The following is a 62,500-nucleotide window of genomic DNA, read 5'->3' on the forward strand; positions in this document are numbered from 1 at the left end:
CAGTCGTCTGTCCCCTTTGCAGAAAAACAACCCCAAAGCATGATACTTCCACCCCCATGCTTGATGTACTCGGGATTGCAACTCAGCATTCTTCTTCCTCCAAACACGACAAGTTGGGGTTCTACCAAAAAATGTCTATTCCGGTCTCCTCTGACCACATGACATTCTCCCAATCCTCCTCTGGACCCAAAAAACTTTAGACGGGTCTGGACATGTGCTGGTTTAAGCTTTGAGACGCATCTGGCACTGCAGGATTTGATTCCCTGTCAGTGTAGTGTGTTACTGATAGTAATAATAACTGGGATTTATATAGCGCTTTTCTAAGTACCCAAAGTCGCTTTACATGTAGAACCCATCAATCATTCACACCTGGTGGTGGTAAGCTACTTTCATAGCCACAGCTGCCCTGGGGTAGACTGACGGAAGCGTGGCTGCAATTTGCGCCAACGGCCCCTCCGACCACCACCTATCATTCATCATTCAATTCACCGGTGTGAGTGGCACCGGGGGCAAAGGGTGAAGTGTCCCGCCCAAGGACACAACGGCAGCGATTTTTTTGGATGGTAAGAGGCGGGGAGCGAAACTGCAACCCTCAGGTTTCTGGCACGGTTGCTCTACCCACTACGCCATGCCGCCCGCAACCAAGTAACCTTTGTTACTTGGTCCCAGCTCTCTGCAGGTCATTTACCAGCCACCCCTCCACCCCCGTGTAGTTCTGGGATTTTTGCACACCGTTCTCAGGTTTAGTTTGACCCCACAGGATGAGATTTTGTATGGAGCCCCAGACCGAGGGATCATTTCTAATAATTGTTCCCACAGTTGATTTATTGACGCCAAGCTGCTAACCTATTGTAGATTTTTGCTATTACCTAGATCCACTATGGACTGGACTCTCACTATTACCTAGATCCACTATGGACTGGACTTTCACAATATTATGCTAAATCCACTCGACGTCCATTGCACCGGTCGCCCACATCTGCGGTCCTCTCCAAGGTTTCTCATTGTCATCCCACTGAGTTGAGTTTTTCCTTGCCCTGATGTGGGATCTGAACCGAGGATGTCGTTGTGGCTTGTGCAGCCCTTTGAGACACTTGTGATTTAGGGCTATGTAAATAAACATTGATTGATTGATTGATTGATTCACTCTTCCCAGCCTTGTGCATGCAGGTCTACAATTGTTTTCCTGGCGTCCTTTGACAGATCTTAGGTCTTGGCCATGGTGGAGTTGGGAGTCTTGACAGTTTGAGGCTGTGGTCAAGTGTCTATGATACAGATAACAAATACAAATGGCTGCCATTGATTCAGGTAACTAGTGGAGGACAGAAGAGCTTCTTAAAGAAGATGTTACATGTTAGTGAGAGCCAGAAATCTTGCTTGTTTGTAGGTGTCCAAACACTTATTTTTCACCATGATTTGCAAATAAATTATTTAAAAGTCTGTCATGATCCGTGGTCCGGATCATCTTTTTGTTATGTTGTTAGTTTTGGACTCCCTTAGTTCCTGTTTTTGTACACCCTTGTTAGTTACCATGGTTACTTATTATTTCCACCTGCCTCTGATTAGTGTTCGGCAAATTCACCTGCTGCCGAGCACTAATCAGAGAGCTATTTATTCACGTTGCTCGCCACACTCGGTCTGGCGTCATTGTTTGCTTCACGCAACCTACTACGTAAGTCTTGTTTATTTCATGCCACAGTTTCGTGAGTGTTCCATGTCCATAGTTCTAGGTTTCCTGCGCTACGTTTTTGCCTTAGCTTCCGCGTGCGATTGGCAAGCATCCTTTTTGCTTGTTTTCTGTTTTGCTATGATTTATGATAAATGAATAATCTCCTACCTCACGCTATCGTCCGGAGTTGTCCGTTCTGCATTCCTGGGAGAACGACCCCGCCGTGACGAAGTTCTATAATGTGATTTCCTGGATATTTCTTTTTTCGCATTCTGTCTCTAACAATGGAAGTGTACCTATGATGAAAATTACAGACCTATATATACAAAACCCAAAACCAGGTTTAGGTAGAGAAGATGTAACTTCACCAGGAAACATGTCAAGGTAAAACATAATGACATAATGAGTGTTGGAATTAGGGGTGTCCAAATCCGATATATTGGTCTGATTTTGCAAAAAAAAAAACTAACAAAAACACAGAAAAACAGATATCGGTTCACATGTATCTAAAATGTCCGATACAAGCGGTCTTTTCCTCTCCTGCAAACATTTCTTCGAGCTAGCTTAGCCGCTAAATTACAAGTTGTCTGTACTTGACATTCTTTTTGAGTATTTACATAGTAAAACAGAACTAAAGTATGCCAATATTGCTTACATTAGATACAAAATAACTTATATGTGACATGTCAACATAAAAGAAATGCATCACACAAATGCGGTAGCGCGAAGCTAATTTACATTGGAGTCGCTATATGCATGCTACTAATCAGCATTAGCGATTTACAACTGGTGTTTAATAAGGACAATACTTACAGTACAAACCTTTTGTAGGACTCAACAAAATACAAGACTGGCACATTCAATAGCATAGACTACTTCATCTCGGTTCTAAATTGATTAATTTTCAAAAATCAATTTATATATATATATATATATATATATATATATATATATATATATATATATATATATATATATATATATATATATATATATATTTTATTAAAAAAAATGTTTTTATTCATCCAAATTTTTTTGTAACTTTTTTTTTTAGAAGAATACATTTTTAGGCCATCGTTATGCAACCAGAAATAGCTTTTCTAACCTGTGACCTGTTTTGAAAAAGTTTCATTAGAAGTATTGCGCCAAATAATACATTGCGAGAATCTGTTTCAATCGAGAATCGATTCTGAGTCGAATCTTCGCCCGAGGAATTGGATCGAAAATAAATAAATGAATAAATTACACACATACATATATATATATTTTTTTATTATTTTTTTTTTACTTAAAAAAATATATATAATTTTTTTTAAACTTTTTTAAAATTTCTTTTTTTAGAAGAATATATATTTTTTTAATACATTTTTAGGTCATCTTTATGCATTCAGAAATAGTTTTTCTAACCTGTGACCTGTTTAAAAAAAGTTTCATTAGAAGCATTGCGCCAAATAATACATTGCGAGAATCTGTTTCAATCGAGAATCGATCCAGAGTCGAATCGTCGCCCGAGGAATTGGATCGAATGGTTATGTGCCCAAAGATTGACATATGCTACTAAATAGCATTAGCGATTCTAAAAGGCAATTTACAACTGGTGTTTAATAAGCACAATACTTACAGTATAAACCTTTTGTAGGACTCAACAAAATACAAGACTGGCACATTCAATAGTATAGACAAAAATAAATAAATATATATATATATTTTTTTATTTTTTTTATTTTTTCTTTTAACTTTTTTAAAAATAAATTAGAATTTATTTATTTATTTATAGAATAATTTTTTTTTTAAATACATTTTGAGGTCATCTTTATGCAACCAGAAATAGCTTTTCTAACCTGTGACCTGTTTTGAAAAGGTTTCATCAAAAGTATTGTGCCAAATAATACATTGCGAGAATCTGTTTTAATCGAGAATCGATCCTGAGTCGAATCGTCGCCCAAGCAATTGGATCGAATCCTTATTTGCCCAAAGATTGACACCCCTAATGGTAACATACCTAGGACAAACTGCAATGAATGCATACCTGCAAATAAGACTTTAAGAAAACAAGATGTAACAAGGAAATAGAATACAAGTCTATTCCAGACTTCGATCCAACATTCCAAATAAGTAAAACATTTACATTATTCTTGCTGAAATTTAATCGATATCTGAAGTGGAAAAAGTTGACTCGGGACACCCCTAGTTGCAATCTACCAGTTGTTATTTTACTGGTACTGGGGGAGAAAAAAACTAGTTCCAAAAAAAGATACCTCCAAAAAATGTGTCGTCTTTTCTGCAGAGTCGTCTTTTTACATTCCGGTAAAGACGGCATACTGAATTTGGTACATTCCGTCTCATAACCCGACAAGCAAAAGTCACTATTAAGTGACGGCGAGCGTGGTTGCTGGCAGCACTTGAAGCAGCTGCTGTGGCTCCGCTCTTCCACCCTGCCGAGCGGGAACCTATTTAAACAAGCCAGACCTATTGTCTTTTGCTAAGAATGAGCAGAGAATGTGGCAACTTCCTCGGCTCACATAAGTCTTTGGTCGTGTCAATGGGTGTGTGTGTGTGGGGGGGGGTTGTCGGGGATCAGGACTTATTCCTGTCATTCACATCACTATGGGAGCACATGCCACCAGAACTAATTACCTGCCTGCAAGGACCAATTAAGTCGGACCCCTAATGCCTCATAACAAGATAAGTTCAGCTGTCTGGGAGGCGTACAGTAGTGTAAGGGCGGGGGTGGGGGCACTGGTGGCCTTCTTCTTACACACACTCAAACATTGCATATGTGAGAGTTACATTTGTAGATGTAAAATGTAGATTTTACAGTAAAAAAAAACGGGGCAGCTCAGTCACCAGAATTTTTACGTTCAAATTCACAGAGGATTTTACAGTGAGGTACTGTAAATAAAAAAAACAATACCACTGGTGTTTTAACGATAAAATCTTGGCAACTAAACTGTAAAATCTAGTTGTTTTTTTTACAGTAAATTACTGTAAATTGTAAAACAATACAACTGTTATTTTCACAATAAGGTTCTGGCGACTGAGCTGCCAGGTGTTTTTTTAAGCAAGCAGTTGTTTTTACAGTGCAATTCCGTGCATTATTTTACAGTAGAATTCTGGCGACTGAGCTCCCAGTTTTTAGCTGCAAAATCTACAGTTGTTTTACGGTGCATTAGTGTTAATTATTTTTACGGTAAAATTCTGGCACAGTTGTTTTTTAACGGAACATCTGCGGTCGTTTTTACAGTGCATTACTGTAAATGTAAAAACGGTACCACTGGAACTTTTACGACAAAATCAACCAGTTTGTTTTGTTCACCCCCCATATATACAGTTCTTATCTGTACTGTAAAGTTCAAATTTGAATGACAATAAAAAGGAAGTCTAAGTCTAAGTCTAGTCTATATCTTGTCGTTTTTAACATAAAATCAGTTATTGTACGATAACATTTTGGCGACTATACTGACAGTTTTTACTGTAAAATCTTAAGTTTTTTTTACAGTGCATTAGTATAAATATTTTTTAAAGTAAAATTCTAGCGACTAAACTTGCCTTTTTTTTTACTGTAACGTCTATGGTTGTTTTTACAGTGCATTGCTGTGAAGGAAGAAATGGTAACAATGTTATTTATACGATAAAATTGTAGCCACTAAGCGACCATCTGTTTTACCGTAAAATCTATAGTCGTTCTTTTTACAATGGAAAACGGTACCACTGTTATTTTTGGGGACTGTTATTTTTACCATAACATTTACAGTCATATGGTAACATTTTGGTAACAGAGTTGCTAATTTTTTTACTGTAAAATCTACAGTAGTTTTACAGTGCATTACTGTAAATGTAAAAACGGTACCACTGGAACTTTTACGAGAAAATCTTGGTGACTGAGCCACCAGTTTGTTTTGTTTACCCCCCATATATCTAGTCGTTTTTAACATAAAATCACAGTTATTGTACGAAAATTTTTTGGCAACTGACCTGAGAGTTTTTACTGTAAAATCTACAGTTGTTTTTACAGTGCATTAGTATAAATATTTTTTAAAGTAAAATTCTAGCGACTAAACTTGCCTTTTTTTTTTACCGTAACGTCTATGGTTGTTTTTACAGTGCATTGCTGTGAATGAAGAAATGGTAACAATGTTATTTATACGATAAAATTGTGGCGACTAAGCGGCCATCTGTTTTACCGTAAAATCTATAGTCGTTCTTTTTACAATGGAAAACGGTACCACTGTTATTTTTGGGGACTGTTAATTTTACCATAACATTTACAGTCGTATGGTAAAATTTTGGTAACAGAGTTGCTCATTTTTTACTGTAAAATCTACAGTCGTTTTTACAGTGCATTACTGTAAATGTAAAAATGGTACCACTGGAACTATTACGACAAAATCTTGGTGACTGAGCCACCACTTTGTTTTGTTTACCCCCCCCCCATATATCTAGTTGTTTTTAACATAAAATCACAGTTATTGTACGAAAAAATTTTGGCGACTGACCTGAGAGTTTTTACTGTAAAATCTACAGTAGTTTTTACAGTGCATTACTGTAAATGGAAAAATGGTACTATTCTGGTGACTGATCTGCCAGTTTTTTTTTTTACCGTAAAAAACATTGGTGGATTTTAACAGTGCGTTTTTGTAAATATAAAAACAGTACCAATGTTATTTTTACGGTAAAATGTAGGCGACTGAGATGTCAGTTTGTTGTTGTAGTCGTTTTTAAAGTGCATTGCTGTCAATGGAAAACCAGCACCGCTGTTATTTTTACAGTAAAATTCAGTTGGCTCAGCTGCCAGTTTGTTTTTACCATAAAATCCATGGTCATGTATTACAGCAAATGAAAAAACAGTGCCACTGTTATTTTTATGTTAAAATTCTGGCGACTGGTCGCTAGCCAATCACAGGACACAGAAAGACAAACAACTGCTCATATTCAGATACATATTTTTGGTATGTGGGTGAAAGCCTCGGACAAAACCCAATGCAGCTCCACACAGAGATGCCCTGGAGGAGAGTCGCACGTTTAAACGTCTGTGTGGCCGGCAGCGTAACCACTCGAACACCGTGCGGCTCTAATTGAGTGAATGCCCTAGCATTCACACAAATGTTATTCTACTCCAAAAATATTATCTATTTTTTTTTATTCTTCTTCTTATTCCGTAAAGCACACAGTTTTCATCCAATCAGAACCGTTCAGGTATCAAAATGTTCAGGTCACGAAAAAAAATTCTCAAAAATATCCCCCATTACCCGGAATTTCCGGGATATTTTGCCCATTTAAAATGAATGAGAACATTTCCAAACATACGCAACTGCCACACTTCTCACCCGATTCGGACCGTTCCACAATCCACACACTCCACTAAGCCATGACAATCAAACTACCAGTTCAAATACATTCCAGGAATTCCCAGAATTCCCGGTTTTCCAAAGCCTCAGTTCCACCTCTTGTTTTAAAGTCTTCACAGTCCACATATGTCAACCAAATCCAACCATTCCACCATCATAACATTCCTCTTAGTTGGGACAACAAAAGATATTGGTTTTTTTTTGTACAAATTCCCGGTTTTCCCGAAATACCAATTCTCAATTTAAACTGTTACTACATCAACATTTTTCAACCGATTCAAAAAATTCCAACATCAAACCATTCCTATCATCTAGGACAATTGTGGTTTTGTCGATATTTTCCAAAAAATACCACATTTCAAGAAAATTCCAATTCAAATGACTAGACCAGGGGTCGGCAACCCAAAATGTTGAAAGAGCCATATTGGACCAAAAATACAAAAACAAATCTGTCTGGAGCCGCAACAAATTAAAAGCCATATTACATACAGATAGTGTGTCATGAGATATACATTGAATTGAAATGACTTAAAGGAAACTAAATGACCTCAAATATAGCTACAAATCAGGCATAATGATGCAATATGTACATATAGCTAGCCTAAATAGCATGTTAGCATCGATTAGCTTGCAGTCTTGCAGTGACCAAATATGTCTGATTAGCACTCCACACAAGTCAATAACATCAACAAAACTCACCTTTGTGCATTCCTGCACAACGTTAAAAGTTTGGTGGACAAAATGAGACAGAAAAAGAAGTGGCATAAAACACGTCCTCGAAAGTCGGAGAAAGATATACATGTAAACAAACTACGGTGAGTTCAAGGACCGCCAAAATTAGTAGGACAAAACGGCGCTCGCCAAATACTTGAGTCAGTGAAGCATGTTTAATATAAACTGTGTGCTTTATAACAATTAGGGAGGTTTGTGTCATGTTTGTCGTCCTACAGAAACCATATTAAAACAAAAAATATATTTTTTCCCCTCATCTTTTTCCATTTTTCATACATTTTTAAAAAAGCTCCAGAGAGCCACTAGGGTGGCGCTAAAGAGCCGCATGCGGCTCTAGAGCCGCGGGTTGCCGACCCCTGGACTAGACATATTCAAAGTTCTACAAATCTACAAATTCTCAAAATTGGCGCCATTTTAACCCGATTCTGACCTTTCACCCATCCACTCACAATACTCTTCCAATATATCGACCGCAAAACATGTTTCCATTTCCCAAAATTCACGTTTTTTCCGGAATTTCAGGTAATTTTCTCCTCATTGACAAGAATGGGAAATATGACTGCACATCCCACATTTCTCATCCAGTTTAAACCGTTCCAATATCCACACACTCCACTCACCCTGGACATTCAAGACAGCATGTTTCCCGGTTTCGAAAATGTCCTGATTATCCGGAATTACCAGGGATTTCCCCCCATTGAAAATAAATGCACAATATACAAACTTCTCCATATCCCACATTTTTAAGTAGGCTATTATTGATTGTTGTTGTTTTTATATTGTTTGCTGCTGGCGATCTACATCTTGCCCAGGGGCTATGGTTGGAAATGAGCTTGCAGCTAAAACATGCGCATTTACAGCAATGTTGATCAATGTGCGTTGTTGTCCCTGTTCAAATAAACTAGTAAAATAAATAGAAGGGGTTTAAACCAAAAAAAAAAAAAGCATGAGGGAAACATTAAAGAACACAAAGGAGGATATAAACGGGCAGAGTTGCTGCAACCAGCTGCCACTTTAGCGGCGTCATATTTACATACAGCTACAAAAGTAATATGCAAAGAAAAAATATATATATATATTGTGTTAACACCAAGACAAAATATATGTTGTTGAATAAAAGAAAATAATAAATCAGGCTCAATATTTCATAGTTCCTTGCCAGTTGTAAGATACAAACAATTTGTTTTTTAAAAACAAATATTGGGTCTTATATATAGGTCCATGTGGAAAATTTGATTCAAAATATGACGATACACTTAACGTGTTGGTAGTGATAGTACATTCGAAAAACATCTGGGTGTTGACATGTTTTAGTACTGTTTTAGGCCAAAAATGTACTTGCATGGCTCAATGTGAGAATTTACTGCGTAAATAAACACATGATGACGTCAGCATTCACTATATGTGTATTATGTTTATATCTTGATATTTCTTCATTTGCTGTTTATGTCAGTTCTTGCGTGAAGCTCTTCGCCAGCCCTGGGCAATTATTTTGACTCGGGGGCCACATTTAGAGAAAAAAATGTGTCTGGGGGCCAGTATATCTATTTTTAGGAATACTAATACAAAACCTCACAATAATGTCTGATTGAATGCTAAAAACGTTATGACAGACCGCCATGAAAAACGTAATGGAATTTAATTTTTTTCTATGAACGATAAAACACTGAATATTGAAAAAATATAAACGTCACACCCCTTTCGATCGACATATTTTACAATCAGTGAAACGCAACAAAAATGCAACAAACAGTGCAATATGAACGCGAAGGGTACAAAATGAACCCACCGACAATCTGATATATGTGATACATCACTAAGCTTTAGAACTTTGTTGTGAAAATCTCCTTCCGCGTCTGTGGAAACGCTTCCCGCCCACACTGCTTGGTGCCTCGTCTGAGCTGCTGTGACGTAGATTACCATTGTAACTAATTAGATTACCATAGTAACTAGTATATCATCCCAAAGCGCAGATTCCAACCATTGAAATACTTTGTATAGTTGAAGACTTACTGTCATTTGAAAACATCACTGCACATCATAATGGCAGCTACACTTTCCATCTTAAACATCTCAAAAAATTATTTGGGAATGTTCGGAAGGCCAGATTGAAAAGCTCAACGGGCCTTAATTTGCCCAGGTCTGCTCTACGCTATACGCACACTACGTGCGTAGGGCCCTGCGATTTGTGTGTGGGGGGGGCCCGGTTATGTGTAAATAAGCACATGTAAAATGTCAATTAATAAAGGACAGAGCGCTACAGATGAAATTTGACCACAAACGTATTCCTAACCCCTTTCTGCTCAATCACTGATCAGAATGGCAACTTTCCAGAGCTAACTATTTGTTCACTTGCCTCAACATATACTAACGTAAACTTTAACATTTGTTATTTTGCATTAAAATAATAAACTTATTTCCCATGATCTCACTCTTTTTTTTTATTTATTTTTTTACCAAGCACCACTTCCAAAAAAAAATTGTCTCTCCAAGTACCACCATAATGCGCAACATTGAACTACAATAGTGTAGTAGGCCTAAGTATTCATTAAAAACAAGGCAGAGATTATATTGAACACGTATATGTCATATTTTTGGCCAGTGTAACATTACACATATTTGAACAGTAACACTGTGTTTGAATATTGTAAAATAAAACACTGTACTTTAATCAAGTGATTATTTGGCGTACTTCTAGATGCAGACCGCCTACCACAGTTTGAGAATCACTGAAGTACAAAACCTGCAATAAATTAAAAAGTTAAAGTTGAAGTACCCATGATTGCCACACACACACTAGGTGTGGCGAAATTATTATCTGCATTTGACTCATCACCCTTGATCAACCTTCTGGGAGGTGAAGGGAGCAGGGAGCAGCAGCGGTGGCCGCGCCCGGGTATCGTTTTTGGTGATTTAACCGCCAATTCCAACCCTTGATGCTGAGTGTCAAGCAGGGAGGCAATGGGTCCCATTTTTATAGTCTTTGGTATGACTCGGCCGGGGTTTGAACTCACGACCTACCGATCTCAGGGCGGACAATTTAACCACAAGGCCACTGAGAAATTAAATTGAATAAAAAAGTGTGATTTAAAAAATAAAAAAATTCAAATCACATTTTGCTCAAGGCCCCCTCTGTCCCCCAGGACAAATAAAACGCTCCACTCGGTTTCCATCACCCAAAAACCAATTTCAGCAGCGTCTACCTCAGAGTTGCTAAAGACACTGATGATGTTACTACAGTGAAATACTGCTTCCAGGTGAGGATAAAAAGATTTGAACATGTTGCCTGAGGACAAATGTTCCACTTAATACAATTAGAGCCTCCTATGGTGCCACTTGAAATACATCTAAATCAGGATTAAAGTGTTATCCATGAAGGAAAAGACTTGCGTATCGTTAATATTCATGAGTTTGTTTTTATTGTTGGAACCGGTTCTGTACGGTTGGTTGATGCATGATTGAGAGAAAAGACATGCATTCAAGGTATGGTTATTAAAGTAGCGTCTTTAAAACTACTGTACTGTTTTAAATACATCCTGCCGTGCATGCAAACACTACAAGTCTTGGTATGGATTGTAATGACACTATCTGGACTCCCTGGCTGGGATAAGAGGGTCCAAATGGCGCTTCAGGCCAAACTTAAGCAGCGCCTGGAGACCGCGGGTGTTCACAATGTGCTTTGACAGGAGCTGTTGTTTCTCGGGGAGGGCGGCATGGAGGGAGGAACTTGTCGCCCCTGATGGCTTACTTCAAGGTGACGGTTTGGAAAGCCCTCTTTGACCTTTTGACGTCAGAGCGACAGTCGCTCGCTCACCCCCCGACCCCTCCCTATTTCAAATGACCTCGGCACAGTGGCCATGTTTGTCAGGTTTCGCCCAAAAACAGAAACATGCAAACGCTCATATTATTGGCGCATTTTTTTTTTTTTTTTGCAATACTTAAAGGGGAACTGGTCTTTTTTTGGAATTTTGCCTATTATTCACTACTTTATGAGAGACAAGAATACATTTTTTTTGGTAAGGATTTTAAAGATAAAAAACAAGCAGTAGAGGGTCATTGTTGTATAGCCTTCAAAGTCCTCTAAAACAACTTCAAACTGCAAGTATATATATAATGTAGTAACAAACACGTTCAGAACAATATGTATTATGTACAATATTTACTGTACTTTGGTCATATTAATCATTGCCTAGACCAGTATTTTTCAACCTTTTCTGAGCCAATGCACATTTTTTTCATTGAAAAAATACTGAGGCACACCACCAGCAGAAAACATTAAAAAATGAAACTCAGCAGCCGTTATTGACAATAAAAAGTTGTTCTCGCAATTGTTGGATATGAATCAAACCATAACCAACCATGCATCACTATAGCTCTTGTCTCAAAGTAGGTGTACTGTCACCACCTGTCACATCACGCCGTGACTTATTTTGAGGTTTTTTTGGGGTGTTTTCCTGTGTGTAGTGTTTTAGTTCTTGTCTTGCGCTCCTGTTCTGGTGACTTTTCCTCTTTTGTTGGTATTTTCCTGTAGCAGTTTTGTGTCTTCCTTGAACGCTATTCCCCACACCTGTTTTTTTTTTCTCGCAATCAAGACTATATAAGTTGTGCGGACGCTATCCTTCTTTGTGGGGACATTGTTGATTGTTATGTCATGTACGGACGTACTTTGTGGACGCCGTCTGCTCCACACGCTGTAAGTCTTTGCTGTCGTCCAGCATTCTGTTTTTGTTTACTTTGCAGCCAGTTCAGTTTTAGTTTTGTTTTGCATAGCCATCCCTAAGCGTCAATGTCTTTTCTTATCTCGCCTTTTGCTTATTTTTGGTTTAAGTTAGATACCTTTTTAACTACCGTACACGCTGCCTCCCGCATATTGTGATCACGACAAACCATGTTCCCGACATCTACAGAGCAATTAGCTACCTGCTGCCACCTACTGATATGAAAGAGTATTACACGGTTACTCTGCCGAGCTCTAGACAGCACAGACACTCAACAATGGCACATTTGCGGATTATAATTACTGGCTTGCAAAAAAATATTTTTAACCCAATTAGGTGACATTACATAATCTCCCCACGGCACACTAGTGTGCCGCGGCACAGTGGTTGAAAAACACTGGCCTAGACCAGGGGTGTCAAACTCACTTTTGATCGGGGGCCTTGTGGAGAAAAATCTACTCCCAAGTGGGCCGGACTGGTAAAATCACAGCACGATAACTTAAAAAAAAAAGACAACTTCAGATTATTCTCTTTGTTTAAAAATAGAACAAGCACCTTCTGAAAATGTACAAATCATCATGTTGTTGTTTTTTTTTACGGTTAATAGTATTCTATCTTTGTTTGTCGTTATTTTTACTTTCTGAATAAATTATGTGATAATGTTCATCAGTCAACCCATTGGTGTTAATTTTCAATCTATCAAGATAAAAAAAATATCAAAATCAAATTACAGGATGTTATTTATGTAGTTTGCTAATTTTCCTCGACTGGTGCACTAACATCATGTGATTTATTTGTTTTTGTTTTTTTACATATGTAGCATCATCTACAAAGATACAGAGAATTGCTATTGTGACATCTAGTTGGCACATTTAGAACAGCAGTTATTTTCATTCAAAAATTTCCGCTCATTTTCATACTCATCTCGCGGGCCAGATAAAACCTGTTCACGGGCCGTACGTTTGACACCCTTGGCCTAGACTGATTCCTTCCGCACATTGATTTCCGTTTCCGACTTCTGCATACAAATTAATGTCTATGTTCTATTTTCTGCTGGATCTACTCTCTATTTTATGCTGCTGCTGTCACATATACTGTAATATTGTACATGGTAATTGTTATATATTGTATATATGTTATAGACATAATATAATATATCTGTATATATAATATACTGTACACATATGTATATATGTTATATTTTATATCGCTATATTTAGTCTTTTTATACCTGCATTGTCCTTTCCATCCTTACACTTTCCATCATTGTAACTGAGCTACTGTGTTGAACAATTTCCCTTGTGGATCATTAAAGTTTGTCTAAGTCTAAGTCTACATGTGTGTTCTTACTTCCTGAAACAAACGCAAATGTGTTTTCTAATCATGGCAGACTTGGTAATAGACAACAAAGACGACTATTTCTGGTCAAATAAGAATTCACAAACTTAGATTTTTGAAGCTGAATATACGGAGGATGAACTGCTGATTCTAGAAGCCGGCACGAAGGAAGGGTGAGACGTTGGAGCAGACGAAGGCAGGACAGTGAGGTCGGCGTGACTCGAAGCTGGAATTTGAAGCCAAGTTATTTCAACAGAAATGGAGTGCTTACCAAGACAGCTGGACCAAAAACACAACTGTCCATCGAGTAAGTCACACTATTAAATACCGTACTGATACACGCAGCACATCATGCGTGTTGTTACGACTAGTTAGCTGTGTACAAACAAAACATGAAATAATACTTTACAGATACTGTAATATGATTTTACATGTTTTTCAGTTAGTACAGATTGGTGTCCTATCGCAGTGTTGTGTGTCACAAATTCAAATGCGTTTCGTGCTGACCTAGAAGCGAGCTTATCTCTTGCCGTAGCAACCCTTTACGGCTAATATCAAATCATGCCGATGTGTTACTTCGCTAGAAAAAGAGTTCCTCAGTGTTCACTCTTACAATAACAATGTCACAACAGCTTGGTTATTATACAGGTTACTGAATGTAGATTAAGTATTCTTGGCAGTTTTTGAAAGCATTTTTAAAGCGATTTACTCTCATTTATCTGCATTGCTATCCACCAAGAACGAGCTGATTTTTACATGTTAAAATGCAAAAAAAAACAAAAAACTCTTGTCTTCATGTTGTGAACGTTCGGCAAAATTCCCCAAAAAGTGCAGTTCCCTTTTAAGTCTGGAGAAAGCTGTGGAAATGTAATTCATTAATTTTCTAACGCCTATCCTGTTCAGGGCATTCCAGGGTATTTCAATTTATGAACAATTTATAACTTCCAATTAATTTTGGGATATGGGAGGAAACTCATGCTAAACATTGAAAAGTCTAAACCGGATTTGAACCAGAGAACTCCCTGACTGTGAGGGGGATAAACAACACCAGTGACTCTCAAACTGATCCGCTTGCACCATTTAATTAAATATCAAAACACAGTGTTACTGTTCAAATGTTACAGTGGCCAAAAATATTAAATATAATTGTAAATAAAACCTCTGCCTTGTTTTTAATGAACACTTAGGCCTACTAAGCTGCTGTATTTTAATGTTGGTCATTATGGTGGTACTTGGAGAGCCAAGTAATTTCTGATTTGGTACTTGGTGACAAAAGTTTAGGAACCACTGAACTATATCAGATGCACCACCATGCTACAAAGTTATAATTAAAAAAAAATTGTAATCATGAAATTCCCCTTGTTCTGGAATTTTAGTTTATAGTTATTAGTTTAGTTTATTTGAAATATGCATACTAAGTAACATCGGAATAATCTCGTTTTAAAAATTCACAATCCAATACGTCCACAAATTAATTTAATGTATATATTGTTTTTAACTCTCACTAATTTTGATTTATTTCCACATTGTGTAATTGAAACTAGACCAAAGACTTGCTAAGGTGGATGAAAGCAGAAATCTATTTAAGGGAGCAATAGCGTCATCTTCAGGACAACTAAAGCAAAGCAGCCCTTTTTTGACTGCTTGTAATGTTCAGGGAGCTGACTCAACACATTTTTAAGATCCAAATCAAGGCCAAACATCAGTGTTGTTTCTTCCTTCGTACAATTTTATTGTTATTTACAATGCACTAACTGTGCATCTCAACATGCTGATAAAAGGGATTGCTGACACAACAAATGTTTACATCCCTAAACATACAAACATAGAAACATTTGAATATGAATAAAAAAGCTATAAATGAACACTTTAAGATATGTCATTCCAAGCACTTTTAATAAATGTATGATTATTATTATGTTTTAACCAGAAGGTATTTTGCAAACACAACTAGGCAGATTTAAGTAGAACATGCTCGCCATCTAGAGGTGACCAACAAAAGTAGGCGAGAAATTTAGAAAAAACATATTTAAAAGTGTAGACAAGGGATCTCCAACCTTTTGTCTTTTGAGAGCTACTTTTACAAAATAAAATTGACCGAGAACTATTAATTTTTGCAAAGTTTATTTTAATAGTTATTTAAAACCCAAACAAAGGGATATTTGCTTGTATCGTCAGAGCATTAACAAAATGTCCACAACTTACAATTTGTTTAAAAAAATAAGAATATTCATCTGCAGTTTTTATGTATTTAAGCTACTTTGTTTTATAAGACTGGCAACATTTAAACTGCACTTTATTTCAGAAGCAAATCTCCATTTAAACAGCTATTTTATGGTAATTTCTCATCTGAATAGAGGCATCATGCCTGTATTGAACATTTATAAAAAATACTGAGTTTGAGCAAATGTTTGACCCTTTGGTGAATGACTCAAAATCAACTGGCGAGGTCTCGGTACCTCGGTACCTCACGAGTTAGTGGTTGGAGACCTCTGGTGTAGACTGTACATATTCAGCTAAAGAAAGGAGATCAGTGTGAATCTTCTTCACAATCTTTGTCAAGAGCTTCCTGGCTGGAACGAATGACTTCACAATGCTTACAATCTGCTGGATCCTGCAGACACAGACATGTAACAGTCTTCTGAAAACTTTGTATTTTTTTACTTTGTTGTTGCACATTGTTTGTGTTTAACTTTAAAAGAGAACTCCATTCCTTATAAAACAAGCACACATATTTTTTTCTTATTTAATGCATTCTAAAAATATGCTAGCAAAAGTCAGCTCACAACATGGTAAGTGGATTCGCTCTATTACGCCTATAAAGCGCTCTAAAAAACATCCAAAAGCCTCCATCAATGTTTTATATAGACACTGTAAGTATATATGTAATGTAGTATCAGGTACATTTATAATAACATGTAATATTCACGTATTTTGCTCATTGTAAGCATAGGGCGGCGTATTCATATTACGGAAGAATCACGTTTGCTGTTCCCTTCAACAACAACACTGCTTACTTACTTTGTGAGAGACAAAAAAAAGACTATTTCGTGACAAATTATATTTTTGTGCCTGAATATACAGATGAGCTACATTTTTTAGAGGCTGTATGCTAAACAAATCCAGCTTTAGTGAAGCACTAAGCATCATGTAGCAGTATTGCTAAGTGCTAAACAAGAAATATTAACTATAAACATAATAAAACAAGTACCGGTACTTACTGTACAATGTCTGCTCTCACTGGGATGCAGGCTGATGGGATGTTTATATCTTCCAGCTTAAATTTAAAACTAATCATGATTAAAAAATAGTTTAAAAAAAAAAAGTCCAACAGACAAGCGTCTTTTCGTAACTTTCCCGCCATCATCGGATATACGTTGAATGTCAAAGTTTACAAAATTCTCCATTTTAAGGCTCAATATGGCGACATATGCTAGTTATCGCTTTGTGATCACAACGCGGCTAAAAATACTGTAGTTTGACTGTGTTAGCGCTTATAATAACAATATTGCTAATGCTTGGTTAATATTCAGGTCATGAGACGTACATGGAGTATTGTTGGCAGTTTTTGGATGTTTTTAGAGGGCTTTATGAGAATAGTATACTATTATTAGCTTCATTGTTAGCTGTCTTTTACTAACCTTTATTTACATGTTATAATGCATAAAAAAGAAATACGGTATATGTGTTCTTGTCTTACATGGGGATTGTGGATAGTCAAAATAAAAAATAAAAAAGTGCAGTTGCCCTTTAAAGCTGTCAAGAGCTTTAGTTTGGTCACACTTACGTTGCGTCCCCAAAGATGTTTCTGAAGCTGTGCACCTGAATACCATAGATGTGCTTGTCTAAGCTGACGGAAAAGGAAACTTCAAACTTGGAACATCTCCTCAGACTGCTGAAGACAATATGTATTCTAAAAGAAGAAGTCAAAAGTTATTTGAATGCAGTGATACCACATAGTAGTAATTTACAGTAGCAGACATACAAAAAAAATGGGTCTTCCTGCTTTTAAACAACAATCTCTTTGTGGGTCGTTAACTTTAGAGAGGAAATGTACTCTTACCGAGTGTCCACACAACTGATGTCCAGGATATTGAGCCGTACACCTCCCCACGTTTTAAGCAGACGGATTTCCTCTCCGAGGAGACGACAGTGACTGACCACCAAGGACACGTCATAGAGCAGCTGCACAAAGCAGGAAGAACATCCTGATTAAACATATGAACCGATACTGCACTTGGATCCGTCCACACTCACCTTTTGAACATGATTGCTTGTTGGGTATTTCTTCACCCACAACGTTTCGCCGTAAATGTACTGGGAGATCAGTTTGTGAACAAGGCGGGCGTGGCACTGTGAACTTGTATCTAGATCCAAAATAAAATAAAAAATGTGCAGTTGAAATGTACAAACACGGTGTCCAATGTAATCCTGACTTCCTCATTTTTATTTTTTAAAAATCAGCACAAATTGTTTTATTTCTCTTTGTTTTGTAGGGTAAAGTTTTGTATGTATTGGGCCCCTAAGTTAATGTTGCGGATCAATTTGAATTTATCATTACCGGTAAGTTTTGAGTTTATTTTATTTGATGTATTTTTTTCAGTATCAAATGGTCGGTACATTTTTCTTATACATTAAATAAGGATTTTTTTCCCCCAAGCAAATTGATTCACTTCAAATGTTTTCGGTTACAGACTAAAACAATGTTAATAAGGTTATTCTTTGTTGTAAATTGATATATAATCTTTCTGTTTTATGTTTTCTTTAATGTGAATAGGCATACTGTAATGCAGAGATGTAGTTATAACAATAGTATAAACAAATGATACTATTTATAGTCGGTTCGTAGAGTGAGAGTGGGCGTAAGAGAAAATAACTGAGAAGCACTGCATTATACGTAAAGTATTATTCAAAACAAGTTTTCCATAAGAGTGAAAAAATATATTATTGCACTATATAATACACCACTAAATACAAACAACCCCTTTTTCAATACATGTATTTGGACAAATTCAAAGAGAGAAGGACAAAATTAAATGGTTCTTCAAAACATGTTTTCCATATCAGTGAAAAAATATACTGTATTATTGTCATAACTCTCTCCAGTTCCCTAGTGTGTGAGCGAAAGAAGAAAAGATCTGACTTGCTTGGGGAAGTATGGCATGCATAATCTCTAGACTTCGAACATAAATTGACCTTTCTTTCTTAGAATTTTTGTTTAGGGTAGAATCACAGTTCCATATGTTGACATCCATCTCTTACCATCAAGTAGAAATGTGAAATTAATTTGTGAAGTTTCCTGCTCGGGTTCTTCAGCAGTACCATTTCCTACAAAAGCAAAAAAAATGTTGTAGTTTAGATTTACGGCAAAAAAAATCCCAAAATCTGACAATATAACAGTATTTGTTGGAGATCCATTATAGTGCTTTTGAAATTCAAATTTCCTTACAAATTAGGGCTGCACGATTAATCAACATCAAGATTTTTATTAGTGCAATTACGCAACCACAAAAGGCTGAGGTTTTTTTTTCCCTCTGCCGTCACCGACATTTGAGTGGAAAAAAAAAGAGGCTGTTGTCTCCTTGAGCAAGACACTTCACACTTGCTACTAATGGGTCAAGGTTAGGGCCTATGTGAATGGGTGAATGTGGAAATAGTGTCAAAACGCTTTGAGTACCTTGAAAGTAGAATAGCACTGTTCAAGTATAACCCATTTACCATTTGATGACATGTTCGCCAATCAGAATTGTTGAGCCTCGCGTTTCTTCCTCGCTTCAAACAAGAAGAAAAAGGCGTTGATTTAACAGAAAAATGACCTAAAAGCACTGATCCCTCTTTTGAGTCATTTACAATCTTTGACTCAGGGGCTGGAGTGCGACTGAGCGAGACCGCACATACAGGAAGCACAGACAGAGAGTGTTGCGACTTGCCAGTGAGAAGTTTCGCAAAGTAACAAAAATTAGGAAGAAAAACATACGATTACAATGCCAAATGTCCCGTTGTGGGAACATTTTTGCTTCAAACCGGATGGGCAATATGAGCCCATCAACACGGACGATCGCGCGATGGCAACAAACAAGACAACATACGACCTAGTTTTTCCAACTGAGGAAAAAAGGCACTTTAAAATGTTTAGTATTTAGTTTTTGCTTACAGAAACGAATACATTTTATTTTATTTTGTTTATTTATTTAGGATAAAGTTATTTACCGATCAATTACAGTACAACAGTATGAGAAATAAAAGTTGATATACTTTCAAATAGTTTCTTGCATTATTATTATATTATAATATTAATTGTTATCGAGTATTTTTTCAGTTTAAGAGCGTGATGTACACAAAAACTCCAAATAAAGGTAAATTATTGCAGATCGTTCTAATGTGTGGTACCTTGAGACAAGAATATGTTGATTAACAGTCTGCAAGTAACATGTCCTCCATCACTCATTATTTTCGCAGTTTTCTGTATTTATAAGTATAAAATATAAAAATCGCAAATCGAATCGCAAATTTAGATAGAACAATTCCATCCATCTATCCATTTTCTACCGCTTGTTTGTGCATTTCGGGGTCGCGGGGGTGCTGGAGCCTATCTCATTGCAATTATTTTTTTTCTCAAAATCATGCAGCACTAATACAAATGATTGAGAAAATAGTTGTTTATTTCTTACAGTGAAAAAATTCACAAGTACAGGGTAACCCAAATAAAACCGAACCCACAAATGTTCGAATAAATAAGTTAATGTTCTTTGTTTCTTTTCCAGGGTATATACAAGAGAGTCGACTTTGCGCATGAAATACTGGAACAATAGTCTTCTCCAACATGTGTTGGTCAACCAAGAAAAATACATTTTGTGAGTATTTCTCCAACAAATCATTTACTGTAGTTCAAGCAAATGTTTTGGAGGATGTATCGGTGTCATCATGCTCCATCAAAAAGCAGATGTTTTGGACTGGGTTCTGATGTTCAGAGAGTTTGGGACTGTGCAAAATCTTAATTTTAAAGTTTGAGTAACTGACAATTTTGCACGGCTTATGCAAGTTGGTCTCTAACGCTGCACTGCCCATTTTGAGCATATTTTGGAGAGAACATGGTGTTTATGCAAATCTTTGGGGAATGATCATAAATAGACTGAAGTTTAAGGTCAGCAAGAAATGTACTGGACCTTTAATAATTAATACAGTTTTTATGGGTCCAATTTTTTGTGTTCCCCTGACTTGGCTTTCCTGTGTTGGAATGGAAGACAATACAATGTACCTTTATCCACCAACTGTAGATGTAATGTGTCATTTAGGAAAGTATAGACTGTGTAGTTGCCTTTCTTCTCTTTCAATCTCCATTCATTGAGCCTATAGGAAGGAATTTACCAAAGATGGAAGTTAATATCTGTGTGTAAATTCCCCCCAAAAAACTACACAAGAAATGATGACTCAAAAGAAAAATATTTTTAAATACTGACATATTGAGAATAGCAATGGAGCTCTCAAGGTTTTTTGTGTCAGCCTTTAGACTGTTCAGTTTGCTTGAAGCCTGATTTTTCTGCGTCTCCAGATCACATATTTGCCTGTGACAGGGCGGAAAAAGCATATAGACAAAACATATTTAAATAACAACATAGCCTCCTATTCTTTGAATATTTTTTTTTCACAGAATGTTTGCTTGAAATCAATATTACAAATTACCGCTCATTCTCGGTCATACTCTCATTGACTTTCTTCAATTCTGTTAGACAAAAAGTAAAATAATTTTACTATTGGACAAAAATTATATATACTGTATTTAAACGCAACACATTGAACTTACCTTCCTGGAGTGATTTAAGACTTGGTTTGGTGTCAGTTCCTTTATCCTCAATTGCTGCAAGTTCTGCAAAGATAAAACGCTGTCTTATTGATGGTAACCTCTCAACATGTGCAATAGTTCTTTAAATTGATTTGAGTTTGGTATCCAGCATTAAAAATGGGGTGACCCTTTTAAACTGAATGCATTACCCGCTTCCAAATCACGAATGCAGTCATCAAGCATTTTGACGGTCTCTTCAGATTTTTCAACTGAACTTCTCAAATTTTGCTGCTCATCCTGAAACGAATACAATGTTACATCAGAGATCTCCAAATAGTTTTAATAGTACTTCGGAGTACTTCCTAGTTACCGTTAGAGCCTGCACAACACCGGTGTACAGGACCTCCTTCATTTCATGTGACCGGACTCGGCTCATCTTTCTGAAGTAGTTGTTTCTCTCTTTTAATTTTACGCCAAACGATTTGATCTGAAGATTCAAACACATACAGTCATGTTAGGACTAAGTTTATACACAAACTGAATAATATTTTTGTCAGTCTGTGCTAGGGATGTCCCGATCCGATATTTGGATCGGATCGGCTGCCGATATTTGCCAAAAATTGCGTATCGGCAAGGCATGGGAAAATGCCGATCCAGATCCAGTTTAAAAAAAAACTCCGGTCCGTGTTTTCCAACGCACCTATTTAAATAATACATTCCACTTTTCTGCTGCTCCGTAATTTCCGTTCCGCATTTTCCAGCACACCTTCAACACATCCACAATTCTCACGCAGTTGCTTTTAGCTGCTGGCATTACACGACAGGCTCTTCTCACACTTTCCTGTGTCTCCCTCTCACAGACAGACAAGCGCACCTTCTTACACACGTCACATACTGTCACGACATACGTCACATAAGTATACGTCCTCTCCCAGCAGAGAGGTAGCAGCATGGCTAACGTTAGCTGTGATGCTAGCGCAGCCGTGCGAGCAACGCTCCCTCTAAGGTGCTCGCATATCAAACTCTTTTGGCTGTCTTTTTGACACTTACATCCGGCGCCCCCCTCCACACCCTGGATTATAAATAATGTAAATAATTAAATGTGATTATCTTGTGTGATGACTGTATTATGATGATAGTATATATCTGATAGTATATATATGTATCATGAATCAATTTAAGTGGACCCCGACTTAAACAAGTTGAAAAACTTATTCGGGTGTTACCATTTAGTGGTCAATTGTACGGAATATGTACTTCACTGTGCAACCTACTAATAAAAGTCTCAATCAATCAATCAAAACACATAGAATCATCATACTGCTGTGATTATATGCATCAAGTGTTCATTCAAGGCTAAGGCAAAATATCCAGATATATATTGTGTATCGCAATATGGCCTTAAAATATCGCAATATTAAAAAAAGGCCATATCGCCCAGCCATAGTTCAATGATGCCATTTCTGTTTGTCATGTATAATGTTGTCTATTTTGTGTTTATCCCTGAATAAACAGGTCAGTTTCTTGTTACCAACCATTGTGTATTATTCAAACTCCCGTAATTCAGCTGGCTAGTTGTTATCAAGAGTACTAAAACCCTTTTCAACATGATTCTGACAACTAAGTAGGCTAAATAACTTTAAACTTTAATACATGCTCGGATAGGCCAGTATCGGTATCGGTCAGTATCGGTATCGGATCGGAAATGCAAAAACAATATCGGTATCGGATCGGAAGTGCAAAAACCTGGATCGGGACATCCCTAGTCTGTGCGCGTTGTCTGTCCGGTAAAAGCTGTAATTTTTCTATGTTGGAAAAACGATACAAAGTCTTGTAGGCAATTTCCAAAGCATTTAGAAGCAATATCAAGCCGCAATAATGCCTACATGTACAAACCCCGTTTCCATATGAGTTGGGAAATTGTGTTAGATGTAAATATAAACGGAATACAATGATTTGCAAATCATTTTCAACCCATATTCAGTTGAATATGCTACAAAGACAACATATTTGATGTTCAAACTGATAAACTTTTTTTTTTTTGCAAATAATCATTAACTTTAGAATTTGATGCCAGCAACACGTGACAAAGAAGTTGGGAAAGGTGGCAATAAATACTGATAAAGTTGAGGAGAGCTCGTCAAACACTTATTTGGAACATCCCACAGGTGAACAGGCAAATTGGGAACAGGTGGGTGCCATGATTGGGTATAAAAGTAGATTCCATGAAATGCTCAGTCATTCACAAACAAGGATGGGGTGAGGGTCACCACTTTGTCAACAAATGCGTGAGCAAATTGTTGAACATTTTAAGAAAAACCTTTCTCAACCAGCTATTGCAAGGAATTTAGGGATTTCACCATCTACGGTCCGTAATATCATCAAAGGGTTCAGAGAATCTGGAGAAATCACTGCACGTAAGCAGCTAAGCCTGTGACCTTCGATCCCTCAGGCTGTACTGCATCAACAAGCGACATCAGTGTGTAAAGGATATCACCACATGGGCTCAGGAACACTTCAGAAACCCACTGTCAGTAACTACAGTTGGTCGCTACATCTGTAAGTGCAAGTTAAAACTCTCCAATGCAAGGCAAAAACCGTTTATCAACAACACCCAGAAACGCTGTCGGCTTCGCTGGGCCTGAGCTCATCTAAGATGGACTGATACAAAGTGGAAAAGTGCTCTGTGGTCTTACGAGTCCACATTTCAAATTGTTTTTGGAAACTGTGGACGTCGTGTCATCTGGACCAAAGAGGAAAAGAACCATCCGGATTGTTATAGGCGCAAAGTTGAAAAGCCAGCATCTGTGATGGTATGGGGGTGTATTAGTGCCCAAGACATGGGTAACTTACACATCTGTGAAGGCGCCATTAATGCTGAAAGGTACATACAGGTTTTGGAGCAACATATGTTGCCATCAAAGCAACGTTACCATGGACGTCCCTGCTTATTTCAGCAAGACAATGCCAAGCCACGTGTTACATCAACGTGGCTTCATAGGAAAAGAGTGCGGGTACTAGACTGGCCTGCCTGTAGTCCAGACCTGTCTCCCATTGAAAATGTGTGGCGCATTATGAAGCGTAAAATACCACAACAGAGACCCCCGAACTGTTGAACAACTTAAGCTGTACATCAAGCAAGAATGGGAAAGAATTCCACCTGAGAAGCTTAAAAAATGTGTCTTCTCAGTTCCCAAACGTTTACTGAGTGTTGTTAAAAGGAAAGGCCAAGTAACACAGTGGTGAACATGCCCTTTCCCAACTACTTTGGCACGTGTTGCAGCCATGAAATTCTAAGTTAATTATTATTTGCAAAAAAAAAAAAAAAGTTTATGAGTTTGAACATCAAATATATTGTCTTTGTAGTGCATTCAATTGAATATGGGTTGAAAAGGATTTGCAAATCATTGTATTCCGTTTATATTTACATCCAACACAATTTCCCAACTCATATGGAAACGGGGTTTGTAAGAAAATTACACAGCGGTGGAACCAGGGGGCGTAGTGTTGTGTTGTCGATAGGGATGGGCACCAAATTCGTTACTTTTATGGCACCGACCGAATTCCATTGGTACTACCGGGTTTTAAAACACACAAAGAGCCTTTCTTCTTTCATCCGAGCAGTCGAGGGGGCGTGGTCTGGAGGTGAATGACAGCTGATACAGACTGTATGCACAGCCGATATACAACTACTATGTCTACCACTGAGACCCTTTATCTCCCAAGACAGTTTCAGAAACGTTTTAGTATGTGCTGTGATTTAACTAAATTGCAAATGCATGCAAAGTGTTTTTTATAATAATTGCTATAAATGAGACTCAGAAGTAAAAAATAAATAAATTAATAAAGATTTAACAACTGCATGGCAAAGTTATTTTCAGCTCATTTTTAAACCTCAAATTAAAAATTATATATTATTATGAGAGAAAATAATATTTAATAACACATGAACACAGACAAAAGTAACAAAAACGGGTACCGTACGGCACGATTAAAATGTCAACAGTGCCCATTCCTAGTGGTCGACAAGTGCCACAGTCAAAAGACAAGTATTCTATACGTTGCACGAGACAGTGATGTTATCTGTGTAAGATGCTGTTTTGCTCTGGTGATCTGCAAAAGATCAGAATTAGAACATCTGGAGATTTTGCCGGAGATTTGCGTGAATGCTTGTGAGACCTACCAATGAAAAACAATTACAGAAATGATGCTGCAGTTTTCTTGGCTTTACCAGAACTTGACTCCTGATAAATATATTGTGTTACTATCTTGGGCCAGGTTTAGTTTACCGGTACACTAAAAACTGAATTGAGTTCATTTACAAGAAGACCTCAGGAAAAACTATATACTGTATAGTGTGGATGTGTTGAAATATCATTAAACATTACTTTTTGTGGGTTACCAGAGATGTGATGTTTGCGACTGAATCAAGTCTTCTGAAAGGTTTTTAAATGTGAACGATGAAAACAGATTTATAGTTCTGAGCCATTTGAGAGACATTTTTGTACACAAACAGATAAAGTATCAGCAATTGCCCACCAGACTGGCAACTGGACTAGAAAATTAGTCAAAGGAAACAGCAGCCTTGGATTTACTTTTTTAATTTAAAAAAAACATATAAATATATAATTTTGCGATTTATTCATTTCTATTTTTGGATTCATTGTGTTTTGATTCACTTTTCTGGATCCTTTTGCTTATGTCCTAGTTTTTATCCTACTGTAGTTGGATTTTATATTCTTCATATACATAAATACATGTTATTCTTAATATTTATGGCCACTTAATCTTTGTGTATTTTATACTGTTAAAACACTCATGTGCAACAGTATTTTTTAGGATAAGAAAAAATTCAAAATAGTGATGTCACTGTCAAAGCATGGGGATATGGCAGCACCTTATGGAATGTTTACAATAATAATACAACAAAAAATTATAGTCAATATTTCAGAATACAGTAATTCCCAGCAGTACTGTAAAATTTCTGTTAATTTAAATTATTCTGATTCACGTCTTATCTTATACTTGATACAATTGATAGTTTCCTTGATAAAAAGAGCTCTAAGAACTATATTAACAAGCCTGCTTTTTGAGGGGCACTTTCAAAGGAACGGCCCCTAAAGATCTGGCTCCACTCAAAGAGCCATGGGTACAAAGTCGACATTATTGTATGCTCCTTGCCCCAAATGAGTAGCGACGTTGAAGTGAGCAAAAGCAACAATACCTCCTTTTCTGAAGAATTTTTCATCTCTTCCCATAACGCTGCATTGATCATCTTGAGAGGTTTGTCCAAGTCACGCATTCGGTAACTCAATCTGGGTATAGACAAAACATGTGTTCAGAACTTTGTAACTGTACTCTTTGAGTAATGATTTTCAGGGATGATAATCATCTCACCCTTCCACCTTTTCAGTCAGGCTCTTGATGTCAGCTTCATATACCCGCTCTTTGGGTCGATTTATAAGTCTGTCTTTCATCACATCCACTGGAGTGCGATCTGTGTCGGACGAAGGCTGAGCAAAACAAAAAAAGTCGGTGAATACTAGTCATTGTCTAGTTCACACAATAATTGACACAATAGTAGAATATAACCTACTCTGCCAGGAAGTATGCTTTGCCGGGGTTTATGGATCACAAAGTCAATGTTGAAGAGCTTAAAGAACTCTGATACCGTTATTGTGCCATCCTCTAATTTCTGGAACAATGAAAGGCAAGCGCTCATAAATGGAGGTATCATACAATTAGATCCTGATATGATTTGAAAACAAACCCTTTGTACATCACTGGAATAGTCTTCCAGCTGGGATTCAAATATGCTCTGTTTAAAGGCTGTAGACATAAAAAATAAACATTTGAGAAATAATGAATGCGATGTTATGAAGCAGACAACGAATAAAACACATAAGATATTATACACAGGGAGAACTTACTGGAATTAAATGTAGCTTCGCCTCTGCTGCTGGATGTGTGAGTAGTGCTCGAGGAATCCATGGTCTGTTTTGTCATGGTTGGAGCAGTAGTCAGGTTACCGTCATATTCCAAAACATGATACTTTATGACAAATAATTATCATCTGTTGATAATTTATTGATAGACTAGGATATAAATAAGATGGTTTGCTAAGAGAAACCTACATTTGTAAATGCTTTCAAGCTTAACCCAAATCTGAATTGAATAAACGTGATGGTGTATGAACTTACCATCTTAGCAGTCTCAGGAACCATCTCAGGGGACATCTTCAATTTCTTCTCCTCCTCCGTGTGACCTTCATCTGACGGCAAACGTCTTTTTATTCCAGGGGCACAATTTGGATTGTCTTCTTCAAAAGCGTCTGCTCTTAAGTTTTGACCAATGTCACATTCTTCAAAAGGGATCACATTTGCTGTCATTTTTGGAGAGCCACTTGTGTCCAATGTCCCCAACAAATCTTCACAGCGACCAAGCTCTTCATCGTAAATGTCACTAACGTCATCTTTCCAGTTGCCCATATCATTAGCAATATTGTTGGTTGTGGTTGTGCGATCCCTTTTTCTCTCAGAATTCATGTGGCTGGAATCTGCCTTCTTTGAATCATCAACTCTGTTTTTTTGAGGGAGTTTTGGCTTGAAATCTCCCATTGAAAGTCTCGACATCAGATTTTTAAGTTTAAAAGGAGTTTCCACAGTAGCATATTCTAGTGGAAGATCTTGTGCTTCACCCTCAGTGTTTCCCATATCAGCTATAACATCAGGTACTACTACAGGGAGCAAATCATTGTTTTTTGGATTTGTGTTAATCCCTGGATCCACATGAGGCAAAGGTGCTATGCAGCTTTCTATGGCTGGAGTCTCAGGAGTCGTGTTAACTAAACGGCTCAAACGCCTCACTTTTAATTGGAGATCAGCAAAACTTTTCCGTCTGGACTTCCTTGAAGGACTATCATTGTCGACAGCGCTAGCCAAATTAAAGTTTGCCAACAAAGGACTGGTTATATGTCCTAATTCAGACACGTTCCTAATGTCAGTTTCGTCTGAGTAGACAGAATACGCAACATTTGAAATTTCCACTGCATCTTGTTTGCTCAGACCCAACTCTTGATTTGGCTGAGGTGAAGTTGCTCTTCTGATCTTTTGAACACCAGCATCTGGGTCCTGTGTTGATAATTGAGAGAAAGGATGCTCATTTCCATTAGAGTATTTTTCTCCAACAATAGAACCTGTTTGAGCTTCAGTTATGTCCATGCTTACATCAGTCTCTGCTCTTTGTAATGAGCCATGCATGTTTTTGACATCACTCACAGAATTATCCAACAGAGCTGGAACTATGGTTTTTTTGACAATGCATGGTGTTTTATGCTGAGCTGGGATGAAGTGGTCTGTGTCACCAGTTTCTCTTGAGGATGACTCTGATAGACATTCATCTTTTGTGACAATGGGATTAGCCCATGGGAAATCTGTCTTTTTCAATTCTGTATGGATAGTGAGTACTGGAGAAGAGTCATTTCTTGGCGGATGCTTCATCTCATCTCTGTTCTTCGTAGGAGTATCTTTGTTTGAATATGAAATATTTATGGCGGGTCTTTGCTGTCCATCTGTAGCAGCAGCATCTGCAGAGAACCCCGAGATTTTCTCTTCTCCTGCCGGCCAAGTATCCACATTTGTTTTGTTTTGTGGCTCAAAATTAGAAGCGATGTTTGCCGAATGGCCTTGTGTCCCATCCAAAGAAGCATCATCTGCAGAAAACCTGGTTGTTTTTTCTCCTCCAACAGGTACAAAGTCTACATTTTTTACCTCAAAGTCAAAAGGAGTATCAATTTTTACAGTGTGGCATTTTGTCACATCCATAGCAGTATCATCTGCAGTAAACCTAAAGGTTTTATCTCCTCCAACAGGTACAACGTTACCATGATGTGCTCTTTGCTCAAAATGAGCAGCGATGTCTGGAGTGTGGCGTTTTGTCTCATCCAAAGTGTCATCATTTGCCAAAAACCTGGTTGTTTTCTCTCCTCCAACAGGTACACAGCTGACATTTTTTACTTCTAGTTCAAAAGTATTAATTCTTGCAGTGTGGCATCGTGTCACATTCATAGCTGCATCATCTGCAGTAAACATCAAGGTTTTCTCTCTTCCAACAGGTTCAAAGTTACCCAGGTGTGCTCCTTGCTCCAAACAAGTAGCGATTTCTGGAGTGTGGATTTGTGTCCCATTCAAAGAGGCATTATCTGCAGAAAACCTGGTAGTTTTCCCTTCTACCACAGGTACAGAGTCGACACTATGTACTTCTAGTTCAAAAGGAGTACACATTTTTACGGTGTGGCATTTTGTCACATTCATAGCTGCATCATCAGCAGTAAACCTCAAGGGTTTCTCTCCTCCAGCAGGTACAAAGTTAACATTAAGGTCTGCGCCTGAGTCTAAATGAGTAGCAATGTCTGGCGTGTGGCTTTGTGTCCCATCCAAAGAAGCATCATCTGCAGACAACCTGTTTTTTTTCTCTCCTCCAACAAGTACACAGTCGTCATTGTGTTCAATTTTTACGGTGTGGCATTTTGTTACATCCATAGCTGCATCATCTGCAGTAAACCTCAACGTCTTCTCTCCTTTAGCAGGTACACAGAGGACATTTTGTACTTCTCGTTCAAACGGGGTATCAATTTGTACTGTGTGGCATTTTGTTACATCCATAGCTGCATCATCTGCAGTAAACCTTAAAGTTTTTTCTCCTTCAGCAGGTAGAAAGTTAACATTAGGGTGTGCTCCTGGCTCCAAATGAGTAGCCATGTTTGCAGTGTGGCTACGTGTCTCCTCCAAAGCGGCATCCATTGCAGTACACCTTATAGTTTTCTCTCCTTCCACCGATAAAATATCTACATGTTGTGCTCTTTTTTCAAACGGAGTGTCAATTTTCACAGTGTGGCTTCGTGTCACATCCATAAATGCATCATCTGCAGTAAACCTCACTGTTCTATCTTTTCCAGCAGGTACTACGTCAAAATTATGATGTGCTCCTGTCTTCAAATAATTAGCAACGTCTGCAGTGTGGCTTTGTGTCTCATCCATTACAGCAGCATCTCCAGTAAACGTCAGGGTTTTCTCTCTTTCAGCAGGTACAAATGTATCATGGTGTGCTCCTGGCTCCAAATGAGTAGCAATGTTTGCAGTGTGGCTACGTGTCCCCTCCAAGGCAGCATCCATTGCAGTACACCTCATTGTTTTCTCTCCTGCAGCTGGTAAAATATCCACATTGTGTGCTCTTGGGTCAAATGGAGTAAGAATTCTTGCAGTGTGGCATCGTGTCACATCCATTGATGCATCATCTGCAGTAAACCTCACTGTTCTATCTTTTCCAGCAGGTACTACGTCAAAATTATGATGTGCTCCTGTCTTCAAATAATTAGCAATGTCTGCAGTGTGGCTTTGTGTCTCATCCATTACAGCAGCATCTCCAGTAAACGTCAGGGTTTTCTCTGTTTCAGCGGGTACAAATGTATCATAGTGTGCTCCTGGCTCCAAATGAGTAGCAATGTTTGCAGTGTGGCTACGTGTCTCCTCCAAAGCAGCATCCATTGTAGTACTCCTCATTGTTTTCTCTCCTGCAGCCGGTAAAATATCCACATTGTGTGCTCTTGGGTCAAATGGAGTAACAATTCTTACAGTGTGGCATCGTGTCACATCCATTGATGCATCATCTGCAGTAAACCTCACTGTTCTATCTTTTCCAGCAGGTACTACGTCAAAATTATGATGTGCTCCTGTCTTCAAAAAATTACCGATGTTTGCAGTGTGGCTTTGTGTCTCATCCATAGCAGCATCATCTGCAGTAAACATCAAGGTTTTTTCTCTTCCTGCAGGTACAAAGTTAACATTGTGGTGTGCTCCTTGCTCCAAATAATTAGCAACGTATGCAGTGTGGCTTTGTGTCTCATCCATTGCAGTACACCTCATTGTTTTCTCTCCTGCTTCCGGTAAAACATCCACATTGTGTGCGCTTGGTTCAAACGGAGTATCAATTCTTACAGTGTGACATCGTGTCACATCCATAGATGCATCATCTGCAGTAAACCTCACTGTTCTATCTTTTCCAGCAGGTGCTACATCACAATTATGGTGTGCTCCTGTCCTCAAAAAATTAGCGAAGTTTGCAGTTTGGCTATGTGTTTGCTCTAAAGCGGCATCCATTGCATTACACCTCATTGTTTTGTCTACTCCAGCAGGTAACAAGTCAACATAATGGTATTCTTCCGGCTCCACAAGAGCAATGTTCGCAGTGTGACTTTGTGTCACATCCATATCTGCATCATTTACACTAAACCTGATCGTCCGCTCCTTATTTGTAGGTAGACTTTTGCGTGACTGCATTGGGTAAACACAGGCCATGTTTACAGTGTGACTTTTTGTCACGTCCATGAATTCGTCGTCAGCTGTAAATTTAATTGTTTTCTCTCTGCAGTCCTCTTGAGTATCACAGTTAGCCTGAGAAAGACATTTATAAAGTTAGCACTATATAATCAAAATATTTCAATTATCTGCTTTGACTTTTGGAAAGAGTATAAAAGTAATTAACTATTCAATTACTAATCAATTTATAGGGGAACTGCACTTTTTTTCTCTCAATCACAATGCTTATGTGAGACAAGCACACATATGTTTTTATTTTTTATGCATTCTAACTAATAAACGCTAGCAGATTCAGCTAACAATGGAAGTAACAAGGTTCACTCTATTTCGACTACAAAGCGCTCTAAAAAAATCCAAAAACCTCCATCAACTTTTTATTAACCGTACACGCTCAAAATACATATGTGATGTAGTAACACACACATTCATAATAACATGTAACATTTATATATTTTGGCCATCTTAAGCATATAGCGGCACAAAAATTTCACAGACGCATCACAATGTCCGCTATTTCCCACAACAAAAACAACGGTAACACTTTACTATGGGGAACATATTCACCATTAATTAGTTGCTTATAAACATGCAAATTAGTAACATATTGGCTCTTAATTAGTCATTATTAAGTACTTAGTAATGCCTTATTCTGCATAGCCTTATTATACAACCAGTAAGCCCGTAAAACTTTAGTATGGGGAACATATTCACCATTACTAACCCTAACCCTCTAACCCAGTGGTCCCCAAAACATTTTTTTTTAATTAAATCAACATCAAAAACACAAGATACACTTACAATTAGTGCACCAACCCAAAAAACCTCCCTCCCCCATTCACACTCATTCGCACAAAAGGGTTGTTTCTTTCTGTTATTAATATTTCGGGTTCCTACATTATATATCAATATAGATCAATACAGCCTGCAGGGATACAGTCCGGACATGATTGTATTTTTTTATGACAAAAATAAATAAATAATACAATTTTAAAAAAATACCATCCCCTATTTTTTTTAAGTCTTAAAGAAGTCAACTATGTGTGCAGTGCAAGGTGAAATGCTGTTATGTCATCTTCTTGAAAAGACCACACAGACCCATCACTCCGTTTCTATTTACACGTTTGTATTACAATTACACTTAGCTGGAAATACTATTTATATATGACATGCATGTGCAGAGCACATACCTTTTACATGATATATCATGTCAAATATATCATATCAATCAATACAATCAATTAACATGTTAAGTGGGTGTGCATTTTGTAACAACAGGAACTGTTAATTGTGTTTATGTTGCACAGACGTATTTGAGTGACGGACCGGAAGCCATATTGAGTTTGTGGATTGGCCTGTGGATTAAAGGATCGCTAGGTGACTCGTCATGAGTAAAGTGCGTAGTTCCCTCTCTGTGATCGCGGCAACACTAATGGAGCATTGTTGGCGGTTTTTGGATGTTTTTAGAGGACTTGATGAGCGCAATAGAAGACGTCTATTAGCTTCATTGCATAAATGCATAAAAAAACTAAATCATGTGTTGTTGTCTTACATAAGTATTGTGAACGATGGGCAAAATTCCCCCAAAAAGTGTGGTTCCACTTTAACAGAATTGTTATTATACCCACCTTTTCAATCCATTTATTTTGTAATGCAATACAAAAAAATAAGAAACTCACCTGATGTCTAAAAGGGGCCTTCAATGATGTTTCCTTTGCTAAATGTACAGATAGAAATGTTAGAAACAGTTATTACATGCATTGTGTTGAGATAATTTTCAAGTGGGTACATTTCTGTACCTGTATTACAAGATGACTTCCGCTTATCAGTACACAACTGCTGGGATGCGGTTTGTCCACCTTTGGAGTGCATTTCTTGTGCAGGTCTGAGACAATGGATTGGGTCATTATTGCCTGTCCTCTCTATGATGAGGCCTGTTTGAACTTCTGTCATATCCATGCTCAGTTCATCTTCAGGAAAGTCTGGATCTCTATTAGATGGTGCCTTTGTCAACGAAGGTTTAGCCATTCCAGAATATCTTGCATTAACGCTGATGTCTTTTGGCTTTGAGACACTTAGGATGTTTTCTAATCCAGGGTTTAAATTAATTGCACATGATGACAGTCCAATAGTGTCTCTGTGTCTCTTTTCCATAGAAGACACAGCTTTTCTGTCGCTGTCAAAAATGTCCAAATTTGGAGGATTTGACAGATCTGTTGTGATTTTACCGGTGTCACTCTTAATTATGTCCATGCACATGTCCTCTGCTGTGAACCTCACGGTTTTCTCTCTGCATTCTTCTTCAGCGTTCACCCTTAGGCACCTTTTGGGCACAAAACACAAAATCTTTGACACACTGGTACACTGACTACTTCCATCCATCCATCTTATTCCGCTTATCAGAGATTGGGCCGCGGGGGCAGCAGCCTAAGCAGAGAAGCCCAGACTTCCCTCTCCCCAGCCACTTCGTCCAGCTTCTCCCTGGGGATCCCGAGGCGTTCCCAGGCCAGCCGGGAGACACAGTTTAACCAACGTGTCCTGGGTCTTCCCCGTGGCCTCCTACCGGTCGGACGTGCCCTACACACCTCCCGAGGGAGGCGTTCGTGTGGCATCCTGACCAGATGCCCGAACAGCCTCATCTGGCTCCTCTCGATGTGGAGGAGCAGCGGTTTTACTTTGAGCTCCTCCCGCATGACAGAGCTTCTCACCCTATCTCGAGGGGAGAGCCCCGCCCCCGGCAGAGAAAACTCATTTCAGCCGCTTGTCCTTTCCGTATAACCCAAAGCTCATGACTATAGATGAGGATGGGAACGTAGATCAACCAGTAAATTGAGAGCTTTGCCTTCCGGCTCAGCTCCTTCTTTATCACAACGGATCGATACAGCGTCCGCATTACTGAAGACGCTGCACCGATCCGCCTGTCGATCTCACGATCCATTCTTCCCTCACTCGTGAACAAGACTCCGAGGTACTTGAACTCCTTTACTTGGGGCAAGATCTCCTCGTCCTTTTCTGGGCGAGAAAAACACTGACTACTGTGTCCTATAATTAATTACGACAAATTACCATTTGACTAGAACAGTGGTTCCCAAACTTTTTTTTACCAAGTACCACCTCAAAAAACATTTGACTCTCCAAGTACCACCATAATGCCCAACATTAAAATACAGTAGCGAGTATACGAGGCAGAGGTTTAATTTAACAAGTATATTTAATATCTTTGGCCACTGTAACATTACACAGTCTGAACAGTAACACTGTGTTTGAATTTTTAAATAAGTGATTCTTTGGCATACCACTAGATGGAGCCTGCATACCACAGACTAGAACATAAGACGACCCATCTTGGTCTGGACAAATACTCTTAAAACCAAAATAAAAGAAGAAAAAAAATACACATCACACAGTATTTCCTAGCTGCTCGACAATGTCGACTAATGTAAATGAAAAGCCAATGTGAGATGTACAGAAAACGTACCTGTCTTCTGATGCTGTAAAAAACAATTTGAACAATGGTTAGTAGGCTCCTTAAAAATTGACATTATGAGGAAGTTCAATTTGTTAACTGAAATAAAAGTACCGGTACCCTTTGGTGTCCTAGTGGCTTGCTTCTGTGGGTTCTCTTGGTTCTGTGATTGTTGTGACCCTCTATCAGACTGAGAGTACATTTCTTTTGCGGGAAATAGCCCCTGAAAAGGATCGTCATCGTCGTCAGCGGTCAATCCTGTAACGCCGCCAGTGTTTGTCACGTCCATATTAACGTCTTCATCTTGACAGAGTGTGCTGCCACGGGATGATTCTCTAACATTCCCCGCATTTCTAAAGAAAGACGGAACGAGATTTTCTTTATCCACATTGACCTTTTGGGTTTTGGTCTGGGAGAGGCTTGGGTTAACGGTAGCATTAGAAAGTTTCATCTTCAATGCAGTTGGTTTTGAAAGACTTGGCAGAGAGTGGGTCAAAGTAGGACCAAAGCTTGGCACTGATTGACTGAAACCTGTGTTTCTGCCATCAGGTGGAAATTCAAACCCTCTGGCCATGTTGAATGTATGCCTTAGGTTAATATCTGTGAATACACAATCTGATGTACTCTTTCCACTTGGAAGGAAGTTGGAACCACTCTTCTGTGGAGCACCGAAGAGATCGTCTTCACAAAAGGCAATGTTGACAGTGTGAGACTGGGTCATGTCCAAAAATCCATCATCCTCACAATAAATCATGGTTTTCTCTCCAAAGCCTGTGTCCAGGTTGGCCTGAAGACAAATAACATGTAGGTCAGGTGTGTCAAACGTACGGCCCGAGGGTCGGATCAGGCCCGCGAACAGGTTTTATCCGGCACGCGGGATGAGTTTGCGAAGCATAAAAATGAACCTGAAATTTTTTAATGAAAGCTGTTCTAAATGTGTCCACTGGATGTCGCAATAGCAATACTTTGTATCTTTGTAGATGATGCTATATATGTATAAAATAAACTACATGATGTTAGTATATCAGTCGAGGAAAATGATCAAACTACATAAATAACATACTGTACCGTAATTTGATTTTGATATAATTTTTTTATTTTGATGGATTGAAAATTAACACCAGTGAGTTGACTGATGAAGATTATCACATAATTTATTCAGAAAATATAAATAACGACAAAGTATATATACGGTACTATTAACCGCAACAGGTAATTGTAAAAAAAACAACATTATGATTTGTACAATTTCAAAATGTGCTTGTTCTATTTTTAAACAAAGAAAACAATCTGAAGTTGTCTTTATTTTTAAGTTATCGTGCCGTGATTTTAGCAGTCCGGCCCACTTGGGAGTAGATTTTTCTCCATGTGGCCCCCGATCTAAAATGAGTTTGACACCCCTGATGTAGATGAATGGCTTGCTTAAAGTGTTCAGTTTCATCTAGATCACAGGTGTCAAACTTAAAGTCCGAACTAGTCCGCCACATCATTTTATGTGGCCTGCAAATGCCTGGAAATAATTTGCGCCAATAAAGTACCTTATCTTTTCTTACTAAATGTATTCGTTCTTTCCATTTTGACAGAAAAACATGTATGTACTGCATGAAATTGCAAATCTTTTAAACTGTAATATTATCCAGTATTGCAAAAAATATTATATTATCATACTTTCCAAAAATGTTTGAAATTTGTCAAAATAAAAATGATTATATATCTGCTTGACTTGTGATTTCCAAAGCAATATAATCATCAAATTGTACACTGATAAATTAAAATAGAGTTTACGGTAAAATTGATGGTGGTTTCTTTTTTTTTTACAGAATAGGACCATAAATTGAAAAAACAAAACAAAACTAACATTGTTTTTACGATAAAATTATGTCGATTGAGGTGCCAGTTATTACCGTAAAATCTACGGTTGTTGTTTTTACAGTAAATGGAAAAAGGGCACCACTTTTTTACGGTAAAAACTGGCAGCTCAGTTGCCAGAAGTAAAAAAAAAAACAGTGGTATTGTCTTTCCATTTACAATATTTTGTAGAAACCACCGTATGATATTACAGTAAAATGCTCGCGATTAAGCCGCCAGTTTTTCCGTTTTATCATTCACCAAAATATGTAGTAAAAAAAAAACCTGCTTATTTAACAGAAAAAATCTGGTGATTAAGTTCCCAGTTTTTTTTAATGTAAAATCTAGATTTTTTTTTTACAGTGTACGTAAATATAATAATCAATTGCATATACAAATTGGTATATTACTCACTGTTACAAGCGGCCCCCTGAGGGATGTCATAACTACCATTTGACCTTCAACAAGTTTGACAACTCTGATCTGGGTGATAGCAGGGGCGATAAATCAATTTTATCAATACATTTTTTTTTTTGCAGGCGATTTAAAAAAAAAATCTTTGTTTTTTCTCCTTTTGCTCCGGCATACTTTTTGTCCCAGCAACCTCCGTAGCTTCCACCCCTCCCCCTCACACACACACACACACACACACACACACACACACACACACACACACACACACACACACACACACACACACACACACACACACACACACACACACACACACACGGCTAGTGCTAACGCAAATGAGAGCGAAATGTATGTTCTAAAGAAATGAATAGTGTCGTCAGTGGTTTTGTGGCAACAGGTATAGAACAAATGATTGCATGGCTCAAAGTTTGTTTGAAAAAAAAAAAACAGTTTAAAAATCACAGCACCAGAACAAACGGTTTCTAGGATCTGAAACCAAAGCATCCAGCCGAATGGATGCAATTTTTTACAAGAACACCAATGGGTTATACTTGTGTAGCGCTTTTGGTACTCAAAGTGCTTTGACACTATTTCCACATTCACCCATTCATACACACATTCACACACTGATGGCGGGAGCTGCCATGCAAAGCCCTAACCACGACCCATCACAACAAACAAACTCCAGCTAAAAAGCAGCTGACTGGGATAGAATTATTTACACAAAGTACCATGTATAGAATCATTTACACAAAGTACCATGTATGATAATAAAGGAGCACAGTAGGAAACGGTCACTAAAGCAGTCGCGAAAGATGTGGTGCCCAGATTGAGAAAAAAGCCTGTTTATCCACTCACTGAACTCAAAATCACATTTTTATTTATACAAGTATTCTTTATTTAAGACAGACGTTTTGCCTCCAATAAGAAGCTCTATAATGAATAACTTTTTTTGATTAAAACAATGCGTACTGATCAACATATGAGCAAAAGCATCAGAATAAATATACCGAAATTCGCTACAATAGCTAAATTTAATCTTTTTTGAAAATTATTTTTTTACAAAGTCTAATTTATATCTGTTCTAAAAAGAACCCACTTTATATAAAACATGAATTTTGCTCAGAGTCAGATGCAGTGTATGCAGTGCCATTTCAAACTACTAATTTTTGATAAAATAAAAAAGAAACTTGTTACGAATTATCACTGTCATTTCTGTTCATTGGTTTCTTAAAACAAAAACAAAAAAAATCGCAGAACATCGTAAGTCTAATTTTTTGTAAAAAAATCTAAAATTTTAATTTTTAGGCCATATCGCCACGCCTACCTTTTCTTTTTGCTCAGCGGTATGAAGTGGTGCATTCAACAGGGTTTCCATTCCTAAATTGGAGACAAATAATATGAATAATAGTAACCAGCTAATGAACCATAATGTGAAAATATACAAGTACCCATAATTTGTTGAATTTCATCTTCACTTGTCACCTGGACCCTATTAGAAATGTATTTATGATTGTGAAGAATGTTTTTAGTAAATATGAGGATGTCAATACAAATATTCATGTTACCGGTACCTATTTTGTGTTGGGACTGCTGTTGGGGTAAAAAAAAACAATTAGGAAACTGGTTTGCAATGCTATTAAAATAAATGTGTCTAAAAAATATTACATACTTGTCATTAGTTCTTGTAATGGACTTCGGTCAGATGAGGTCTTTTTCACATCCCTAGAAATAGGGAAAAACATTTATTGAAATGAAATTGTTCACTTTTTTTTAACACTGTATTTAATTAAATGACTGTCGTGTTTTACTTGGAAAAAAGAAGAACATCATTAGCTGGGGCAAAGCTGACTCTTCTGGAATTCCTTCTTTCCACTGGTTTGGCACTTTCCACCTTAATGAATACAAAAATAATCATCAGAAAAAAAGCCTGTAATTTTTAACTTTAAAAATGTCAAAATCTCAAATTGAGAAATCAGTTTACCTGGATTTCCTGTTGCTCTGAATCAGGAAATCGTATTGATTTCCGCGGGGCTTTTAATATCTGAAAATCATAAATTGACAGCATGGTTCATGCCATTGATTAGAGCAATATCAAATATTCACTGGATCCCCGCTATTTATGAGGGCTACATTCCCGACAAATAAACGCAAGTATATTATTTGACACTCTAATAAAGTGAAGTGAATTATATTTATATAGCGCTTTTCTCTAGTGACTCAAAGCGCTTTACATAGTGAAACCCAATATCTAAGTTACATTTAAACCAGTGTGGGTGGCACTGGGAGCAGGTGGGTAAAGTGTCTTGCCCAAGGACACAACAGCAGTGACTAGGATGGCGGAAGCGGGGATCGAACCTGCAACCCTCAAGTTGCTGGCACGGCCGCTCTACCAACCCAGCGGTAAAGCTTCTGCATCACTGCGTCACCATATGCTACGCCAGCTCGCTCTTCCCCCTTCAACAAGATATACGTTAACTTCCTCTGATTACAGCTCAACACTTACAGAAAAAGTGACTGTTGGATTATATTTAGCTACAAAACATTATCTGTCTTTCTGCAGACACACTTCCATGTGTCCAACTCCCTCTGTGGTGGTGCCTTTTATTTTTGGACTAAGTGAAGAACACAGAGGTTGATGACTAGAGGTGGGGGAAATAATCGATTTTTAGATGCATCGCAGTTCGGATATGGACGATTATAAAATCGATTAGTATATGTCAATAATCGATTTATTCAGTGGAAATAAAGTAATGTAGACATATTAAACATTTGGCTGACTGCAGGGAGCCATCTCACCAAGAGATCTGACCAGCTTCTTTTTTATAGGGCACCTATGTTCCAGTTTTGCACGCATTTCTATAAATGTAATAAATGTGATGGGAATTTCTTCTTACAAATCCACCGTCAGGGCTCGAATTTTACCGCGGCAACCACGGCAGGTGCCGCGACCGCCCTCGTCTTTCGCCGTAATGCCCAAAGAATTGACCAACATTTGCGGCAAGAACATGCCGTGACCGCCCTTGACTTTTTACTTGTTAATGGACGAGAGACGGCATAATGATAATTTGCGATGGTTAGTAATACCGTTTAATTTATTTATTAGAGCAAAACCGTCATTTATTAATGCATTTTCGGCAACACGAAGTCAGGCGCATGCGCACTAGCGGTGTTTGGCTGGATAATCATGGCAGACCAACGACACCTGCGGAGATTTCTCCACGGAGTAAACGGAGCCAAGCGCTTGTTTTAACGTCATTTTCCCTCGCTTCTCGCCGTGCGTTTAAGAGCGCACTGCTGTGTTTAGATGGAGACAGGTGTGGACAATATTGGAGACACTTGCCCCCACACTAAAAGTATACAGCGAAGGAGAAAACTATGGGCGATGGGTCGTGAACGTTGTCACAACTTGTTTATAAAGAATTTACTTTGTTGACTGGGATGTTCACTCATCCTTTATTTAACTGCAAACTGTATCAGTGTTCAAATAACATCAATACTGGCTAAAATGTTTTGTCATCTCATCGAATTGAACGCAGGCTGTGAAGATTGTTTATTCGATGTGAAAAGGATCACTACGGGGCTTTTTTGTTGGCCAAACTGTTGTACTGAAACACTCGGGAGGCGTTGGAGAAAAACAAAGCTTGTTTATTAGACTTCATCTTCATTAGCCAAACTGCTTTGTGTTTTATTTTGATATCAAAAAGTAAACACCAGTTGTTGTTTTTTTTACATTGTGTTTTTTTCATGTCAATTATTCATGTGACACAGCATTTTGTTAATGTTTTATTGTGTATAGTTAATTCCTATACGACATATTTCTGCTCAAACTCTTAATGGATCTGTCCCGATACAGCATCTACATCTACATATAACATACAAAACTTAAATAAATAAATCAAAACTCTCTTTATCAAAATGTAAAAATAGAGATAAAAGCATCATGTAATGACAAAAAGCTGACAAGTTGATGTTATTAAAGAATTTAAAAAACTAATATTTGTCTATAAATATATGGATAACGTTTTTCTGTAGTCTTTTTATTAGACACTACAAATGACATGATGGTATTACGTTCACACCCCAACACTGCTTTACCTAACAATTAGTACCGTATTTTTCGGACTATAAGTCGCAGTTTTTTTCATAGTTTGGCCGGGGGGTGCGACTTATACTCAGGAGCGACTTATGTGTGACATTATTAACACATTACCGGAAAATATAAAATAATATTATTTAGCTCATTCACGTAAGAGACTAGACGTATAGGATTTCATGGGTTTTAGCGATTAGGAGTGACAGATTGTTTGGTAAACGTATAGCATGTTCTATATGTTATAGTTATTTGAATGACTCTTACCATAATATGTTACGTTAACATACCAGGCACGTTCTCAGTTGGTTACTTATGCGTCATATAACGTACACTTATTCAGCCTGTTGTTTACTATTCTTTATTTATTTTAAATTGCCTTTCAAATGTCTATTCTCGGTGTTGGGTTTTTTCAAATAAATTTTCCCAAAAAATGCGACTTATACTCCAGTGCGACTTATATGTTTTTTTCCTTTTTTATTATGCGTTTTCGGCCGGAGTGACTTATACTCCGAAAAATACGGTAATAATGATTTCAATATTGATAACAATAATCTTAATTATTACTTTGGCCATAATTGGCACCCGTAGATCTCATAAAATGAACACTATTTGCCTCTATTTTTTTATGTATATATATATATATATATATATATATATATATACACACACACATACATACATACATACATACATACATACATACATACATACACACACACACACACACACATATATCTCCTGTCTCGAAAGAAAATAACGTTTGCCTCGGTGCCCTTCTTACTTGCCTTGGTGCCCTAAAATATGAGCCCTCCTTGCCTTGACCTAAAAAAGTTACAATTCGAGGCCTGCACTGTTTTTAAAAAGTGATAAAAGCTTATATAGTGAAACCAAATTAAATGTAAAACTGCACCAATATACCTAATTTAAAGATGCACTAATATTAGATTTTTAATCGAATCGTAGCTCCTGAATCAAAATGGAATCGTGAAGTGGCCAAAGATTCCCACCTCTATTGATGGTGTGGTTCAAATATCCCAGAAGTGCATCAACTTTGAAATTTTCGGAACGGATTTCTAAAAGTGCAAAAAAATCAACATTGTCCCCCAAAGGTAAGTATTGATAATTTTACTTGTAGTTGTATTTGTTTGCATACATATCTGTCCTTATAGTGCTGATAAACAAAGTCAATATGTTTTTTTTGCTTACGAAAAATGTCTGTTCGAGGCCGCAGCCATGAAAATCCACAAAATTTGTGTAACATTTAATCCAGGCAAAAAGCTCCACTATGGTTACATAGCATCATATCAATGCACAATTATTCACTCTTAATGGTATTTTATGATGTTTTTAAACTATTCAGTTTGTATTCAAAATTGTATTTTATTTTTATATACTCAAAGTTCCATATAATGCGGTCGTTGGCGTCCATAAAATACCGATTGCGTTATTCCCGATGTCATGGTATGTAAAAATCCTTCGTTTCTTACCCTTTTCTTTTTCGAAAAAGTTATGCCTTGTAGCTCGGCTGCCTAAACCAGTAGGTTTGGACATCACTGGTTCGATATTGTTATTCTATCTTTTTTATATATACAAACCGGTTTTCCTTCTTTAAGGAGACTTTAATAAAGATTTAATGTGTAAGTTTGTAAATACGCAATAATTTGGTGGAAAACATTGTAATTTACTCTGTTGGGGTAAAAAATCGGAGTCCATGGCATGATGGCGTTACTGTATATAAGACATCAGGTTATATTGAACCACGTTATAGCGAACTTTGACTTTACCTTAAGTATGCTCATGGCGCTGATGCAATCTGTGGGGACTTGACACTGTCATAGTGACAACACTGCATGAAATTAATTGATTGATCATTTTATTGAACTCCTGTAAAGTATAATTTGTAGAAAACTGCATAGAAAAATTTTAAGTTATAGGGAATTTGTGTTTATTTCAATTAATCGATTACATAATTGATTTATTAATTAGATTTAATGGAGTTTGCATGTTCTCCCCGTGACTGCGTGGGTTCCCTCCGGGTACTCCGGCTACCTCCCACCTCCAAAAACATGCACCTGGGGATAGGTTGATTGGCAACACTAAAAATTGGCCCTAGTGTGTGAATGTGAGTGTGAATGTTGTCTGTCTATCTGTGTTGGCTCTGCGATGAGGTGGCGACTTGTCCAGGGTGTACCCCGCCTTCCGCCCGATTGTAGCTGAGATAGGCTCCAGCGCCCCCGCGACCCCGAAGGGAATAAGCGGTAGAAAATGGATGGATGGATGGAAATAGATTGTTTTTAAGATTGCCTTTTCAAAAAGGAACCATCTGTTGAAAACCCCATTTGAGAATTCTAGGAAATATGGCAGGAACAGCTTTTTTCCTGTTAATTATAAGTACATTTGTTAATTAACTTAATAAAATAATTACATTAATTAATCAAGTTTTTATTTTTGACATTAAAGGATTTTCTTTGGGTTACTGAACTAATCCATTTGCTTTTTATTTCATGTATTTATGACAATTAAGGGAGCTATGATGTTTTGAAGTTAATTTTCCAAAATACAGGTCACACAATTTTCTATCGCCTTAATGGATAATTCAAGACAAAAAAAAAAAGATTGATTCTTAAACTTAAAAAATTTGTAGCGCCCTTAATATTTGGCTGACCACAACGGCTCAATTACCATTGGAACGTTTTTTCAAGGTCTTTGCAATGGTATCAATTGCTTTGAGATATTTTGCATTTGATATGTTTTGTCACGTACCAATACTAATGTGCTTTATTATCACATATTTATAAATGACTGATTTAGGATGAATGAGTCATGTTTTCAGTGGGAAAAAAACAACCTATTTTTGGAGAGAATAATACTAAAAATTGTATATATAAAAAAAGAAACCTGTGCATTTGCGGGGGCTTTAATGCTATATCGCAACAATACAGAACATCCATCGTATTCCTTTCTTCAAAAGTACATTGTATTACTCACAGAAGAAATGTGTCTATTGGAGAATCCGCTGTTTTCACTGTAACAAAAAAAAAAGGTCATTTAATGTGTCTACATCTAACGGAGTACACATTGAAAGAGTAAAAGAAACCACATTTTTGGATGTAATAACAGATGATAAAATTAACTGGAAATCTCATTAAAAAAAATACACAAAACAAAGTGGCATAAATATGTCAATAATGAATAAAGCCAAATATGTTCTGGACCACAACTCACTCCATATTCTCTACCGAGCTATTACATAAAACATTACATAGAAATATTGGAAAATAATTATAAAAGTATGCTTCATTCACTTACCACGTGACAAAAATGATCAGTTAGAATAATACATAACGTTGGCTATCGAGAACATTCAAACCCTTTATTTATTGAATCATAAATATTGAAGTGCAATGATTTGGCGCATTTGTGAAGAACTCAAATTATTTACAAAGCAAACTATAACCTGCTACATATGTACAAAAAATACTCCCAACAAAAGAGGGGAAATATAACCTTAGGGAAAACTAATTTAAAACATATGTAGGTACGTACAACACTTAAGACCTTTAGTATGTCAGTATGTGGAATTAAATTATGTAATGGTTAAAGCAAATAAATTAAACAATGTATTAATATGATCCGATGTTCAAAGTCAAAATGTTTACAAAGTTCAAGGAAGAAAAATCTTGATAAACATCTTAAACATTGTTGAAATAAGAGAAAATCTTATTCGTCTCATAATGTGAACCATAATTTACTATTTATTTATGAGACCTTTATTTGTATTTTTGCATTTATTAATGATTTACTTACTCTTTTGTCTATTTATTTATTGTTGTGTTACACAATGAGTAGTAACAAATGTGTTAGTAATCGCTATGATACGTAAAGGGGTAGGATTTGAAAAACTCTGCTTCTTCCTACTCCTTTTTAGGACATGCTGTAATGAGAAACTGTAATTATGTGATGTCTCATATTGTAATTGTATGCACATTGGAAATAAACTAACACAATAACCATAACCAATGATTATTATATATTTTGTATTATTATAAATGACATGACATGTTTTACTCACTCATTCTTGCCAGGGTCCAGGGGCTCCATTTTGACCTACAAAACAATTATTTTGCCATTAGAACGAAAGGCCTCTTCTCACTAGTATTTTAAGTAAATCGAGTAAAAGTAAAACTTGTAGTCTAAGTTACCTACAATATTTGTAAGGAAATGTGACGTCATTCAGTGATTGAAAACGCATTTATAGTAACAATAATGACCAGTGAAGCTGAAAAATAGATTTTCAGACAAGTGTGTGCGTTGTAAGAAACGCTAATTTTGCAATGTACATTAAGTATATTTATATAAATTAAGTAAGAGCTCCTTTGTAAACAAACGCCCGCCCAAGTGCAAACGGAGCCTACACTATAGCTGTCTGTTAGCATACGCTATTTGTATTTGGCTAAACATATGCGAGACAATGTTAAAGTAAAGAAACGTCGCACAAACACAACAATGATGTCGTACATACCTTCCAGTTGTTCCTAGTCAAATAATTAAAATGATTGTGGCTACTTGGTAAACAACAGTTTCATTCCGTCATGGCGAGAAGCTAACGTCTTGAGTTTTGAATTGTGCCGCCCCTGCGCAAATGCGCGTGCGCAGTAAGTAGACCATATCAGCGTACATAATACGGCTGTAATTTATTTCGTAATTATTTACATATTTATGTATTCGTCTTTTTTTAGAATAATCTTACGTAATTATTTAATAACACAATTTATATATATTTTTTAAAATATTAAGCAAAATGAGATTAGGACTGATACCGGAAGTGACGCACAAAAGCGGAAATGAATTAAGCAGGAAGTGACGCTAAAAAAGCGGAAAGACGTTGGTGACTGGTCTTTTTTGAAATTAGTGCGGGTTTTTTTTTTGCCTGTTGACAAGTTCGTGTCACGTTTTGGTTAAGGTAGGGTATATTATCGGTTATACGTGCGTAAATACCGTACACAAATGCTGCCTTGCTCACTGGCTCGTTGTTGTATTATATATATGTTTCTCGTCACTGTAGGCGCTGACATCTTGGATAGGACAATGTCAAAAATTCCCAGAGGTGAGCTCAGTCAGCTCTCTTCCTAATCAAGTTGAAACAATCTGTTGAAAAACATGAGTTGTGTCGTGTTATTCTCTAGGAGGGAATTTTCTTGCAGACTCAAAAAAAGCAGCCGCTCATAGAAATTACGTGAAAGAGGCAGCACCTGCAACCAATCCCCCAAAAGACGATGTCCTCAAACAAAAAGAAAACGTGATGCGGTAATATATCTTTTTTTTTTTACTGCCTTATGTACCTACCAGTGTTTTTCAACCACTGTGCCGCGGCACGCTAGTGTGCCATGAGATACAGTCTGGTCTGCCGTGGGGAGATTATGTCATTTCACCTAATTGGGTTAAAAATATTTTTTGCAAGCCAGTAATTATAATCCGCAAATGTGCCATTGTTGAGTGTCTGTGCTGTCTAGAGCTCGGCAGAGTAACCGTGTAATACTCCTTCATATCAGTAGGTGGCAGCAGGTAGCTGATAGCTCTGTAGATGTCGGGAACATGGTTTGTCGTGATCACAATATGCGGAAGGCAGCGTGTAGTTAAAAAGGTATCTAACTTCAACCCAAAATAAGCAAAGGCGAGATAAGAAAAGACATTGACGCTTAGGGATGGCTATGCAAAACTAAACTAAAACTGAACTGGCTGCAAAGTAAACAAAAACAGAATGCTGGACGACAGCAAAGACTTACAGCGTGTGGAGCAGACGGCGTCCACAAAGTACGTCCGTACATGACAATCAACAATGTCCCCACAAAGAAGGATAGCGTCCGCACAACTTGTATAGTCTTGATTGCGAGAAGAAAAAAAAACAGGTGTGGGGAATAGCGTTCAAGGAAGACACGAAACTGCTACAGGAAAATACCAACAAAAGAGGAAAAGTCACCAAAATAGGAACGCAAGACAAGAACTAAAACACTACACACAGGAAAACACCCACAAAAAACTCTAAATAAGTCGCGGCGTGATGTGACAGGTGGTGACAGTACACCTACTTTGAGACAAGAGCTATGGTGATGCATCCTTGGTTATGGTTTGAATTCGTATCCAACAATTGTGAGAATGACTTTTTATTGTCAATAACGGCTACTGAGTTTAATTTTTTTATGTTTTCTGCTGGTGGTGTCCCTCCGCATTTTTTCAATGAAAAAAATGTGCCTTGGCTCAGAAAAGGTTGAAAAATACTGACCTAGACAATGGAGAAACAATGCGTTTACTTTTCTGCAAGTTGAAAAACAACACCATTTTAATGATATTATTTGGTTTATATATTATATTATTATTATTATTATACATTATATTATAACTATTTCAAAACAGGTTACAAAGGTTTCTAATTTAATAATAAAATATATCTATTAACCCACTGAAGTATCGGCCATATGCTAATACTATCCTTAGGATTGTTACTGTCAATATTTGTATCGATCCGCCCACCTTTGTTTATAACCAAGAGCTCTAGCTTAGCTGTTAGCAAATCCTCCTACGGTGTGTAGTGTAGCATTCCTTGTCCTCCAGTGATAATGATACTTATAAGAAACATGATTTATTTGGGATTTGCTTATTATGAAAGTGGGCTTTGCGCTGTGGAGGGACATTAGCCGCTAAAGAGGACGTGATTGTTCGGTTGTTGCTGGCAAATTTGCGGTATATAACAAGAAAGTTTCATCAACATGCATTATCGGTAGTATTAAAAGGTCATTTATAGCGTTCATTTCATGCAACCCTAAGTCCAATATTAGACTATGTTTGAACACGTCTCAGAGGTGTGTTGCCCAAAACCTAGCCTGGTGCACATTACTGTCATAACATCGTCACGCATGATTGGGTGAATTTCAAGTTTTAATTGTATAAAAGAGGGTAAACCGTACTCATAAAATTGTTTAAAATAAGTCATACTTTTTTATTTCTTTTTTTTTTTACTATACTTTCACTGCTTAAGTGTTTGGATCAACTTTGGATGTATCGGTCTGTTATAAGTTTGTATTTTTTATTTATTTTTTTATTGGTAGTTTTATGCCCTTTTTGTCAAAGAAAACATTTTGTATATGGCAAAAACACAACATTTGCAATATTTTCCCGGAAAAAAAAACTTTTCAAAGTGGAATACTTGATGTGAGTAATTGGAAACTTTATTAGCTCAATATTTCATAACAATGTTGATTTTAATTAATTATTATTTTTTGAGCAACTATTTCCACATTCACCCAAAAAAGTAACTACAATTCTTGGGGACCCAAACGGGCCCTACTCATAAAATTGTTAAAATAAGTCATACTTTTTTTTCTTTTTTTTTTTTTTACTGTTCTTTTGATCTATCAGTCTATTACAAGTTTTGTTGTTTTTTTTGCCCTTTTTTGTCAAAGAAAAAAAGAAAAACATTTTTATAAAAAAATAGCAATACTTTCCGGGGAAAAAACTTTTCAAAGTGGACTACTTGATAAGTAATTAGGAAACTTAAATAGTTCAATATTTCATCACATTAATTTTAATTATTATTATTTATTTTTTTAGCAATTATGACCGTTTAAAAAATAAAATAAAATAAAAAGTCGCGCTAAAGTTCTTGGGGACCCAAAAGTGTAATGTGGGGTACCTACCTACTCATATAAGTGTTAAAATAAGTCATACTTTTTTCTTTCTTTCCTTCTACTGTACTTTCAACACTTAAGTCTCTGGATCAACTTTGGATCTATCAGTCTATTATACGTTTTTATTTTATTTTGTTCATGCCTTTTTTGTCAAAGAAAACAATATATATGGCAAAAACACAACATTTTCCCCCCAAAAATGTGAAGTAATCGGGGCCTTGAATAGGTCAATAGTTCATAACAACATTGATTTTAATTCTTTTTTTTTTCTTATTCTTTTTTTCGCAGTGACAATTTTTGAGAAAAAAAACATGCATGGCAGCTCTGTGTTTTGACAGTAGTGTTAACATTGGAACTTTTTCTCATTACATTTCCCCTGTAAATTATTTTATTCTACTTTTTTTTTTTCAAGTCAATAGTATTTGTAGAATATGTTGCGGACTGCCCTTTAATTGCTGCATTAAAAATAGCTTCTTTTTCTGTCCAGAAAACATGTTGCCCACAAGGTTTACAAAGGGTAAGCAGCACTTTTCCATTCAATTTGCTCTCACACATTAAGGGTTTATTTATCATCTTCACACATTTGCTGCCGTGTCTTCCCACAGCGTTTCAACAAGGCATGATGCGCAGGAACACCTGAAGGAGCAGAACCAACAGTTAATGGCTGCTAATGAGGAACTGCAAACAATCCTCACAGAAGAACAGGTTGAGACATAAACAACTATTTGATTTGACGCTACTACGTGCAGTCTTATACCCAAGTGTTATTTCTAATACACAGAAACGACTCGCTCACATGGAGCGGCAGTTTTGTGTCCTTGAAAAGGAAAATTCGGAGGTGACCAAAAACCTCCAGGACTGCCAGATACTGCTAGTGGCTGCAAAAATAGACCCCAGTAAGTATTCTTCACAACCTGCTTAAATGTTGTTGATTGCTTGTTGGAAATGAACAATTTCCTTGGTACTCAGTCTCTGGAGAAGTCGTCGGAGAAGCTGCACGCGAAATGAAAGAACAAAGGAAAGAAGTAATGGTAGGAACTTCTGTTTCAGTTTGTTTATACGTATTGTTGCGCTCCTAAAGCCTGCTAAATCAATAAACTATGTGTCCTGTTTTAGAGCGTTTCCACAGACCTTCTGAAGGAATTAAAGGATTTTGGTGTCATGGCAACTCAGCAGCAATCTTGTCTACAGGTCATTATTTTACTATCATTCGCATTCCAGCATTGACGTTTGGCACGTTATGAATATCCCTTATTGTACACACCTGCAGGAGATACAGACAACAATTACCCACCTGACGGAAGCAAGGGAGCAGATGATGCAAGAGAGGGAGACTTTTTCCCTGGAAGCGGCCGACATGGAAAAAGCTCTAATGGAGGCAGAAGCTCTGTTGTTGTAAACTTGTACAACAAAAATGAGTGTCATATTTGAGAATATATTGTTTAATATTATTGTTATTCAGTCCTAATACATGTTTTTCTGCTCTCTTTTTCCATCTGTTCATTTGAAATTATTGAGGAATTATTTACACAATCTCTCATTCACTAAGACTGCCAATATTTTTTTCTTTAAGTTATTTTATGAAACAACCAGCTATTTATGTATATTATGGACTTTGTATCTCATAATTTTAACTTTATCTCAGAAATTAGGATTATACCATAATTAGTAGAGATGTCCGATAATGGCTTTTTTGCCGATGTCCGATATTGTCCAACTCTTAATTACCGATTCCAATATCAACCGATACCGATATATACAGTCGTGGAATTAACACATTATTATGCCTAATTTTGTTGTCATGCCTCGCTAGATGCATTAAACAATGTAACAATGTTTTCCAAAATAAATCAACTCAAGTTATGGAAAAAAATGCCAACATGGCACTGCCATATTTATTATTGAAGTCACAAAGTGCATTATTTTTTTAACATGCCTCAAAACAGCAGCTTAGAATTTGGGACATGCTCTCCCTGAGAGAGCTTGAGGTGGGGGAGGGTATATTGTAGCGTCCCGGAAGAGTTAGTGCTGCAAGGGGTTCTGGGTATTTGTTCTGTAGTGTTTATGTTGTGTTACGGTGCGGATGTTCTCCCGAAATGTGTTTGTCATTCTTGTTTGGTGTGGGTTCACAGTGTGGCGCATATTTGTAACAGTGTTAAAGTTGGGAAACGCAACTGCTCTGTACTTCTCCCTACGTCAGTGTACCACTCCGTACGGCGGTGTTTTAAAAAGTCATAAATTTTACTTTTTGAGACCGATACCGATAATTTCCGATATTACATTTTAAAGCATTTATCGGCCGATAATATCGGCAGTCCGATATTATCGGACATCTCTAATAATTAGGACTTTTTATCTCAAAATTGCGATTACAAAATAAAATAAAATGTTATCATTTTGACCTTTTTATCTTAAAGTTTCAATGACTCCCAATAATTGTGGAACGCCACACATTTTTATTAAAATTATATCAAACAATATGCTTTCATAGTATTATCTTATCTCATAATTAAACTTTTCAATGACTCCTCGTATTTGTATTAGTGCTCCACATTTTTATTAACCAGTCAGCTGTATATGCCTCCATGGCCATGGATGAAGTGCTGGCTGTCCAGAGTCGGGACCCGGGGTGGACCGCTCGCTTGTGCATCGATTGGGAACATCTCTGCGCTGCTGACCCGTCTCCCCACTATGGACTGGACTCTCACTATTATGTTAGATCCACTATGGACTGGACTTTGACAATATTATGCTAGACCCACTCGACGTCCATTGCACCGGTCGCCCTAGGGGGGGGGGGGTCACCCACATCTGTGGTCCTCTCCAAGGTTTCTCATTGTCATCCCACTGGGTTGAGTTTTCCCTTGCCCTGATGTGGGATCAGAACCAAGGATGTTATTGTGGCTTGTGCAGCCCTTTGAGACATTTGTGATTTAGGGCTATATACATAAACATTGATTGACATTGACTTATCTCATAATTTCGACTTGTTTCATCTCATAATTTCAACTTTTTTCCATCTCATAATTTCGATATTTCAAGGACTTCTGATAATTGTGTCGTGCTGCACAACATTATTTTCATTTGAATTATTTTAATCAGTTTTGTGTTATAGTATATGGACTTCTTGTCCCCTAATTTTCGACTTTTTAATCTCATGATTTCGAATCGTTTTGACTGTTTAATGACTCCGTATAATTTTTTGGCACTACACGTTTTTTAATTGAAATTATGAGTAACAATCATCCAAATATGCTTTCCTAACATGGAATTTTTGTCTCAAAATTATGACCTTTTATCTCATAATTTCGATTTTTTTTTTTATCCCTATATTACGGTTTATCATTGGGGTATTTTTTCTAGTGATAGAAACGGACTTTCATAGCTTCATGATTTTTGGTATCCGTACAAATTTACATTTTTCAGACCAAAACATGAAAAAAAACAAAAAACATTTCACCTTGTAACCTGTAGGTGACGACATCGTACGAGTACGCCTACAATAATTCAACGAAGAAGAACATTGCGGAAGTAGATTCTTCAGTCGCCCTTCAGACAGCAGTGCGTTGAGCCAAAGTGAGTAAATTCTGCCAAAAAATATTGAATAATATTTGTTATTCAGCAAAGCATGAGTGACTAAACGTCTGTTTAATTATGTTTTGTTAGTAACAACTCTTTGCAACACGGTGAGAATGATGGGCTAATCATCCGTAAAAATGTATGTAAAACTCGTATGTGTTCCGAACAACTAAGAATTATTCTTGCTTTACAAAACAAATTTTATATTTCATTTAACGTTGCAATTTAAAAAAATGTGATAAGTGACGTTAAATTGATTAGAGCCGGATTTGTTTCTATTTGGAGGAGCGTGCTCAATGTTATGATTATTTTTCATGTTTATGCCCTTTTCATTTCAGTCACGTGACAACCCTTTGTTTCTGCCTCGATTGATAACGCAGATTATGTTTATGTTCAATTAAAAACATAATAACTCAAAGCACGTAGCAAATAAAGAGTGAATTGCTATTTGTTGCATGCAATTTCACATTCCACCAGGAAAGATGAGGTCACCTACCTAGGTTCCATTCTAGAGTCTAATCTTTCCTGTGATAAAATGGCAACCAAAGTAATCAAAAAGGTCAACCAACGAACAAGATTTCTCTGCAGAATCTCCTCTCTGGTCAACAAAAGCACCATGAAGATTCTAGCGCATACTTGCCAACCTTGAGACCTCCAAATTCGGGAGATTTTTTGGGGGGGGGGGTTGAGTATATTTATAGCTAAAATTCTCTGAAATTTAAGTATTTCATATATATATATATATATTAGGGATGTCCGATAATGGCTTTTTGCCGATATTCCGATATTGTCCAACTCTTTAATTACCGATACCGTTATCAACCGATACCGATATATACAGTCGTGGAATTAACACATTATTATGCCTAATTTGGACAACCAGGTATGGTGAAGATAAGGTACTTTTTAAAAAAAATTAATAAAATAAGATAAATAAATTAAAAACATTTTCTTGAATAAAAAAGAAAGTAAAACAATATAAAAACAGTTACATAGAAACTAGTAATTAATGAAAATTAGTAAAATTAACTCTTAAAGGTTAGTACTATTAGTGGACCAGCAGCACGCACAATCGTGTGCTTACGGACTGTATCCCTTGCAGACTATTGATATATATTGATATATAATGTAGGAACCAGAATATTAATAACAGAAAGAAACAACCCTTTTGTTTGAATGAGTGTAAATGGGGAAGGGAGGTTTTTTGGGTTGGTGCACTAATTGTAAGTCTATCTTGTGTTTTTTATGTTGATTTAAAAAAAAAAAAACGATACCGATAATAATAAAACCGATACCGATAATTTCCGATATTACATTTTAACGCATTTATCGGACATCTCTAATATATATATATATATATATATAAGCAAATAAATAAATACTTGACTTTCAGTGAATTCTAGCTATATATATATATATATATATATATATATATATATATATATATATATATATATATATATATATATATATATATATATATATATATATATATATATATAAATAAATAAAATAAATACTTGAATTTCAGTGTTCATTTATTTACACACATAACACTCCTCTATACACATTGTTGTATTTGAAAGTGCAATGCTTTGCAGCCAGTAGCACAGCCTTTGAAGGAGCGTAGGTGTGGGCAGTGTAATATTCTGGGTTGGAGTCAATAACCAGGCGAGGTGACGAAGTTACGTCTCTTTACTTCATGCTTCAGAACCGACTCCCACACTTGCCGTCAGGGTGCGCAATACAACGTGAACCGTTGGCCAACCAAAAAGTAACCACAGAACACTATACGGTATAGTGTTACTTTTTGGTTGGCCAAGCGGATGTGACGACAGGCTGTCCTCACTCAGGTCCGCACGGACCTGGAAGGGGCGTGCCTTAAGTCCGGCTGGAAATCGGGAAAAATTCGGGAGAATGGTTGTCCCGGGAGATTTTCGGGAGAGGCACTGAAATTCGTGAGTCTCCCGGAAAATTCGGGAGGGTTGGCAAGTATGTTCTAGCGGAAACTCTCATCCAACCCTTTTTCGATTACGCATGCACCTCCTGGTACCCCAGCACCTCCAAAACCCTCAGATCTAGACTCCAAACATCCCAGAACAAGCTAGTCAGGTTACTTTTAGACCTCCACCCCAGATCACACCTCACTCCTACCCACTTCTCCAAAGTGGGCTGGCTCAGGGTGGAGGACAGAGTAAAACAACTTGCACTGAGCCTGGTCTATAAAATCCGCTACACCTCCCTGATACCGAAGTACATGTCAAACTACTTCCATAACGTACAGTAAATGACCGCCATAACCACAACACCACGGGGAGCTCCACAAACCACGTTAAACCCAGATTCCGATCTAACAAAGGTCTTAACTCATTCTCCTTCTATGCCACATCAATATGGAATGCACTGCCAAGAGATGTAAAAGAAAGGGCATCTCTACCCTCCTTCAAAACCGCACTAAAAGAACACCTCCAGGCAACTACAACCCTAGACTAACACCCTCCCCCCACCACATCCCACCTCCCTGGATTGTAATTAATCAAATGTATATACTTGTTCTTATGCTATCTGAGCTCACTATGTTTACTGCTCGCTGTACATATCCTACCAAGTCAGACCTACACTGTTTCAATGTCCATTTCTCAGATGATGCAATTGTTGATGACTGAAGTGCTGATATCAACCAAACCTAACCCCCTGGATTGTAAATAATGTAAATAATTCAATGTATATACTCTGATGATTAACTTGTGTGATGACTGTATTATGCTATAGTATATATTTGTACCATGAATTGATTAACGTGGACCCCGACTTAAACAAGTTGAAAAACTTATTGGGGTGTTACCATTTAGTGGTCAATTGTACAGAATATGTACTGTACTGTGCAATCTACTAATAAACGTCTCAATCAAATCCAACATGTCGGAAAAGGAGTAAGAAGAAGCAGAGTTTATATTAATTCCACCCCCACCCCCCTTTCCATTTCATAAGAATTCCCAGCAAGATATTTGACCCAATTTCCAGTCCACAACAAATAAATAAATATAGAAATAAAAAATGATATTTGCTGAAACTAAAAAAAGTCTAGTGCAAATAAATATGATACTGTACTAAGGATCAGCTTATGGGTGCAAAATGACCTTTGTGGCATTTAGATGTGCATAACAGAGAGTTAAGGAGTAACACGGCAACAACAATGTAATTATTTTAATGTAGAGCAGTGGTTCTTAACCTTTTTGGAGGTACCGAACCCCACCAGTTTCATATGCTCATTCACCGAACCCTTCTTTAGTGAAAAATATATATATATCTTTTTCAAATTCAAGACAAAATTATATGTTTTTCTTACCGGTGCACAAAATGAATCATGCGCAAACATCACCTTGTTCAAATAACAAAACCAACACAGTGCATGAACTCACAACAAATGACACACCTGCAAATCACTGCATTGACTTCTGCTGTTGCAGTATCCATATTACGCCGATAGGGAGAAGTTTTTATTTACACGACGAGTCGGGTGTGTCTCGACCTCCACGGCGGAGGGTCCGCCGAACCCCTGAGGCCGACTCACCGAACCCCTAGGGTTCGATCGAACCCAGGTTAAGAACCACTGATGTAGAGGTATACAATTGAGTTGTTGAGGACTTTATTTCAAAGTCCATGTTTGCCCTCTGCTTTTAGATCATGGCGGCAGATTGTGTGAGACGAGTACTCCATCATGCAGGTAAAACGGCGTACGGCGGCGCTACCGGCTACTGGACGGCGACAGCGCGGATTTGCATCAGGAACGAAAAGACAAGCATATTTTGGTCTCCCTTAAGCACAGAAGCGGACGATACAGCCGCGGATCCCGCACCGCAGAAGAAAAAAAAGCAGGATCCTCGGGCACGGACCGACATCTCCAGCGTTGGCCGTAAAATCCCCTACAGGGAGGTCCGCCTGATCAGTGAGGAGGGAGAGAACTTGGGTGTCATGCACCGCGGAGAAGTGCTCCGAATCATGGATGAGAAGGGACTCAAACTGGTGGTTCTGGGTGAACACCAGGACCCTCCGGTCTATCGTCTGATGAGCGGCAGGCAGATCCACGAGGAGCAGATGAAGATGCGGGAGAAACAGAAAGCCAGACCAGGTAGGAGCCAAAATCATTTACATCCATTATGTGAACTATTTCAAAAGCATCCTTTATGCACTGATTTATTTCACAAAAATGTATAAAATCACATAGACATCTAGACACTTAGATATTGTTAAGTGTTATTACTGTCGGAAATAACCCTAATCAAATAATAAATAATAATCACGGTACAAAATAATAAAGAAATTAAAAAGAATTATTAATAATGAATGAATAATTGTATTATTAGTATAAGACTAAGATGGGGCAAAATGGTACTCGTGTAGGTAATAAATAAACTCAGGTGTTAGTGTTAACCGTTGGCATTAAGGTATCGTCGGTTGGTTTTATAGTGCCTATAAAATGATTTATTTAACAGGATGTAGACTACTTGGTAGAATTTACTCATGTAGAATATATGTATAATATATTTATATTATTCACATGTGAATAATGCTGTATAGTGTTTATTGTCTATTGTGAGTGAACTGTGGTGCTGAATTTCCCCCCAGGGATCAATAAAGTACTTTCTATTCTATTCTATGTTATCATCTGTTATCGATGCCTATTCGTTTATTTTTAATTATCTATTTTATGCTGTATAAAACAGGGATGTTACAAGTAGAACATTTCATATCACGGTTTGCCATCATGGTATTGTTGAATGTGTTCAAAAAGTACTTATACACGCTGAAATATTTTGACTAAATTATTATTTTTTTAATAAATAGTCACACTATTTTGCATGTTTTGTGTTTCTTATGCTTCACTGATAGTGTTTCATCTGTTTCAATGGCTAAGCGTTTATTCTTCTATATATTGGTTTGTATTGTAGCACTTTAAGATATATTTAAATGAAAAGTGTGTAACAAATAAAATCTATTAAGAAATTTAGATTTTCTTCTGTCGAGCGTTGTCGTCCTACTCTGTTCAGTTGTCTTTGAACGCACCGTAAAAACACCTCCGTCTCTTATTCCCTGTAGCACAAGAAAAAAGTAGCGACTTATAGTCCAGAAAATACGGTAAATAAAGTGTAACACTGGTGGTATTCTATGTCCAGCTCCGGTGCAAATTAAAGAGCTCACCTTCTCAATGGGCATCGCTTCTCATGACCTGACAACCAAACTGAAGCAAGTGGAGAACTGGTTGGAGAAGAAGCACCATATCAGGATAACACTCCGCGCAGCACGCAAGACACCTGCGGACAACCTGGTAAGAAAAAAAAGGTAGATTTTTTTTCCCCCTCCTCCCCTATCTTCAGTGGGGAATCTTCTTTTTCACAGGATAAAGAGCTGGAGCGGCTGTTGGAACAAATACAAGTCACGGTGGGATTCGTCTCCCAGCCCAAGGTGGTACGCCAAGGTCAGGCGGCCATGTGCGTCCTTCGACAGCCCTCCGCAAAGGAACTGTCCAAGCAACAAAAAGATCGGACTTCCTTGCCGCCGGCCGACAGCTCACAGGCTGCCAAGGAGGAAACGTCACCCCCGGATACAAAAGAGGAATCTATACAGCAGTAATAAACGTGCTTGCCTGTAAAACTGTGTTTATATGACACCAGGTTGGTTTCATGTGGTAGTGGTGAAAGAAATTAGCAGACCTTGTCATGCCTGGAGGACCTCTACCTCAGCAGCGACATCACTGGTATGTTCAAGTACTCTTTCTGGAACAATTCAGCTATATAAATATCAATATATATATATATATATATATATATATATACACAGTATATATATATATATATGTGTGTGTATATATGTATATGTGTGTGTGTGTATATGTATATATATATGTATATATTGTGGCAAATGCAAGAAACACAACGTTGTTTATCTCAGGTCTTTATTGTAAGACTGCCAACATGAGAATGCACAATAATACAAAATATGCACTTTAACAGTGTGCCCAAGAAGACACACAAACCACACCCATTCTGCTGAGTGTGAGCATGGTCCTAGTGCCCGCCACACAGCCCCCCCCCCGAACACCCAGACAGCAAGTTATGGGGAAAATTAAACCTCTCAGGGGGCCTCACTCGCCTGCCGTAACGGCTACAATGTGCGGAGGAGCAGGTGTACCTTGTGGGGCAGAAGAGATATCAGGGCCCGGTGGAGGCGAAGAACATTCAACCCTAACAGATCTTGGAGGGCGACCTCGGCGGGGGACTTGGCCCGGCAGTATTTCTTCACCTGCAACACAATGCGCCGGTTTAAGCCTGTCCAGAGAAACGCATTCCCTGCGCCCGCCCATATCCAGCACAAAGTTTTTAGGACCGCGTTCCAGCACCCTAAATGGGCCATCGTAAGGGGGTTGAAGGGGTGAACGGTGAGCGTCATGACGTACAAAGACAAAACGGGCAGACTTAAGCTCTGAGTGTGAGCATGGTCCTAGTGCCCGCCACAATATATATATATATATATATATATATATATATATATATATATATATATATATGTCTTAATAAGGTTATCCAAAAAATAGTGCTCGATACCGTAGTAGAGCGCAATATATGTATGTGTGGTAAAAAAATCACAAGACTATTTCATCTCTACAGGCCTGTTTCATGAGGGGGGGTTCCCTCAATCATCAGGAGATTTTAATGGGAGCATTCACATACCATGGATTATATAGGGCACAGAGTGGGTGGGTACAGGCTGGTGTAGGGGCGTGGTGATTGGCTCATGTGTTACCTAGGAGGTGTTTCCGTCTGTGGCGGCATGCTGTTACAATTTCGCTGCGCTTGTTGAGGGATGACAGGTCTGGACGGTAAATAATAAACAGTTTTTCTTTCAAGCATAGGTTGCATCTTTTATTACCACTATTGTAAGGTGTGCTGGATGCAAGAATTTGCCATGTTATTGAATATTCAACATTATTGTCTTTGAGGTCCCAAATGTGTTTGCTGAGTTCTGTGGTATTACGCAGGTTTTGGTTCCTGAAAGAAGCCTTGTGATTGTTCAATCTGGTTTTGAACTCTCCTTCAGTTAATCCTACATATGTGTCGGATGTGTTAATGTCCTTGCGTGTTACCTTAGATTGGTAGACAACTGATGTTTGTAAGCACCCCCCGTTGAGAGGGCAATCAGGTTTCTTTCGACAGTTGCAACCTTTGTTTGTTTTGGAGTCGCTCTGTCCGGGGGCCGACGGCTCATTTGCAATTGTTTTGTTGTGGTTTGAGATGATTTGTCGTATATTGTTCATACAGCTGTAGCTCAATTTAATGTTGTTCTTGTTGAATACTTTTCTTAGGGTGTTGTCTTTGTGAAAGTGTTTGTCAATCAGATTGAGGAATTTGTGTCCAATGTTAGTTGAGACGTTTTTGCTGTATGGGGGGTTGTACCAGATGATGTCGTTTCGTTTTCTGTTCTTTTTCGGTTGGTTTCCTGGCGTGGGTTCATAGGTGAGGGTGAAATTGTATCCGCTTTCATCAAGGGCTTTTTGGTACGGGGGGGTTGCTTGGTCAAATTCAGCTTTGCTAGATGACAGCATCGATAGCCTTTTATTAATTCCGGTAGGTATTCTTTTCGTGGTGGTGAGTGGGTGGTTGCTGTCATGGTGCACGTATTGGAGTGTTGTGTTGGATTTCGTGAATGGTTGGTAGCTGTTATTTCTCAGGTTGAAAGTGACGTCAAGGGAGTTGACGGTTTGCTTGTTGGCTTCAATCGTGATCCGTAGGCCGTTCTCTTTGAAAATTTGGCATATGCGCTTCTTGGTATTCTCGCTGCTCCTTGGCGAGGCGCGACACACTGCCAGTCCGTCATCACGGTAAATACCAAGGTTCAGATTGAGGCTGGCGAGCTGGGAGAGGAGGAAACTCCCAACGAGTTCACACGTTTCTGCTCCGTCAAAACTTCCCATAGTGACGTCAAATGTTGCATTGTTCTTTTTTTGCCATGGTGTACTGTTGTGGATGAGAATGGAGTTTTTTGCGTGGATGATGATGTTTCTTTCGTTGCCTGTGATTGAGTCTGAGGCGAAGTCTAGTGCTTGAGTCAGTAGGTCTTGCGTGATGGAATGGTAAAATTCTTCGATATCAAAGGAGATAAAGTTGTGCTGTTGTTTGTCTTGGATGTTGTTGAACCATTTGATTACTGCTGCTGTATTTCTCCATTGGTTGAGTGGTGTTTTGTCCTTGATTTTTGTGTTGACTCTGTCCAGGATTATTTTGCTGATTTTTCCTATTTCAGATTTAGTTGGGTTTATTAGTCGGCATGTTGGGTTATTTGCGAAGTTGGGTTTGTGGTCCTTCAATGTGATGAAGGCTTCCTTGTTGGCTGTGGCGTCCACCCTGTCCTCAATGTCCAGTTCAGCCGCGATCCTTTTATTTTCCAGGTGGATGTTCTGTAAGGTGCTGGGTTGTGCTTTTTTGTATGATTTGGTGATGCTTCTGTCCAGTAAGGTGTGATGTTCTGGTATGTCCATTCTGTAGAAGTTTGTGGTTTTATCGGCAGCTATGATGAGGTTGTTTACTTTCTTGATGCGCTCCTTGTCATTTTTCAGCTTGGTGAGGAGTGGGTTGCGGATTGGCTTGAATTTGACTGATTGTATCATTTTGAGCATGTCGTTCTCAAAATCCTTTAGTTCCTCAACTGTGGGTGGGTTCTTGGTAGATTTGAATCCGTAAGTTTTCTTTTGCGTTCCTTTTGTTTCAGGGTGGAGGAAAAAATTTGCTTTCCACCGCATCCTTCTTAGGAAGTGTTCCGTCTTTTCTATGAGCCTTAGCTTGTAGTCATTCTGCGCGGGTATGGGAATGTTCTTCGTGGAGTAGTCGATGTTGAATTTTTCCATTTCTGATCGTCGTACAGTGCTCAACAAATGTCAATTTGGAGCGGAGTATATGTCTTAATAAGGTTGTCCAAAAAATAGTGCTCGATACCGTAGTAGAGCGCAATATATGTATGTGTGGTAAAAAAATCACAAGACTATTTCATCTCTACAGGCCTGTTTCATGAAGGGGGGTTCCCTCAATCATCAGGAGATTTTAATGGGAGCATTCACATACCATGGATTATATAGGGCACAGAGTGGGTGGGTACAGGCTGGTGTAGGGGCGTGGTGATTGGCTCATGTGTTACCTAGGAGGTGTTTCCGTCTGTGGCGGCATGCTGTTACAATTTCGCTGCGCTTGTTGAGGGATGACAGGTCTGGACGGTAAATAATAAACAGTTTTTCTTTCAAGCATAGGTTGCATCTTTTATTACCACTATTGTAAGGTGTGCTGGATGCAAGAATTTGCCATGTTATTGAATATTCAACATTATTGTCTTTGAGGTCCCAAATGTGTTTGCTGAGTTCTGTGGTATTCCGCAGGTTTTGGTTCCTGAAAGAAGCCTTGTG

General features: G+C 37.7%; 3 protein-coding genes across 3 annotated transcripts; 2 read left to right on the plus strand and 1 right to left on the minus strand.

Annotated features, from left to right (window-relative positions):
- Positions 1-15,528: 15,528 nt before the first annotated feature.
- Positions 15,529-46,418, minus strand: knl1 (kinetochore scaffold 1). The gene is made up of 30 exons (XM_061987172.2): positions 46,308-46,418; positions 45,858-45,892; positions 44,774-44,810; positions 39,674-39,733; positions 39,501-39,583; positions 39,362-39,414; positions 39,264-39,282; positions 39,141-39,181; positions 39,017-39,069; positions 35,548-36,214; positions 35,440-35,452; positions 33,761-34,284; positions 33,641-33,678; positions 27,789-32,039; positions 27,519-27,582; positions 27,359-27,417; positions 27,185-27,283; positions 26,986-27,101; positions 26,813-26,903; positions 21,959-22,075; positions 21,798-21,885; positions 21,610-21,672; positions 21,489-21,528; positions 21,266-21,370; positions 21,064-21,155; positions 19,068-19,133; positions 18,063-18,172; positions 17,869-17,990; positions 17,593-17,718; positions 15,529-16,419 (listed from the first exon to the last, which is right to left on the minus strand). The coding sequence occupies exons 2-30, from the start codon at positions 45,884-45,886 to the stop codon at positions 16,281-16,283; spliced, it is 7,365 nt and encodes a 2,454-aa protein (XP_061843156.2). The 5' UTR covers positions 45,887-45,892; positions 46,308-46,418; the 3' UTR covers positions 15,529-16,280.
- Positions 46,419-46,624: 206 nt separating this feature from the next.
- On the plus strand, positions 46,625-51,877 carry knstrn (kinetochore localized astrin (SPAG5) binding protein). The gene is made up of 9 exons (XM_061986766.2): positions 46,625-46,748; positions 46,851-46,892; positions 46,972-47,092; positions 49,958-49,987; positions 50,076-50,175; positions 50,252-50,366; positions 50,440-50,501; positions 50,587-50,661; positions 50,741-51,877. Exons 2-9 carry the CDS (start codon positions 46,874-46,876, stop codon positions 50,867-50,869), a joined length of 651 nt encoding a protein of 216 aa, XP_061842750.2. The 5' UTR covers positions 46,625-46,748; positions 46,851-46,873; the 3' UTR covers positions 50,870-51,877.
- A 1,042-nt stretch (positions 51,878-52,919) lies between these two features.
- Positions 52,920-58,810, plus strand: mtif3 (mitochondrial translational initiation factor 3). Its single transcript, XM_061987171.2, has 4 exons — positions 52,920-53,046; positions 56,734-57,181; positions 58,227-58,378; positions 58,450-58,810. The coding sequence occupies exons 2-4, from the start codon at positions 56,737-56,739 to the stop codon at positions 58,681-58,683; spliced, it is 831 nt and encodes a 276-aa protein (XP_061843155.2). The 5' UTR covers positions 52,920-53,046; positions 56,734-56,736; the 3' UTR covers positions 58,684-58,810.
- Positions 58,811-62,500: the final 3,690 nt, after the last annotated feature.

The sequence above is a fragment of the Nerophis lumbriciformis genome, linkage group LG26, assembly GCF_033978685.3.
Source record: "Nerophis lumbriciformis linkage group LG26, RoL_Nlum_v2.1, whole genome shotgun sequence".
Taxonomy (NCBI): domain Eukaryota; kingdom Metazoa; phylum Chordata; class Actinopteri; order Syngnathiformes; family Syngnathidae; genus Nerophis; species Nerophis lumbriciformis.

What these genes read in the sequence shown, in the direction of transcription:
- knl1 (XM_061987172.2), bottom strand. Translation starts at nt 45,886, where the DNA reads ATGGAGCCCCTGGACCCTGGCAAGAATGA. An exon ending in GATGTTCTTCTTTTTTCCAA is followed by an intron (nt 39,415 to 39,500) that starts GTAAAACACGAC and finishes CCCTATTTCTAG; the next exon opens with GGATGTGAAAAAGACCTCAT. An exon ending in CTGACTGAAAAGGTGGAAGG is followed by an intron (nt 26,904 to 26,985) that starts GTGAGATGATTA and finishes GTCTATACCCAG; the next exon opens with ATTGAGTTACCGAATGCGTG.
- knstrn (XM_061986766.2), top strand. An exon ending in CAAAAAGAAAACGTGATGCG is followed by an intron (nt 47,093 to 49,957) that starts GTAATATATCTT and finishes TTTTCTGTCCAG; the next exon opens with AAAACATGTTGCCCACAAGG. An exon ending in AGCAGCAATCTTGTCTACAG is followed by an intron (nt 50,662 to 50,740) that starts GTCATTATTTTA and finishes ACACACCTGCAG; the next exon opens with GAGATACAGACAACAATTAC.
- mtif3 (XM_061987171.2), top strand. Translation starts at nt 56,737, where the DNA reads ATGGCGGCAGATTGTGTGAGACGAGTACTCCATCATGCAGGTAAAACG. An exon ending in GAAACAGAAAGCCAGACCAG is followed by an intron (nt 57,182 to 58,226) that starts GTAGGAGCCAAA and finishes TTCTATGTCCAG; the next exon opens with CTCCGGTGCAAATTAAAGAG. An exon ending in AGACACCTGCGGACAACCTG is followed by an intron (nt 58,379 to 58,449) that starts GTAAGAAAAAAA and finishes TCTTTTTCACAG; the next exon opens with GATAAAGAGCTGGAGCGGCT.